We start from the raw sequence: 60948 nt of genomic DNA, 5'->3' as shown, positions 1-60948 counted from the left end.
CCTGTGGAAGTATCTGGGTTGTTCCATACACTCCACTTGTCCTCTACTACATCCTTTAAAAAGTGGAATATTCATGTTTCTCTGATTTGGACATTTAATATGTACATCTCTCCTTATAAAAAAAGAGACCAAAATTATATAATATGTTGAGTTGCTGTGTAGATGAAATCATTATTTATTAAACTACATTTATGTGGCAGTTAAATCGCACGCACCCCCGGTACACATGCTTTTCCTCCCTTGCCTATAGCGCCCTCTGCAGACATATAGTGAAACTGTAGATTCAGACATAGGGGTGTGGGGAATGTTCGTACCCCAGCCGTCCGGAGCCACTTATTATTTGTGCTGGACTGTCTGTTTCAGCAGCGCATCCTCCTCTGTCGACTCTGTGTAATTTCAGTACGAAGAGTACGAACTTCCTTTAGAGTCCGTGCGTTTTTCACTCCGTCTCAGCGGAAGTTGCCTGAAGTTGGGGGCGGGGGTGCGATATGGGATGAGAGAAAGTGCGGAGGAGCTCGGGGGGAGCCGCAGACCCAGAGCCTGGACCGCGTCGCGCGCTTCACGCCGGGCGGGAGGAAGCGGAGCCCGGTCGGCTGGCTCATCGGGACGGAGGGAGCCGAGATGCCAGATAGGGCGCCTTTAAAAGATGCATACAAGCGTCGGCACATGGATCTCGGATCACGGACGCAAGCTGGATATTCTAAATACAATCACCCTGGATCATGCATTTCCAAGCTTTCGGAAAACGGTGGATATAAAGCTTGCGCTCACAGCCCTTTTTATGGTTTAATAGCCTGCGTCCTTTTCCGAGCGTAAGTCCAGCGGCTTTTGTGACTCTCTACCTCCGCTCCGTAAATCATGTCCCCCGGTGCAGGCTGTGTGTTAAGGCTGTACCAGCAACAACTAAAAGGGGATCCGGACGCTATAAGTAAATGTTATTTGTAGTTTTAATAAAATAAAGCTTGATTATGCTTTAGATACGCGTGTTTTGGGATGAGGTGAAATACAGCACGGGTTAAGAAAAACTTCACTTGGATACGTTTTGAATGACTTCTAAAGAAAACTGTAGAGAAAAGGGAGAAAATTAAAAGGAAAAAAAAATCTGTTTTTTGGATCATGGCTGTAGAGTGCATGGGGCGGGCTGTGGTTTTATTGCCATTCCTGGCACTGGGGGCTGCCTTCTCAGGTGTTTTTAATGGGACAGACAAAGATGTTTTTAATGATGATTTTGAGCAGTTCAGGCTCAAAGCGATTGGTGCCACAGAACAGTGGAAGCTCGTGGCAGACGACCTCCACCCCAGCTTGTACTTTGACTGGGCGGATGTACAGTTACTCCGGCAGCGCTCCACCACCACCCACAGCCACATTTTTAGAGTGATTCGCTCAGCGGTCATCACCATGCTGTCTAACCCTGCCCTGTACCTGCCCCCGGTTAAGCACAAGGAGTTCACCAGCAAGTGGAACGAGATCTACGGGAACAATCTGGCTCCACTGGCGCTGTACTGCCTGCTTTGCCCAGAGGATGGCGCCGCCCAGCAGTTCCTGCTCAAGTTTATGGACAGGATGGCCGAGTACCCAGACTGGAGTGTGACAAGCGCTCCAAATGATGAGGTCCCGGTCGCGCACTCCCTCACGGGCTTTGCCACAGCCTATGACTTCATATACTCCACCTTGGACAGGCAGCGACGGGAGCTTTACTTGAAGAAGATCCGTAGTGTGACTGAGGAGCTCTATGAACTGTCCAAGTACAGGGGCTGGGGGAAGCAGTTCCTACAGAATCATCAGACCACTAATATTTTAGCCGTCCTGATTGGCTCTATTGTGGCTGGCGAGCACCACGACCCAGAGACCATGATTTGGAAGCAGGTCTGTGTGAATTACATGGAGAAGACCATGTTCCTTCTGAACCATGTTGTGGATGGGTCCCTGGATGAAGGTGTGGCCTATGGAAGCTATACTGCTAAGTCCATCACGCAGTATGTGTTCCTGGCACAGCGCCACTTCAACATCGACAACACTCAGAACAATTGGCTCCGTGCACACTACTGGTTCTACTATGCCACCCTACTGCCAGGCTTTCAGAGGACAGTGGGCATTGCAGATTCTAACTACAACTGGTTCTATGGGCCAGAGAGCCAGCTGGTGTTCTTGGATGCTTTTGTGTTGCGCAACGGCACTGGGAACTGGCTTGCCCAACAGATCAGAAAACATCGGCCTAAAGACGGACCCATGGGTCAGTCGTCAGCCCAGCGCTGGACTACGCTGCACACAGAGTATATCTGGTACGACGCTCACCTTACCCCGAGAGCGCCCCCTGGCTTTGGAAAAGCCGCAATGCACATTTTCTCCAACTGGGGTGTGGTGACATATGGTGCCGGCATGCCTGACCTGCAGGGCAACACGTTTGTCTCCTTCAAATCCGGGAGGCTAGGTGGCAGGGCGGTGTATGACATTGTCCATGCCAAGCCCTACTCCTGGGTTGAGGGTTGGAATAACTTCAACCCTGGGCATGAGCACCCAGACCAAAACTCCTTTACTTTTGCTCCAAATGGCCAAGTATTTGTGTCCGAGGCTCTGTATGGACCCAAATACAGTTACCTGAACAATGTGCTTGTTTTCGCACCCTCCCCGACGAGCCAGTGCAATGAACCTTGGGAGGGGCAGTTGGGTGAGTGTGCCAAGTGGCTCCGCTGGGCAGATGACGAAGTGGGTGACATGGCTGGTGAGGTCATAGCCGCCTCAGCGCACCAGGATGCCATGTTTGTGAGTGGGGAGGCGGTGTCGGCGTACTCCTCGGCTATGAAGCTCAAAAGTGTGTACCGGGCCCTCATTCTGCTCAACTCGCAGACCTTACTGGTGGTGGACCATGTGGAGAAGTGGGAAGACTCTCCTCTGAATATGCTGAGTGCCTTTTTTCACAACCTGGACATAGATTTCAAGTACGTCCCTCATAGATTCAACGACAGGTTGAACGGGGCCCTGATGGATGTGTGGGACGCTCATTATAAAATGTTTTGGTTGGACAGTCAGGGTGCCAGTCCAGCTGGAAGGATACAGGAAGCCGAGCAGGCGGCGGAATTTAAGAAACGATGGACGCAGTTTGTGAATGTGACGTTCCCCATGAGCGGTGCAGTCACTAGAATTGCGTACGTGATGTATGGTCCGTACGTCAAAGTTACGAACTGCAGGTTTATTGACAACAGCAAAAATGGCCTGACGCTGTCTCTGACAGTTAACGACACAGAGAACATAGTATCCATCGCAACAAACTATAAAGATTTAAGTGCCAGGTTGAACTACTTAGGTTTTGGGGGTTATGCAAAGGCAGAGGATGGAAAGCGTGTCATCCGTTTTGGTGTGGGAACTCAGCTCGTAGCTAAACAGAGCAGGGTGGATCATGCAGTGTTTAGCATTGGCTTTATAGTTACTGTCGTTGTGGGAGTGACACTGTGTGTCGCCATTGGGTTTTTGGCTTTGCAGAGAAAGTTTTATATCTGTTTCAGCAAGCTGATGCGATACACCCTGCTGTCGGTGCTCCTGCTGTGGGTTATCGAGCTTCTCTTTGTTTCTAATACTTGTGATCAGCTCCTCTGCGGTGTCAGATGGAAAGGTGTCTCCGGATCAGGCCCACCGGGGAGACTCGCAGGCCAGCAGCTGCTTCTGCCCACTGTCGTCATAACAACGCTGCCGGGCTCTGGGGCAGAAATCCTTAAGTATCTTTTTTACAACAGCTCCGACTTCTTCTACATCAGCGTCCCCACAGAGCACGTTGACATCCCAGAGAGCGAGTTCGAATTTGACTCCCTGGTGGACGCCTGTGAGTGGTCAGGGTCTGATGCTCAGGATGGACAGTTTAAGGTTCTCCAGGGCTGGTTCCACTCGCTGGTCCACAGCACCAAGCTGCATCTTCAAAACATCCAGCTGCATGAGGTGAGTGGCCGGTTTGCTCAGGCAAGTGGGTTCTCTAAATACAGGAGGAAGAGAGTGAGCAGGAAGGACTCGCCCGCAGGATTCAGGGCTCTGGAGAAGGATGCAGAATACATCCGGGAGCTGTGGCAGCACGTGGGCCGTTATCCGAGCGCCCGTGCTGTCCTCAACCTGAAGAGTGGAAGCTGGTCCCTGAAGTTGCCCTTCGTCCATGAGGTGATTGGGCCATCACTGCGGGTTATATACGTGGTGAGGGACCCACGAGCCTGGATTTATCTCATGCTCTATAACAGCAAGCCCAGCCTGTACACACTCAAGAACATCCCGCAGCACCTTAGCCTCGTTTTCCGTGATGATCATGGCGGGGAGAGGTGCACGGGCTTCGCCCCGGAGTTCCGGCTCCTGTGGGAGCTTGTCTCCCGCTCGGAGAGCGACCCTGTCCTGCTGCTGGCTCACCTTTGGCTGGCCCACACGGCCGCCACGCTCAGGGTCGTCGGCGGCCTGCCCACCGACGCTCACCTACAGGTCAGGTTCGAGGACATCGTGCAGTTCCCCGAGGAGACGGCGGGCAGGATACACACTTTCCTGGAGGTGCCCGTCGCTCCGGCAGCCATAAACCAGCTCATGTTCACCACCTCCACAAATCTGTTCAGCCTGATGTATGAGGGAGATGTATCTCCAGGCAGCATCAGCATGTGGAGGCAGAAGATGCCTCGCGATGACATCCGCCGTATAGACAGTATATGCTGGGTGGTGATGAAGAGCTTGGGATATGCCCGGTTCACAGATTAATGCTGCAGGTCAGCAGAGCTTCACTCACTCTTTTGCACTAACGGGGGATTCTGTTGAATTTGTACTCAAGTGTATCCGTGGCCCTATTTCTAAGGAGTCATGGGGGCTCAGTCAGAAGCTTAGGTTGCTAGTTGGTTATGTTCTTTGTGCGCTTTGTGGCTTGCACAGATTAAGAAATGTTTTATATTAAAATGTCAAACAGTCTTTACGTAATATCTTCCTGGCCACAATGCCGCCTAAACATCCATTTCAGTGTGATGTCTAGCAGTTACTAGTAAGTCCTACACCTGTTGTCAATATACATTCCAGCTGTGTTTTTCGGATCTTCTGTACGCCCCCAGACAGTAATCATCAAAGTAAAGGTGTATTTTCTTATAGTCTCTGCTCATTCTTATTTGTTTTTATACCATATATTTTTGGGAAAAGATGTATGTGGTGAAACAAAAAATATTGAAATGTTTACTGAAGCTTGAATCTGTTAAGTCCGGCTGTGTTTCTTTTGGCTTGTTGTTTATTTGATCTATTTGGTTCTGATCTGTGTTTCGGGTCTCGGTGATTATGCCTGCAGTGTGGCTTTCCTGCCCACCCCAAAGCCACACAGAACCAGAGCTGCTGTTACTTGCCTGCTCCGCCGAGTCTGTCCCGGGATCTGAAGTATAATTCCTGATTTCGCACTGTTTGTGTCTGCTAGCTTGACAGTGATGAGGTACGAGTATATTTCACGTTGTTGTAAATTTTACCCTAGTTTTTCGTTCTTTTTCTTTTAATCAAATCCCTCTTTAGGTACAAATGAACTGTGCTTTTTACCTTGATTAAAATTACAGGCTCTAAGATGCATGGTAAAATTTCATATATATACTGTGTGGGATCTTCGATGTGAATGATGCTCCAGTAGATTTAAGATAATGGAGATACTCTTCAAAAGTTCATTTGCTGGCAATATGGGGCTTAAGGGATACCTGCGAAGCTCCTTTATATCTGAGCCGGTCCTCTCTGACTCTAACTGTAGTTAGTTTAGTTCCGTATTGCAGTAAGAGCTTTTGTAGATGTAGCTGTGTCTGCACTTGTGTTCTCTGTAAAACCTGCCAGTCATGTGAGGCTGTCCAGTACACAGTGAGCTCTGCACCAACTCACGCCACGCTTTCCCACCCCCTGTCTTACCTCCCCGCCCCCACCATGTGTTGTTTCTTCACTGTAAAAGTAACCAAATCTGGGGGACATACTGCCTTATTTCACGTCTGCCTCGCTCATGTCCGGAGCCGCCGAGAGGCCGCAGGGGGATGGACAACCCAGGAGCTGAGACCTCACTGCTCTGGAATGTTCTTCTGCTCCTTCTTTCCGATAGTGGAGGCCCATCTTTCGGTGTTCCATCCAGGGATGTTCATCGAGGTGCCCGATCAATGGAGCTGATGTCATTCTGCTCCCAGGTGGTCAGGCTTCTGTGCTGTGGAGTGAAGTCTCTCTCTCTCTCTCTCTCTCTCTCTCTCTCTCTCCTTTTAAACATGGGAAAATCTGATGTTGTGAGTGAAAGACAATAAAATAATGTATACATTTACTGAAAAGATTTTATTGACCATGGAATTATTTTATATGTATGCTCCTTTAAACATTTTGTGTTATGCTTAAAGATACTGAACATATTTTTGACCATCTAATTTTTACTTGATGGAAAGATTTGTCTGGAACATGCCACCTCATCAGGGAAGCAAGTTTGGGTTTTGCTGGAATTTGGTCAAATATGAATGTCTGTTTCCTGGTGGAATAGAGCCTCCTCAGAGGTTGTTTTATGGGTTAGCATCTGTGGGGCTGTTGGCCGGTCAGGGGTCATGCCTGGGGGGTGGGGCTGTGGGGAGGGGGACAGAGCCCCCCCGCTGTGGTCTCCGAGGCCTGTGTGGGAAATCATGCATTTTAATCATACAGTATTACCAATATGTAATTACCCTACTTTTACATGTTTTTCACCTTGTCCTACCCCCTTACTTATATTCATTGTTCTTCACACCATGTGACCTTCAACATAGACTAATTGATTGATTTTCTTATGGCACCATCTGGTTTGTTAGGTCTAAGCAAGACAGGGTATTCTGGAAAAACACTGGAATGTGCCCTTGGCTTTGGAGCTTAAGAACGCCTTGGGTAATATCTCACTGCACTCACACCTGTCAGATGGCGGGGGGGCGCGCGGTGTTCGCCTGGAGGTGGAAGGACACGCCCCCTCGTTAAATCGGCGGAGGGGTACGTGTGAGCTATCAGGTGTGTGACGAGCTTGTGCTCTGTTATCTACTGTTTGGCAGGGGCTGATGGGAAAATGCAGCCCCCCCCCGTCAAGGAGCATCAGCTGGACGCAGATGTGGAATGTGAGATGCCGGCTTCTGCTGTATCTTACGGTGCAGTGGGAGATGTCAGCCGGCTTTTAATTTTAGCGTTTACTGAGACAAATTTATGCGGGAAGAAACCACATTTGACAACTGATGTGCTATGATGGATTTTTTTATCTTGGAAATTGCCAAAAAGTTTTTTATAGATCAGTAGGGCAGGAACCAATATAGTCCTTTAATTTAATTAGACATGAAGTTCAACTGATTTAAAATCCATGCGTCCATAATCTTCTAACTGTTTACCCTAGTCAGGTTCATGGGGGGGGCTGGAGCCTATCCCAGGCAGCACAGGACATGAGGCCTGAGGTACAGGCTGGATAGGGTGTCCGTCCATTGCAGGTCACATACACACACACACTGAGACACACACAAACACTGCCTACCATAACAGTAAGACGGTTACACATCAGTGGCACTCAAGTCCACGTATGCATGGAATCTTGGTGAGCACTTGAGTGCATTTTTTCTGTCTTGACCTCGACTCACACACTTATGACTCAGAAAACCAGCCCGAGTCCATAGCCTGTGTCTGCAGCCTGTATTCAGCTGTGCCCCTCCCCCCCATTTCATATATTAAATATTAACTTCAATGTTTTTCAACATTGTGCACCCACCCACGCAGTGGTGTCCTCCTCATGTCTGGCTGCCGAACCAATTCTGCATGTTCAGCTGGATACTGGTGCTATCTGATGTAAATGTAACTTACATTTAACTTATATAAACGTAAACTTTGAAGTATTTGTTTATTCTTCAATTTATAGGTTTTGAATTCAGATTTATGGTCTAGAATTAAACTTGAGTTTTCTGGATTTGGACTTGGCTACCTGGCTCTGGTAACGAACTCCGGCTTATCTGGGACTCACCCCCTGTTTGGCTCAGTCTTGACTCTGATTCAGTTTGTTGAAGGTATGGTGTTGACATACTGTGTTCTTTGCAAACATTCTCTAACTTAATTATAGTTATTGTGCTCGCTTATACATCTTACCTAGATGTGGAGATGAACTGTAACATTAACAATAACTAGGCGTATTTGTGTGCACTAAATGGGTACTATAGCACTTTGGAAAGGGAAAGGCGTCACTGTGAGTCACATACTCATGTATCTGGCCATGAAGCTGAAAAGATGGAGGCAGTTGCTGAGGATTGGGGCTCACTTCTGCTCCTCTTCTACAGTAGATCAACTGTAACTTTACTTCATGTTTACCTCATGTTTTTTTGCTGCTGCGTTCAGTTGATGACATTTCAGTATGTGGTCTGTAGACGGTTTTGTATGATAGTAGATTGGAGCTGGTTTGAAACATTTCAACTATATTTGTCTCAGTCTAAAAAATAATAATAATTATGATTGTTGTCAACATCGTTCTACAATAGATGGATATTTTATGCTCTCAATTTGAGCATAGCTAATGTGCTAACTAGTATTTTTAAAAGCTGAACACAGCACTGTGTTTTGAAGAGCACTGATTCATTGGCTGATCTGAATTTGGGCCGTGTGCACTCTCCGTGGGGGGGTGGGGGGAGGTCAGCGGTCCGGCCTACTGTGCCAACTGAATCATGGCTACCAACTGAAATATTTCTGTATGGAAAGTTCTATATATGGAATTTTCACAGCATGGCCATAAGCACGGTTTAGTCCCCGTGGACCTTATCACCTGTGCCTCTTACTGGTTCCCTATGTAAGAGCTCATTGCAAATGGATATAGTCCCTGTAAATGAAGCAGTAAGTCAGCCTTGTGGTAGTGAGGTCATGCACACATTGTGCCTGTTTAATTCCCACCTGAAATGTGGCACTTCGGTGTTCAGCAGCCATTCACTCACTGTGCAGGAGACCTTTTCCATTAATGTGCTGAACATGCATGGCAAGGACGATCCCGCGCCTCCTTTGCAGCCGTCCTCCATACACCCCCATCACTCACTGTCGACTGCCATTACTGACGCCTGCAGTACTGACAGCTGCTGTTATTGACGCCTGCAATACTGACGACTGACAGTACTGTCGACTGCCATTACTGATGCCTGCAGTACTGACAGCTGCTGTTATTGACGCCTGCAATACTGACGACTGACAGTACTGTCGACTGCCATTACTGATGCCTGCAGTACTGACAGCTGCTGTTATTGACGCCTGCAATACTGACGACTGACAGTACTGTCGACTGCCATTACTGATGCCTGCAGTACTGACAGCTGCTGTTATTGACGCCTGCAATACTGATGACTGACAGTACTGTCGACTGCCATTACTGATGCCTGCAGTACCGACAGCTGCTGTTATTGACGCCTGCAATACTGATGACTGACAGTACTGTCGACTGCCATTACTGACGCCTGCAGTACCGACAGCTGCCATTATAGACGAGTTTGCGTAGGATTTCAGAATGTGCCGGAAAGTGAATGTGTGGGAATGACTGATCCACCGTGCCTCCAGTCTCTCAGACAGGTCCCCTTTATTTATGCAGTTAAATCCCAGCCCTTTTCTCTGCTTTTTAGAAGCGTAAAGTGTGTCAGTACAAGTCTGGATTAGTAGCTGCTTTGAATGGCATTAAAAGGCTCAGAGGGGCTGGTGGTTCTGCTGCTGGACACTGGCAGGGCTGCACAGGCTCCTGTACAGACGTCCACCGCCTTCTTGCAGCGCTTTAATCAGCCAGTGGCTGCACAGTGTACACTTGTTCTCTGTCTCTCTGGACGGTGATCAGTAGAATGAGAGCAGCTCTGCATTCCTGGCTTCCTGGCCTAAAGGTTAATTGTCTACAGCAGCTGATTTGGACCAGGTGACTGAAAGAGGGAACTGGTTCTGCCTGCATCTGTAATATCGAACCTCTCTGAGAGGAGGACGTGACTCTGTTCTACTCTGTCACTTCCTCTGAATTGTCTCACATCGTCCTTCTTAAAATATGGTATCAGTTTTGCAGGGTTAAGTTTACAGGGGTAAGTAATAAAAATAAAATAAAAGTTTGAAGTATAGAATATGCATGCCAAGACATTTTGTACAATTCTATGTTTCCAACCTTGTGGGAACAGTTTGGGGGAATAGCCCTTTTCTGTTCCAGCATGACTGCCCCAGTGCACAAAAGAGAAGAGATGTTGCTTTTATAGCAACATATGTCTCTCTAAAATCCTAATATACCTCTCAGAGTCAATGGTACCTTCACATGCATGCAGCTCACCCATGTCCTGGGCACTGATGCACCCCTATACCATCACTGATGTTGGCTTTTGCATCTTTCACTGAGAGCAATTTGGATGGTCGGTTTTATCTGTGGCACAGACAGCTCAACGCCTGATTTTTCCGAAAACAAGCTTAAATGTGGACTCATCTGACCACAGCACATGGTTCTTTCGGTCCATCAGAGATTATCTTGGTCCCACAGAACTTCCCGGCATTTCTGCATATAGTTAATGTACGGCTTCCTCCTTGCGTAATTTCTGGATGCAGCGACGGACTGTGTCAAGTGACAATGGGTTTTCCGAAGCACTCCCGAAACCAATTGGCTATATTTCTCTGAATGGCATAATGGTATCTTAGGCGGTGCCGCCTGAGGGCCTCAATCTTTTCACAATATTACGCACTGTAGATGTTGCAAGACCTAAATTGTCTGAATTTTCCTTTATTGCAAAGACTGAGCCTTTGATGGATGCTACTTTTATGCCAGTTGTACTGACCAACTGAATTGTATTTTGGAAATATACTCAAAGTTAGAATTTGATTGCTGCAACACACCGTGGTGGACAATAACAAAGTAAATGTTAACAAAGTTAAGTGTACTTAAGTAACATTTTCACGTATCTCTACTTTACTAAAGTATTTCTATTTGGAGATACTTCTTACTTTAACTCCACTATATTTCCAAGTCAAATATCTTACATTTTACTCCACTACATTATGCGAAATCTGTCATCCATTTTAACTGATGAGTGGATAAAAATATGCCTCTGTCCCAACTTTTCTTGAGTGTGTTGCAGCCATCAAACTTTGCGTATGTTTACAAAGTACAATTAAGTTGGTCAGTGAAACTGTTGAAAATCTTCAATCTTCTCTGCTAAATAAATGGGTCATGTGAATTAACATATCACTGATTTTTGATTTTATTGCATTTTAGAAATTATCCAAACTTTTCTGGAAATGGAGTCTGTAGAATGGAGATTGCGAGCCAGGCCTTCACATCCAGCATCAGTGCCTGACCTCACAAATGCTCCTCTGGATAAATGGGCAAAAATTCCCATAGACACCAAAATCTTATGGAAAACCTTCCCAGAAGAGTGCCAGCTGTTATGGTTGGAAAGGGAGCACCAACTCCATATTGGTGCCTATGGATTTAGAGTGGGAAGTCATAAAGATTCCCTTGGCTGCAATGGCCAGGTAGTCCCAATAATTTTGGCCATATAGTGTATATGCATAAAAAATTCTATACAAGTATTTTCACAGTTTTGGCGTCTTTGGCTGCTATTCTCAGATTATACACTAATAGTGCCTGATGGACCCGCATGATTGATTCCTGGTTTTATCCCTGAACTTTCCCCATGTTTGTCTTCCATTCCTTAACAGGTGAACAGCTGCATTTCTGATTAAATGTAAAAATGACCAAACCAGACTAAATGACTGTCTTTGCTGCAGGAACATGATTCATTCTGCACCTGTTATGCCGCCCTAGTTAGGAAAGAGTGTCGAATGGGACTCATTTGGCTCTGAGGCTACAAAGTGGCCTACAAAATGAGTAATAATAGCAGCTCCCCCCCCCGCCCTTGAGAATGAGCGATGGGTGTAGCTGCCGATTCCACAGCTGCTGGCTGTCTTCCTGTTAGAGATGCAGATGAGGGGCATGTTTCACAATCACTCTTGTGCATTTCTGGGTGGAGGTCTCCGATTGTGACCTTCTCAGCTAATGGTTGCAGATGCTCCTGCCAGCCTTCTGGTAGATTCTCTCACCTCCAAACGTGAGCAGCATGAATTTCTATCCTCACCTGACCTATTCATAAAAATAACTCTATTACTGAATTTACAGTTTTTTTCCCCGATTGTTTTGGCACATTTCTCAAATGACAACTAACATTTACAAAATAACTAGTGTAATCCCAACTAGTGTAATTCCCACACCATGATGTCACGTGTGCAGAGCAGAACGTCATTTCTCATTGCTTTGCGAAAATGTTTTTCTGCATGTATGCAAATGATCTTGTATAATTGTTATCGTCTGGTGCAATTTTCAGTTGCTGGAGTCTTGTTGGTAAAAATGGATTATGTAATTTGCTATTGAATTCATTTTATGCTCAAAACTATATAAGTAAGTGATCATCGTGTTAGCCACCACATGCAAAACAGTTCATCAAACTTTCAAAATGATTCAAAATTATATTCCATATATTGTAGTGACCCAGCATTGTTGTATTTTTGGGTCATACAGTACATGATTTTGTTGCCATTTTGTGTTTCTATTGCCATTTTGCTGTTTTTGTATTATACAATGCTGTGCGACTTTGCTACTGAACTGCGTCTTGAGATCTGAAGAAGTTACATGTGCATGCGAGTGCTTCCTCTTGCCAGTGAACATTACATACTGTGATGCAATGTTGAAACTGGTGTCTCTGATATGAGTAACAATTAGTATGCAAAAGAAAAATTATCAGTCAGCGACAATGAGAAAGTGGGATCCGACTAACATTCAGAATCGTGGAGCTCAGGAGCATATTTACACTGACATTCTGATGATATATCTAAGCATTTTGATGCTCACGGTTAAAACGATGCTGGTTGTACTTTTAATTTTTGGGGCACTGATTAATTCATTAATAGAATTATTTGCTTTTAATATATGAGTTAATTGTTTTGAGATATGACTTTTCGCAGGTACACCATAGTGTTGCGCTGTATGCATGAATTGTTTCTGAGAAATGCTTTTATAGTCGTGAGGACATTAAATATGTTTCGTGAAACATGCCAAGGCAATTGAAAAAAACAATAATCTGTTACAATGGCTGGTGGGAGTCATTTCCTTCGTTTAATGAAGGTTTGACCTTTGGCCTTAGTCTCCCTTCAAGTGGAAAGAGAGCAGAAGGGAATTACACATGTGTATTTCTCTAAGAAAATGTCCTTGACACTCATTGCAGCCCTTGTGGTCTTTACTCAAGACGCCTGTTTAGCGACTGTCTCCCTAGCAGGGTGGTCTGTGTGAAGCACCTGTGTTCAGGAAGAACCCGTCTACTTCTGATTGCGGGCCCACGGTCGGCTCTGACAGCAGCAGAGCTTACCTATGGCTGCCCTGTCAGAACACAGGAATATCAAGGCAGCTTTTGAAACTAATTTTGAAGAACCAATTTCCAACCAGAACGTCTTCAAGGACCATCTAGCCGTTTCAGTTCACAAATTTGACTGAACATAAAAGTCACGCGGTAGAAAACCAAAAATTTTTAACAGAGATCTTTCCGGACTTGATCCACAGACCCCAGAGTTCTGAAGGCTGATCTGAAGGCTTCAGGAATCTGTCAGGCTGTGTGCACTATTCCGCAGATTATAGGCTTGTAGAGACCCTGTTTCACTCACATAATGTGCAATCAAAATCAAAAAGCTTTTCCAGACAAGTTTGCTGTTTTGGAAGTATTCAATCAATTATTGAAATGCATTATTTGTGAATTATTAATGAAGAATTTGCACTTCAAATAAAAAACAATGTGTTTTTCACAGACTCCTTTCTGAAACTGTCTTTAATATGAGTACGGGCATCTAGAAAGGATAATTTAATTGAAATGCAATTGATTGAAGTTTGGCAGTATACCGACGTTATGTAAAACTGTATTTGAAAAACTAAACATGCGTTTCAGATAACATGCTCATGTATTGTATTTGAACATGCATTAGGACGCTTCTGTATTGCATTAGATCACACATTGGAACAATCTTGTGTATCACAGTGGAACATGCATTAGAACATGTTTCTGTATCATATTAGAACATTAGAACAATGAAACTGAAACACCTGGTTTTAGAACATAATAATTTCTTAGTATGGTGTAGAGCCTCCTTTTGTGACCAATACAGCACCAGGTTGTCTTGGGAATGACAGTCCTGCACAGTGGCCAGAGGGATTTTTGAGCCATTCCTGCCCAGGTTTCCTGACTCGCTCCTCCAAAAGACCCCAAAGTGGCTCAATAATATTCAGATCTGATACACCACAAAGACTTGCTGTCCTGTTCACAGATGCATCATTGAGATCTGCACCAATTGCTCTCATGGAGAAAAAGATGGGATTTGGGTAAACTGCCCAATTTCCAGATGCAGATGAATAATGCACAAGTCCGAGGTGAGAAGTATTAGCATGACTGTCCCAGGAAGAGACCTCAGAATTTCCTGCCCTCAGATAGGTACTGGATGCTCTTAAGCTCTCAGGCATCACCTGGTATTTATCTGAAGAGATAAGTCAGTGTTAACTGTGTATTTAACGGGAGAAGCAAGGAACAAAAATATTGACAGTTTTCCATTTGTTATATCTCACGGTTATGAAGCAAATCAAAATCTGTCACAGTAAAGTCATCTCTTCACCACCCCCACACATGGTCAGACTTTCATGTTTTTATTGCACCAATGAAACTCAGTTATCGAAGCTAAACATAGGTGCTGCCTGAGACAGGAAAATCGATAGCAAATGGGTAAATGCAGTCAGTCACACAATACCGGGTATTAAGAGTCAGGAAAGTAGTGTATTTGCACTCAGTGCCACTATATTAGGTAAACCTGGCTAGTACCATCTAGGAAGAGGTGTCAATTTATGTATATGTATAGTGAGAAACATTCTTTCATCCTGTATTGCTATGACAACCCTTCCTCCAACAATGTTGTCATGGTGACATGTATAAGAATGAAGTGATGCTGCTGTATCAAAGGGTAAAGGCTTTCAGTCTTATCATTTACTGGGAAAGAATCCATCTTGATATCTGACATGTAAAGTTAAAAATGATATTTTTCCTTCGTGTTAAATCTTCTGCAGCTAAATTGGTTATATAAATTAACATCTCATCTGCACATCGCATGAGCTGCTCGCTTTTACTGTAGATCAGCATGCAGAATGTACATAAGAACATAAGAACATAAGAACTATACAAACGAGAGGAGGCCATTCGGCCCATCGAGCTCGCTTGGGGAGAACTTAACTAATAGCTCAGAGTTGTTAAAATCTTATCTAGCTCTGATTTAAAGGAACCCAAGGATTCAGCTTGCACTACGTTATCAGGAAGACTATTCCATACTCTGACTACACGCTGTGTAAAGAAGTGCTTCCTTAAATCCAGTTTGAAATGTTCTCCCGCTAATTTCCACCTATGGCCACGAGTTCTTGTATTTGAACTAATGCTGAAGTAACTATTCGGTTGAACAGCATCCAAACCTGTTAGAATCTTATAGACCTGGATCATGTCCCCCCTCAGTCTCCTTTGCTTGAGGCTGAACAGATTTAGCTCAAATAACCTTTCCTCGTATGACATTCCTCTAAGACCAGGAATCATTCTTGTGGCCCTACGCTGCACCTTTTCTAAGGCCGCTATGTCCTTTTTAAGATATGGTGACCAAACCTGTACACAATATTCTAGGTGAGGTCTCACCAAGGAATTGTATAATCTTAGCATTACCTCCCTTGACTTAAACTCCACACACCTGGAGATGTACCCCAACATCCTATTGGCCTTTTTTATTGCTTCCCCACACTGGCGAGAATGAGACATGGAAGCATCAACATACACACCAAGGTCTTTCTCATAATCAGCTACCTTTATTTCAGTAGGTCCCATAAAATACCTGTACTTTATATTTCTGCTCCCTACATGGAGTACCTTACATTTGTCTATGTTAAATTTCATCTGCCAGGTGTCAGCCCAGTCACTAATTAAATTAAGATCCCGCTGTAGCTGCTGAGCCGCTAGTTCAGTATCTGCTACACCACCCACCTTGGTGTCATCTGCAAATTTCACCAGTTTACTGTATATATTGGTGTCTATATCATTTATGTAAATTAGGAACAAAAGTGGTCCTAAAATTGAACCCTGCGGTACCCCACTATGAACGCAGGCCCACTGTGACATCGAGCCTCTTATAACTACTCGCTGCTTCCTATCCGTTAACCAGTTATCAATCCAAGTCGCTACAGTTCCTAAAATACCTGTCGCTTTGAGTTTAAGTGAGAGCCTCTTGTGGGGAACAACATCAAAAGCCTTTTGGAAATCTAAATAGATGACATCATAGGCCTTCTTATCATCAACTTCCTGAGTAGCTTCCTCAAAAAACTCCAACAGATTTGTTAAACAGGATCTACCTCTCCTAAATCCATGCTGGCTATCCCTCAAAATGTTATTTGAGTCCAGGTAATCTACCATTTTCTCTTTGATTATAGCCTCCATAACTTTACCAGTTATACAAGTTAGACTGATTGGCCTATAGTTTGACAAATTACTTCTATCCCCTTTTTTGAAAATGGGCGTTATGTTGGCATGCTTCCAATCAGAAGGTACCACACCTTCAGATAAGGATTTTTGAAACAGTAATGTTAAGGGTCGGCAAATAATATCCCTCATCTCTTTTAACACTATAGGTAAGATGCCATCAGGGCCCTGTGATTTATTTATTTTGAGCTTAGCTAGGCTTTGCAAAACATCAGCTTCAGTTATATATATATTAGTTATAGACGATGTTGAATTAGTAATAAGAACTGGTAAGTTACTAGTGTCCTCGACAGTGAATACCCGTGCAAAACTATCATTGAACTCATTTACTATGTCAATGTCGTTTTCAATTATAAGACCCTTACTATCCTGCAGATTAGTAATTTCAGCTTTTAGAGCTCTTTTAGAGTTAAAATACTGGAAGAAACTTTTAACGTCATCCTTAGCCTCCAATGCGATCTTCCTTTCGACATTCCTTTTAGCTCGTCTAATGTCATTTTTTAATTCAGCCTGTAGATTTAGATACTCTTGCTTTATTATGTCATCATCAGTTATTTTCCATCTCTGGAACAAAGCCCTTTTCCTCCTTACTTTATACTTTATGTCCCTATTAAACCACCTAGGTTGCAATTTCCTAGATTTATTCTTGCTAGAAACAGGTATGAAGTCCTCTTGTACTTGCAATAATGTGCTTTTAAAAAATTCCCATGCCTCTTCAACAGTTTTGTTATTTAACTCCATCCAGTTCACGGTTTCTAGTTTTAATCTCATACAATTGAAGTTAGCCTTCCTAACATTATATATTTTTGATTTGGACTTTGCTCTTCGGGCACTAAACTTAACCTCAAATTTAACCATGTTATGATCGCTACTGTCAAGTGGTTCTAAAACATCTAATTTACCAATCCTGTCCTGGTTATTAGACAAAACAAGATCAAGAATGGCATCTCCCCTGGTAGGGGTGTTAACAAACTGAGTAAAAAAACAATCCTGTACTAATTCCACCATCTCAAGTTCATTTTCAGAAGAGCCAGCAACAATGTCCCACTGTATCCCCGGTAGATTAAAATCACCCATAACTACCACATCATTTTTATTGCTCATAATCCTAATATCACTGTATAACAATCTGCTTTCCTCAGCAGCTACATTGGGTGCTCTGTAACAAACACCGACAATTAGGCTATTTGAGTTTGTAGCATCTAATTTTACCCATATAGCTTCCGTACTTTTACTTATATCAGTAAGCTCCCTTGCCTGCAAGATTTCCTTTACATATACTGCAACACCACCTCCCTTCTTACCTATACGGTCTTTACGGAACAATGTGTAACCATCCATATTATATTCTTGTCCATCCTTATCACTCAACCACGTTTCAGTTATTGCTATAATATCATAAGAGTCCAATGAGATAAGAGCCTCTAAATCATGAATTTTATTCCTAATACTCCTGGCGTTTAAATACAGACAACAAAGGGTAGGCTTATTACAGTGCCTACTTATAATATGATTTTTTTGGGCTTTCCGTTTCCCCCCAGTTACAGTTATGTGCCTTTTAGATCAGCATGCAAAATGTACAGAGTTATGTGCCTCTGTCTTCCCGCACACATGTGGCATTTAGAGAGAGACCAGTGCCTGGTTTCTAAAGTGGCTCAAATCCCAGCATAGCACCCCCCCCCCCCCCCCATGTGGGTCAGTCCCAGGAGAAATCAGCACTAAATGAACACGGCTGACTGACTGTCTTGCTGCTGTAGTTTTTCACAAACGGCGGATATTTATATAACCCCTCATCACGATTCACGTGATTTCCTGCACATGTATCAAAGTCCCTGTGAGTGAGACTGAGCACGCCTGAAGACCCCTTGTATCTGATGGCTTCCTCGCGGATTCAGGGTCTTTCTGCCTGGGAGCTCTCAGATCTGCTTACTGGTCTCCTCCACAAGCTGGAGCCCATTGATGAAATGCTGGAGATCTGACCTTAGCAACAGTTTTTGTAAGCCATCAAGCTAGTTTGAACAGACATGGTGCTTAAATATGCCTCTGCGTCGGCCGATCGAGGAAAATCCCAAAAGCCATGGATCAAAGGCTGACGTTTCTCAGTTATAATAGCTTTCTGGAAAACGGACACCCTGCTTAGTATTTGCGTGACCAATAAAAACAATCGGCCGAATGATTATTCTGTCATGTTGGATTTTGGTGAAACTCTGGAGATGAGTTCCATAATGATTAATCTTAAGTATTACAGATAAAATAACAGAAATATGAAACAAAAGGAAATGAAATGATGTGTGCTCCTGGATCTGTAAGAAGTGTACAAGTCCCTTTCAGTGACTCAACCCATCTGGGGTCCTCCGCAAGCATAAGGTGCTCCTAGCTTCCAGAGCCAATGACACGTTCCAGTGTTGTTCCAGAAGATATTCTAACTTTGCTCAGACTTAAGAAACCCAGGGCCTATATAATTAAGCAGGATTTCTTGCTTAGCCAGATAACCTGACAATCTAGTCAAAGGTCACATGGTCAGGAGAACACGACACGCAAATAAGGGAGAATGGCAAGGTGCAAAACTTGTAAACATAGTGTAGTAACATATAGGTAGTAAAGCATGATTAAAATGCATGATTTATCGCAGTATTATTATTTAGCTCAGGTAGTAAAAATCTCAGGCAGGTCAAGGTGAATGGTCTTAATTCTCACAACAATGAACGTACAGCTAGTCTGGCGCGCATTCTTGAGGACTGACAGCACCTCATAATAACAACAGAAAGTCAACACCATGTCAGTTTCCTGTGCCTGTTTTCTGTCACTGACCTCCTATGCTCTTGACAAATGCACACCGGCTCCCTCTGCAGGACAAAAAAGTAACATGCATTTAGGGCCCTCAGAGAGGCCTTTATGTTTCATAGCAGGAAACGTACAGGGGGAATTTGTGACGGCAGCACGTGCTTCAGGCACCCCTGCGCCACTAATGCCGTGAGATGTTCTAATGCACCCATGGAGACCCACCTAGTGACAGCAGACGTCTCCATGGCGATGGAGCAGGTGATGACCTCTGCGGAGATACAGACCTCCCTGGAGCTACAGACTGTTTAAGGGCATTTTTCTGCGAACAGAGCTGAGCAAAACAGCATGTGTGGGATTTTACAAACAGGAAGCTGGGCGTTTTAGCAGTCTGACACTGCTGGAGTTTGGCAGGGATTCAGCGGTATCTCAGAAATAAGCAAATGACTACAGATACTTACGCCTGATGGTGCAGGGTGAAGCAGCAGCTCTCTGCCCTGAATATATTTCACAGTTAAGTTGTCTGTCTCTCAAATTATTCAGAATGTAATCACTGACATCATAATTATCTCCGTACCACAACGGGCTTAACCCCAAGTCAATTTGCATAAGAGGTGCTCATCTACATAAATTAAGATACCATTGAGTCTCCGTGACTAAACAACAGAAAAGACAACTTATGAGAAAAATGTTCTAAAATCACCCCCCCCCCTCCCAATTTACTGTAACAGATCTGCATAAAACAATATTTCTGCACCAGTGTCAATGCCATTTAACAGATGAGCCAGTTAACCATTAAGCCGCTTAACCACACATCAAGCTGGTTGACTATCCATTAAGCTGCTTGATCATACACTGAACTGGTTGCCCATGCCTTAAGCTGGTTCACATTAATTTGCTTAACCATGTATTGAGCTGGTTAACCATGCATTAAGCTAGATCATTGTGCGTTTAGCTGGTTAAGGTGCCTTAAGGGGATACCTGCAGCAGCGAAAATGTAAAACAGGGTGTCTCTGTGGCGCTGTGACATTTCACACGTCGGTGCCTTTCTGCAAAGGTCACGCCAGTCTCTGTTCTGGGCTGAGTAGCTACTGGAGGCAAATCGTGATAAAGAGTCAGCGTGTCTGTCTGCCTTTCTCTGTGCCCATGTCTCATCGGTTTTTTTTTTTTGGGGACAAATTTACAGAAAAGCAGACAAAATAGATTGCGAGGACATCTAAGTAAAACATGTTTTTTTTAACTTTAAAAGGATTGCTAAAAGAAATTGCTGATTTAAATGGCAGTCAATGTGCTAATGGATGTATGTGTGTGTATGCATGTAAAATCACATCATCATACAGACACTACGATTTCCAGATGTTTCCATTTTCATCTGTTTTTGATACTTAACCATTTTTCAGTTATAACCTCACACTGCTATTTGCAAATTGCTGTAATTTGGGCGTGTGATAGTGAATTTCTGTTGTCACTCCCCCTCGATAGCGCCTTCTGCTTCCACACACTGTTATGAATGTCTTGAATAATCAGTGACACGCCCCTGACCTGTTCCTGTCACCGGTGGAATTCCATGTGACAGCAGGAGCGGCAGGGACACTAATTGCCAGAGTACTTCTTCACCTGTGTCCCGAAAAATGACAGCAGGCTGTCAGTCACCAGAAACAAAGGCGAAGATGCAGGCAGCAACACACTGCAGGCAGATGTAGCAGCACATTGTCACGGCTGTGACACACACAGCCGCTGCGTAATGGCTGTGCTCTGTCACCCAGAGGTAGGGAATGGGGCACGTTTGATCCTTAAGGTCATCTGCTTTCAGAGGAATGTGCCCGCAGTCATAATTAAGAGGTAACACTGATGCTGCTACGATTTCCTCATAGGTCCCCTAAGCAGAATTCCTGGGTCTAGGTTAGATGACACCAGTTAGTGTCCATTTCTGACCCCATGTGCTGATTTCCTGATGCACATGGCTGGAGACAGAGTTTGTAGCTATTTGCTTTGTTTATTTGCATTTTAACATAGCGACTCATAAATCTAACTCCCCAAGCTTTGGCTGAATGAGCATCTCTCTTTATATCTAGCTATGATTCAGGCATTTTCGGCACTTCGTCTTCCGGTGCTTTGTGTCCTGTACAGCGTCACTGCGCTGTCCTGCTATGCTGTACTGCTGTACGGTCACACACAGCTGGGCCGCACTTGTGCCACCGAATGGCTCCATGCTTGATATCCATGCTCTTTGTTTGATGCACTGTTTATTTGCATTGACCTGTATGTCACTCGTCCCACGTAAAGCAACCTGGGGCCCGATACCTATGGGGCTGGTCACACCTGTTTGACGACTCTGGTGACGCCTTTCCAAAGTGTGGGGGGGGGACAGGAGGAGCACAGATCACACCTGCTTGAGTTAAAATAGGTGGAGTAGTACAGCAAAGTAAGATTATGATATTTCCCGTTAAAGGTTTCACTCAGTAAACAGAAAGTGGTTCATTTCCTCCCAGAAACATCCTACAGTAATGACCAAAGTGTGAGCACAGCGATATTTACTCAGTGGAAAAAACCAGACCAGTCACGTCTCTTATGTCGTTCACTTTCTTTTTTTGTTTATCTCTCTGAGTAGCAGCCTTCGCGGCACCAGGGATGAACGTATCCGTGGCAACGCATCCCTCTGAGAGACAGTTCAGGTGAGAGGAATTAATTCCCAGCCAGCCAGAGAGCGAATGAGCCGGTCTCCACGGCAACCGAGACCCCCCCCCCCCCCCCCATGGAGAGGCTGAAAGGGCCACGCGGGAGGCAACGTGTCCGACGCGTGGAAACTGCCGTCACAGGTGGTGGCAGCGAGCTGCTCCATGTGCAGACCCCCACGGACAAGCAGGAAGGCGCGGCTGACGGGGCATGGTGAGTCACCCTCAAACGGCAGAAAGGTGGCGCTGTCAGGAGATTCAAACACCCTGGTTTGTCATTAATCATTAATTTATTTATTTAAAACAAAAGGTTTATTTGCCCCTTGCAGCCAGGGCCTGTGGATCTGGCTTTGAATATGTACGTCCAGCTCATCAGCGTCCTGAAACACCAGAAGACATGACTCAGAAATTACTGCAGCACAACATGTATACAAAGCAGCTTTTGACTGACATATGAAGCTGGACATGTGAGCTCTCTGCAGCAAACGCTCTGCTGCTCCTGAAATCTGCCCAGCGTGACAGTGTGGCACTAATCTGCCCTGTAAAATCCAACCCATATTCATTCACACACTTGGGAAATTTAGAGGCACCAATTCAATTGCATGGTTTGGAACGCAGGAGAAAAGCAGAGTATGTGGCAGGAAGAACATGCAGAATCCAGCAGCAGTCGCCTAATGGTTAGGGAAGTGCATTTGTAATTGAAATATTTATAATTGAAAGGTTTGAATCCCTAACCAGCAAAGTACCACAAAGGTACCCTGCACAAAGTACCCCCACCCCCGAGCACTGCTCCCCAGGTGCTAAATTAGCTGCCCCCTATAATGTCACATATGGGTTAAATGCACAGGACACATTTTGTTGTGCGTCAACAATGACAATGAATCACTTTCACTTCCACGCACTGTCAGGAACAGCCCTGGACGTGTGGTGTCACAGTGCCACCTGCTGACTGACATGGAGATGACCTTCTCAGAAATGATTTATTAACGATATCTGGTAAGGCTACTGGCCATGGGTTGCATGTTATTGCTCATTGGCTGTTTGAACTGAAGCATTTAAAACTTCATGCACTTTGTGATGTGTTGACCTGGCCTGTTTCAAGCATCTCACTGACCAGAACAGTAGACAGCCTCCCAGATGCCCCACCGGAGGACGGAGGCTCAGAGGGGTTTGAAGGAGAAGCTGTTTCATCAGCAAAACTCTCTTTCTTGTGCTTGACATATTCTAACCTGGAGATCTTGATTTCCGGTAAAATCTTTGCAGAGACATATTTGCTAGCAGTGTCATATTCTACCGACTGTGTTATAGAGGACGCTTTTCTTCTCCGCTTGCTTGCAGAAATGGAAATGTTAGCAGACTAAGCAGCGTTAGTTACACGTTGCTCAAACTAATTAAAATGTAGCGCAAGTCTACTTGAATACGTTTGCATGCAGGATGATCTTAACAAAGACTTTCTTGCAGGAAAAAATGCCACCTTGAAGTAACATTATTAACTTTTCCCTCGGAAAAAGTACTACAACTGCAACATTCGTCCGGATGTGGCGAGTCTGCAAAGTTGCTTTGCTGAAGCAGGGGCTGGACTCTGCTTAGAGCTCAAGCACATACCATCAAAATCAGCTCTTTCCCGAGTGAACAGCAAACATGCGATTATTCTTCCTGAACGGGTTTGTTTACAGGACCCCCTTTAATCACTATTGCTTGCGCTACTGCGTCATCTGCGGCTACGGCTCACTCTGTGTTTATATTTATATATGAAATACCAGCACAAATAACTGAAGCGTCTCCTTTTTCGTAGTCTTTGATGATTGTATAAAGTAGTGCATAATGGTCGTTGATTTGTAGTGATAAGTTATTTCTTAATAATTTCCCAATAATAATTTACTGAAAATTGCTATAAATTCCACGAAAAGTTTCCTTCTTCGAAAATTCCCGTAATTTGCATACCTAAATGTAATCCGTTCGTCGGCTGACGGGGGCGGACATGCTCGTACTCACCAAATACGTTTCACCACCACAAGGGGGCAGCGCTGTCATCCGAGCTTGGAAAAGGGGAAATGAAAAATGGGAGAAATAGAAGTTAGCGATGAAAAAAATATGTTCTGCGTTTGGCTACATTTGAATAAAGCTTATATAAATACACCAGACCGAATCTCAGTGAATATATTTGCTATTCAAATGGCCAAGTATGACAGGTATGATAGCTCTGTAATCCTGATGAATGGTTAGTTTATTTTGGAGGCCTGATGTCTAGATACTTTAATCCTGGATACTGTAGCTCTCAGTAAGATAGATGATAGAAGCAGCTTCTGTAAAACTCCACTGTAATGTTCCTCCATATGGACAGCTGGGGGGAGGGATGGTACAGTGGTTCAGTTGGTACCCCCCCCATGCAGATACCCACTATGGCCCAGCCCTGCTCTCTGCCTCTGCACCTTCTCTCTGCGTGGAGTTAGTATGTTCTCTCTGTGTGGAGTTAGTATGTTCTATCTGTGGAGTTTGCACATTCTCTCTGCATGGAGTTTGTACATTCTCTCTGCATGGACTTAGTATGTTCTCTCTGCGTGGACTTAGTATGTTCTCTCTGTGTGGAGTTAGTATGTTCTCTCTGTGGAGTTTGCACATTCTGTCTGCATGGAGTTAGTATGTTCTCTCTGTGTGGAGTTAGTATGTTCTCTCTGTGCAGTTTGCACATTCTCTCTGCATGGACTTAGTATGTTCTCTCTGTGTGGAGTTTGCATAATTTCTCTGTATGGATATGTTTAAGAAATTTGTTGGTACAAGGCAATGTCCATTGCTTACAGTATCTAATTTATTTACCTCTGGTTACTGGTTACTTGGAGAGATTGCCTGCATTACCGTGCCTTACAACATTTCTTTTGATTTTAATGAAACGTCATTTGGGTTGCAGAGAAGCTAATCCTCGGACCACATGAGCTGAAATTTGGGAGTTTCTGATGCACCCATGGAAATATGACAGGACCCTCAAAGGAAAACACAGAGAAACAACAGAGTTACTAAGACACCACATGGAGTATCAGATATTTCCTCAGACAATCTTAAAGTGGCTTGTTTATAAAAATGTTTCCAGTGACAATGTTGCAGTGGAAGGTATCAATTATTTAATGTAATGATGTCTATGCAGATGCATAAAACCTAACTGGAAAACTATCAATCTTCGTGGTTTCTCTGTGCTTAATATTTATGGTAAATTGAATGAATACCAGCTTATTATTATTCACTCCTGTAAAAATGCATACTGGGCAGCATGGTGGCTCAGTGGGCAGCACTGTTCCCTCACCCCTCACTTACGCAAGGTATACCCGCACCTAATGCCCCACGCCTGACAGGGACCAGGGTGGTGCTTAAAATATGGATGGATTCTTGGCTATTTGTTTCAAAACCACTATAGCAGTTCGTTATCTGTGGCCCAGTCGAAGCTGTTCATTGAACTGGGTGACACTTTACCCCCAGAAGCATCGCGATGTTCATAGCCTCTTAATACAAGGTCTATAGCTCTCTTTTTGAATGACGTATACATACGCACGCACACACAAATACACGCACAGAGGCACACACGCCATCTGCTGTTCTGGTTTATAATCGTACCTGCTTCCGACGTGCTTGTCACATAACTCAGTCATGGAATGAATAAAAAAAGAACAAAACTCCCTGCTGTGTAAAATAATTAACCGCGGTATGTCAGGGTTAAATGTATGCCTGCGTATGGGAAGGTGAGGTGATATGCTCTTCACTACTGAAGTGGTGATTAGTCACTTTGCCATCCGCCTGTAGTATTGTGCCCGGAAATAATGAGTGCATACTAATACTGAATTGTCTGAATGGTCTATGCAGACTCAGTATTGTATGTCCCATAACGTAGCTCCGTGCAAGATAAAAAGTTAAAGCTAAATGTAAAATCACCTGGTCTTATTTGACAACGTCTCTGTGTGGATCGCGTTTTTGCCGTATTTACTTAGTTCATGTTGGATATTATAACAACAGATACATTCCGATGAAAAATGAACGTGTATTAGGCCTATGTAAATGGTATGGTGTGTGAATCCAGTCTAAGCTCACAAATAAAACAGAAGCTTTTAACTAAAATAAAATGCTCTTATAATAAAGAACAGGTGTCAATCCTGAGAAATCAACATCCTGACGTACGTGTTACAGAGAATAATAATGCATTCGCTACGCATTTATAGCATCATGTAAGTATACCTTAACATGTCTTAAAGCACTACGCATTCGTAATACTTTCAATGAGCATGACATGACTGCTGTAATATACATTAATAAACATTATAATCGTATAATCTATAATGTCGCCAGTAATGTATATTTAACTGAAAGTTTTAAGAATGCAGCGTTTTACGATATGCTGAAGGAATACTTACATGCTGCATATGGATGTCCAGTAAATGCATTATGAAGGTGCAATGAATGTTCTATGAATGCATTATACAGGCGTCATGAAGGTGCAGTTAATATAAATAAGCGTTACCAATCATTGCTAAAAAACAGTAAAATGTATAGCTGATGAGTTCAAATAAACGGTTTCTGAGAGTCCTCAAAGTCTGTATCTTTTGCGGGACTCAATATTTCCTGTCTTGTGATTTCATATTCAGATTTGATAAAAGGATACAAAATGAAAATGAATGTCACCACTAGATGGCTGTGTGACACAAGCAAAGTCATAGATTACAACCGCTGTAAAAAGTCCGCTATTGTCCGCCAGTTGCCTTATGAAAAATTCATATTTGCAAAGGACCCCCAGCTCAGCCTGAATGGTTGTAAACGCCGTGTTACATGAAAGAAGGCTGGTGAGGAGAATTTGTGGAGAACAAGCCAAAAGAATGACAAAAGTGAGGCATAAGTTAAATCCCAGAGGAGTGCCAACAGCCCGGGAAGTTTCTGGAATGTATCTCTTTTTGCACAGTTGGCTGAAATCTGTCAGAGAGAAACACTCCAATCACTGCATAACCCGGGAAAAAATGAAGAGAGATTTGGGTGTCAGCTGAGGTTAATCTAAAAGACACCGTTGTCAGCACGGGTAAGATTTACCAGGACGGTGAGGTGAAATCTGCAGAACGCGATTTTGAAAAACGGGATCTGGAAATGAAGACTGTTTTTGTCATAAATCGCCTTAGTATTTTTTCTTTTATTATTTTAAAGATAATGGAAATAATGACATTGAGACCCTGACCAGGATAGGTGATAGAATGATACAAGTATAGAAGGATGGATGGATGGATGAAAATAATGAATTCAAGTAGCATTTAAAATGCATTTATAATTTTGTTAAAAATGTTAAGAACTCTCTGAAACTAAGACTGTAACAGCAGACCCAAGGCTTCATTTACAAAACTGTCACTGAGGTATGAAGATTTGCAGCTTTGGGAAAGTTGATTTGCAAAAACATTTCTCTCTTGGGCTGTGTGGAATTAAACATCCTGACACATTATTAAAGCTTTTGAAGGGTAATTCATAGATGTGCTGTTTTAAAAATGAACGCAATGTTTAATTTTATACTAAAAGCGCAATGATAACAGTAAATATTATAAATATGTAATAATAGATGCTGTTCCACCTTAGAAAGCCTGAAAGATGTAGGAATTCTGAGGGATTTCTATGAAATCCAAGCAGGATATTGTTCTGGGTTTTTCTTTACATGCAGTAAATACAATTTTCCAGTGTAAACCATATGAAGTAAAGCATAACAGGACCTCATCACCCAGTCCCGTTCCATTTTATTTGTAATGTTAATCACTGTTATTACAGTCACTTCATATTAATATAATTAATAATGAGGGATCCAAGCATGTAGTATTTATTGATATTTAATTCTGCGCATCACCAGAATAATAACTCGTGTCACTTTCTGATCGGGAAGATGATTAAAATACTTTAAACCATGTTCTGTCAAATGGGCATCGGTACTGATTAATACAGGGATACAACAAACCAGAATTAACCCATCAGTTAGTACCTGGCAGTTCAGTAAATGGGGTTTTGGAAAGAAGCATCAGTTAATCTTCAAAAGTGCAGAAGAACCAACAAAGCCATGGTAGGCCTGAAAATGCTGCACGTGAGAGTGGGTGACTATGGATCCACGCTCCATTTTGGAGGATTGATCTGGAGACCGTGGGGGGGTGTTGGTCCAGCCTGGATGGGCAAGAGGCAAGAGGGGGCGGGGGGAGCGGTACAGCTGGGCTGGGATTCTGACTGTCTACTGCAATCTGCCACTCTGGCGTTGAACACCTTCAGATCTGTAAGTGACTGCTCCAAGGCACAGGCTATGACGTCCACACCAGCAACACTGAACATTCTCACAGCTTTTTGTTTTCTATTTGCTTCTCTGTCTCAAGATGAAGAGCCAGGAATGAGCCTTCCTGCTCCCCACTGAGCTGAGTGTGGCTGGGGGCCCGGGGCCCAGGGCCCTGATGCCGGATGCCTCGCCTGACATTTGTCTATATTTGTTCATTTGAACCAAGAGCTAATTCCAGCTTTGAAGGTTTATTTTTGATGATCTGCAGACACGCAAGCTGTTGTTGACTCCAAATGGATTGGATCAGCTCTGAGTTATGACTACATCTAAGCACCAGCACAAATGAATGAATGGATGGAAATGCACAGGGCTAGCAATTACCCACAATCCCAGCCGTCAGCTGTGTCGATTCCAAGAGCCATGCAAATTAAATCAAGTTCATCTCAAGGGCCTTTTTCATGAAAAACTTTGCAGTGAGTCATATACCTCGTGGGTATATAATTTGATCCAAATGCTTCACTGTTAATTGCCATATTTACCCCATTAAAATTAACATACACTTAAAGAGTCATCCTGAGTGTTTCTATACATAGATGTTTAATTAACTAATTAAATTAATTTGCACTCATATTTTGGAATTAGCGTGCCTAAGATTATGTTGAACCTGTGACCCTGACCAGCATAAATAGTGAAAAGATGGGTGGATGGATGGATGGATGGAGGATGAAGAATATGCAGAGGTCCCTTGAGATCTTTAAAAGAGGTGAGAGCAGCTGCTTTGACAAATATAGGAAAGTGCAGCATTTCTGAGCTTAATAATCAGCACTGAGATGGATGGGTGGATGGTTGGATGGAAAATGAAGAATATGCAGAGGTTCCTTCTGAGCTTTAGCAGTAGAATGATCAAAGTAGGACTCTGACGTTCCAGAGTTTTGGCACTAAAATGATAATAACGCAGAAATAAATGAATAATGCTCAGCTGACCAGAACATCAGGACTTTCCCAATTAGCAACTTAGCAAAGCCATTTTTCATTCAATTTTATCATATTAAAATAACCTTTGCTTAGCTGTTTTCAATTTTTTCTAATTAGGACTTGCCTTATGCATTCCAAATGACTTTAGTTGTAATTTATGCGGGAAACTTTATTGATTTATTCAGGTAATATCCCCCTGGGGACCAATATAGTATACCATACCGTTCCATATTGTACTGTACTGTACCATATAACAAGAATGTAATGTGCCAGTATAATACAGAATATACCGCCTGAATGGTCTGCTAGAGCAGCACGATGGCTCACTGGGCACCACTGTGGTCTCACACCTTCAGGGTTGGGGGTTTTGTTCTTATGTGCTTATGGGAATTTCTTCCCACAGTTCACAAACTGTCCCCTAGGTGGCCAGGCATCTTTAAAGTGTGTGTGAACCACTTGCCTGTGTACCTTGCACACATTTCATACTCCTTTCAGGTACCATGAAGCCAAGTGCTTAATTTCCCATCTTTTGTTCTCTCTTTTGTATTGTTCTGTTGCCCCCAGACTCTTGCCAACCTCTGAAAAGAGGAACACCAGATAAATCAATAATCTTTTCTGAAATCCCTGTGTGGCATGTTTGCCAAGCTACCTGGTGCACAGCTCTTATTTGCAATCAAATCAAACTGCCTGGAATTGTGTAAAATTGTCTTCCTTTCAGTTTTTCAGCCCATAAAGTATAAGGGCACTAAGGAATTAAAATCTTTGAATCTAATTGCCTTGAGAGGAAGCATGGTAAAATTCTATTGGACCTCAGGCAGATCTCTGCGGTACTGAATACCGACATACTCTGTTAAACTCTAAAATGGTATTGGCCATAAGATTTCTGTCACTTATGCACCGTTATTTGGATTCAGAAGGAGAAGTTAACTGGACCACAGAGGTGATTGTGGGACCCTTAAAATGTCTAGCTATTAAAATGGGAAATATATATATATATATTTCAATAAATGTGTAAGCTAGACTAAATAAATACAATAAAAAGTATACTAAAGCCTTAACTCAGCATTCAAAACAGTTTCCATCCTGAACGGCATTGTCAGCTGAAAAGAAAAATGCATCGTTTCCCGTAAATGCATCATTTTACGTCTTTAGATGTTTCATAAAAAGCAGCTGAACCCAAGGCTGGAATGAAAAAAAAAACAGCCCTGGACTTTTGCCCAAACAGGATCACCACACATACACACCCACGGAAAACTTTGCCAATTTGGGAAGATTGTTGGGTCCTCTATGGCGAATTTGTCAGTTGGGGGGGGGGGGGGGTGTTAGGGGGATGATGCCCATTATGCCAGATGGCCAGTCCAGGCTTGGCTGAACCTCCCAAAAGTGACTTCAGAAATTTGGTGGATATAATGTATATTCCTAAAATTTCTGAAAAAAAAACTTTTTATATGGTGAGGGGTAGTAAAGTCAAAACGATTATGATCAAAGATCCTATGCTTATATATAAAGCTTTCAGGAATTCGTTGCAGCATTGCTTGTAGTAAGTAGCACATTTCGAACTCATTTGAGACCTTGAGTGTGGCTCCAGCTACACACTGTCTCTGATCCAACTTATAATACAATAATAAAATTCATTTGAAAACTTCGTACATTAAAGGTTATTGCTAGGAATGCTCGCTCAGACTTAGGGGCCCTACAGATGCTTGCTGAGGAAACCTGAGTGAAATGAGTCTTTTATTTGAAGGTCAGTAGATCAAGGCAATTACCTTAGATGAGAGAAGATGAGAAGAACATTCAAAGAATTAAAATAAAGGAAATGGCACTGTTTACAGGGACATATGAGTAGAATAGAAAACAATTATTCGATTAAGTTATTATCATTATAAAAGAAGCCGTCTATTAAGCAGAAGATATGTTACTAATACCTCACAGATGCACCAAAGCAGAGATAATTGCCAGCCATTGACTGACTGTTAATTAAATAATAATAAATGAAACCGTGGTGAGTTATACTATATTAGACATGTAACATTTCAGGAACATTAAGAATGAAGTTAACGACACAAACTGAACATGATGGTAAACATCCAACCATTCATCTGGTCTAATGTCCATGAAAGGTAACTACTCCAGCTTGCTGCTCTGCTTCTGCTTGCCCCTCCCCTCAGCATGCCCTCACGTGGCATTGAACCCCTGGGGGCCCTCCGTGCTTCTGCTCCCAGGGTTCTGGCGGACCACGGCACTCAGTGATCAAGTGACCACCAGCCAGCCAGCTACAGCCCTACTTCTCACATGGTGCTCCCACGCTGTTCAGATGCTGCTCACATGCTGCTCCCATGCTTCTCACCTGCTGCTCCAGTGCTTCTCACCAGCTGCTCACACACTGCTCCATGCTGCTCACATACTGTTCTCACACTGTTGCTCATGTTACTCGTACACTTCTTGCACACTGGTTCTACACTGCTGGTACACTGCTCTTATGCTGCTCGTACACTACTTGTACACTACTCATACACTGCTCTCATGCCGCTCGTCCAGTACTTGTACACTGCTTGTACACTGCCCATACACTGCTCTCACACTGCTGGTACACTGCTCTCACACTGCTGGTACACTGCTCTCATGCTGCTTGTACACTGCTCATACACTGCTCACATCCTGCTTGTACACTGCTCTCACTCTGCTTGTACACTGATCATACACTCCTCTCACGCCGCTCGTACACTGCTGTCATGCTGCTTGTACACTGCTCTCACACTGCTCATGCACTGCTCTCATACTGCTCAGGTGTTTAGGCTGGTGCTGCTCATCTCTTTGTCCAGGATGTTACACCGCAGTGCAGCTCTGTACCTCCACGCAGCCAGTGCTAGTCCCCATATTCATTCTCATTCTCCAGTACACTGGCTGTTTCTGCATGTTTGTTAGCGATTGCATCCATCAGCTTCCTGGGGAACACTGATTTGTTACTGAATGGCACAAAAGTCAAGGAAAAAAAACTGCAGGACTGTTTAAACTTAAAAAAAAATCTTTCTGTTTCGGTGGGATGGAGCCAAGTGTCTCATTATCACCTTCTGCCAACAGCAAAGGGTTCGTCCATTAATAATAATGAAAGGCGCCCCCACTCTGGGATTCAGAAAGCGGGCACAAAGGAAGGGCTGCATTTGTTCTTTCAGTAGGGGAGATGTGCTGTTAATTACAGAGAGAAAGGAAAGCTTTCCTCTGGTCTCCTCTACGCTGCTCCATGGCGGCTATGGCCAGGGAGGTGAGTGACTCAGAGGTTCCATCTGAAACACTGACATGCCCCCCGCTGTGATCTGAAGGACGCCCCATATGTGGTGGAACACCAAAGCTTCCAGTTTTATTCTCATTTCTCTTCTTTAAATGAAAATTTAGGAAGGAGAAGAAAAAAGCTGCGAAACTGGAAAGATTAAAGTGGTTTGCACTGGAACGATCTTCAACATTTTCCATCACCGTGGAAGAAAGGTCGGAGGTCGAAAGTCATGACTCGTGCTGTCATGGTGATTGGACAGTTGGGGGGGGGGGGGTCCTGTTTTTCACATCCCATGTTCCCCGGAAGTGCCTGACAGCAGCTCCCTGACATGGCGGATGATGCACAATGTCCTGGAAATTTCTCATTCTGCTATTCAGTGGCAGTAAAATGTTTAGCTGTCTTTTACATGTTTAATTGTATGTTTAATTTTGTTTATGTCATAACACCATCCACATCAAAGGAATTCCTTGTACTTCTCTGTACTTGATGAATAAAAGGTTCAGCATTCAGTATTCAGTAAAATTCACCAGCAGGCAGTTTTACTGTACCTCTGCAGCCCCACCGAGCACGAGGATTGGGTGGTATCTAATTTTTAATACCATCCTGTCAACCAGGCATTATACTGCACGCAGTATATGGTACTTTGACTGTATTTTGATTTAAAAAAGCGACAGTATTCTGGTATTTCCTGATAAAATTTGCCCGGGGAGGGAGGGGTTACTTGAAAATATCACGGCATACAGCATTACCGTAATATCATCCAAGCCTGTCTGTGTTTTGCCTGTCTGATGTTTAGGCCTGATGCATTTCTGCAGGTAGCTGAAATGATCACATCACATGGGATGTGAACAAAAGGCATCTGCAGGCTGACATTGATGAGATGCCTTAGAGGTGGGCTTCGTTTCACAGGGAGAAGCTGCACTAGGACATGGAGCAGGAGACAGACCACTGGAGGGACAGCAGCCCTTACAGTACTTACAGAGACATCAGCCCTTACAGTACTTACAGAGACAGCAGCCCTTACAGTACTTACTGAGACAGCAGCCCATACAGTACTTGCTGAGACAGCAGCCCATACAGTACTTACAGGGACAGCAGCCCTTACAGTACTTACTGAGACAGCAGTCCATACAGTACTTAGTGAGACAGCAGCCCATACAGTACTTACTGAGACAGCAGTCCATACAGTACTTAGTGAGACAGCAGCCCATACAGTACTTACTGAGACAGCAGTCCATACAGTACTTACAGGGACAAAAGCCTTTACAGTACTTACAGGGACAGCAGCCCTTACAGTACTTACAGAGAAAGCAGCCCTTACAGTACTTACAGAGAAAGCAGCCCTAACAGTACTTACAGGGACAGTAGCCCTTACAGTACTTACAGAGAAAGCAGCCCTTACAGTACATACAGACACAGCAGCCCATACAGTACTTACAGAGAAAGCAGCCCTTACAGTACTTACAGGGACAGTAGCCCATGCAGTACTTACTGAGACAGCAGTCCATACAGTACTTACAGGGACAAAAGCCTTTACAGTACTTACAGGGACAGCAGCCCTTACAGTACTTACAGAGAAAGCAGCCCTTACAGTACTTACAGGGACAGCAGCCCTTACAGTACTTACAGAGAAAGCAGCCCTTACAGTACTTACAGTACAGGGACAGCAGCCCTTATAGTACTTACAGAGAAAGCAGCCCTTACAGTACTTACAGGGACAGCAGCCCTTACAGTACTTACAGAGAAAGCAGCCCTTACAGTACTTACAGAGAAAGCAGCCCTTACAGTACTTACAGGGACAGCAGCCCTTACAGTACTTACAGAGAAAGCAGCCCTTACAGTACTTACAGAGAAAGCAGCCCTTACAGTACTTACAGGGACAGCAGCCCTTACAGTACTTACAGGGACAGCAGCCCTTACAGTACTTACAGAGAAAGCAGCCCTTACAGTACTTACAGAGAAAGCAGCCCTTACAGTACTTACAGGGACAGCAGCCCTTACAGTACTTACAGAGAAAGCAGCCCTTACAGTACTTACAGACACAGCAGCCCTTACAGTACTTACAGAGAAAGCAGCCCTTACAGTACTTACAGAGAAAGCAGCCCTTACAGTACTTACAGGGACAGCAGCCCTTACAGTACTTACAGAGAAAGCAGCCCTTACAGTACTTACAGAGAAAGCAGCCCTTACAGTATTTACAGAGAAAGCAGCCCTTACAGTACTTACAGAGAAAGCAGCCCTTACAGTACTTACAGGGACAGCAGCCCTTACAGTACTTACAGGGACAGCAGCCCTTACAGTACTTACAGAGAAAGCAGCCCTTACAGTACTTACAGAGAAAGCAGCCCTTACAGTACTTACAGGGACAGCAGCCCTTACAGTATTTACAGAGAAAGCAGCCCTTACAGTACTTACAGGGACAGCAGCCCTTACAGTACTTACAGAGAAAGCAGCCAGCCTGCTATTAGTGATGCTATCAGCAAATAGCACGGGTGACTGATTTCTACTAGTTCTTTTGTTAGTGTTAGGATATTTAATTTTTTTTTTGGTTTCTGGGAAACAGTTATCACATAGTAAAGCAAAATCGCACCAACAGGACTCATCATGGTGACTATTAACTAGGGATGTAACGATACAGTCAACTCACGGTTTGATACGATTCACGATTCTGAGTTCACGATATGATTTTCTCACAATTTTTTAGCAGAATGAGCTGCAGACAAATTTATTCAAAAATATTCCTTTTTCTTTCTAAACAGTGCAAAACGAGTCCTCTTCTTAACAGTGCAACTGAAAATGAATAAAATACTTTTTAAAAAAAAAACCCAAACCAAAATAAGTAAATAAAAAAAAATCTTCAAATAAATAAACTAAGGCTTGCATGTGTAGCTTTTTAGCGTGGTTTGCCCTTTTAATAATCTTCGCTCAGCTCACTGTGGTGCCGGTGGACATGCGGAAGTATGTCCATTGTGCTATTTGAGTATGTTATCATATGTCTTTTACAATGTTTGCACGGAGTTTTTATCTTGTCTGAGATTTTCGTTTGTGATTACCGGAAAAAAAAAATGCTGCCACAATGCCGATTTAAGATTGGGCGGTGCGTCCATCCATCCATTTTCTGAAACCGCTTAATCCCAACTGGGTTCGCGGGGGGGGGGGGGGGGGGACCGGAGCCTATCACGTCAACAATGGATATAGATGGGAACCAACCCCAGGCAGTCGCCTACACGCGGCAGGGCACACACACTCACACAACTACAGGGCCAATTTAGACTCACCAATCACCCTATCCTGCACACTTTTGGACTGTGGGAGGAAACCGGAGCCCCCGGCGAAAACAGAGAGAGCGTGCGAACTCCACACAGAAAGGACCCGGGACTGAAAGCAGGACCTTCTTGCTGTGAGGCAGCAGCACTAACCACTGTGCCACCGCTCCGCCCGGCAGTGCGTCCTCAAGTTCAAATTCGCTTCCCATCTCGCATTCGGGCAAAACCAAAAACTGATGCACGATATCAATACGCAGTGACATCTGATGTCGAACGGTTTTTCAGTTAAATTACTGTTAAGTACTCCTAAAGTAGCAATTCATTTTCCACATCAGCCGGTGTTCTGACGAGTTGAGCTACCTATCGAGACGTACTATCGAGCCTTTTTGTGCATCTGCAGTTCCACCGTTTGGGGATTAGGGTTAGGTTTTAGGGTTTGGGTTAGGGTAAAGGTTTTAGGGGTTTTTTGGGGGTTAGGGTTAAGCACTACGGTAGCCTAACTCGACAAAGTAGCTCAACTTGACAGAATACCGATTTAAATTGTCAATTAAATCGTGATTCGCGATTCATCGTTACATGCCTACTATTAACAACACCCTAATGCTAGATTTCAGTGTTTATTCTTGCTGGTTTAAAAATGAGCTGTTTATGTGTATACCTATTCTAATAGGGGACAGCATCAATGGAGCCATTCAGTTCTTTAAATTGGTGGCTAATCAGCTTTTTAAATATTGTTTGTGGATCTGTTGTGTGTATTGTTGCCTGTGCTTTTGTTTCAAAGGCTCCTGATCTGTGTGTGCCTGCTTTAGCTTTCATACAATAGACTTGTAGTCAAGACCGCCTAAACCAAGACCAAGACACTACCAAGACCAGAGGGTATCGAGACCAAGACAAGACCTAGTCAAGACCAAGACAAAGTCGAGACGAGGGCAAGACCGAGACCGAAAAAAAGACTCCCTTAACTTTTATGTGCTGTTGAGGACTGACATGACGGGTACTGACTGGTCCCAAAGTCATCTGACAAAACAGCTAAGACCTCCAACAACTGTCTAAAGGATTTGTAGATGAAATTGTAACATCAAATTGAAGATACACAATTATAAACTTGAAATTGCATCATGTCCCATTGTAGTAGTACTAGCCAAATGACACTGTATGACAGGGGTCATCAACTATATTTGTCAGAGGGCCAGAGTTTTACCAGACAGTCTCCTTGGGGGCCGGACCCCCAAGAAGAAAATCAAATAAAAATCTAATTTTGGCTTAACATTATGTTTAATGTTTATACTTTTTCCATTTCATAGCCTAAATATAGTCATAAATGGTGGTTATTCTGACAAGAGACTCAGTTGTTGTTATTTTTAGTTCCTTTAATAGTGTGGACCACTATTTTCTTTTTGATCCTCACAATTTTGGAATCCAGTCGCGGGCCGGATTGAACGGCTCAGCGGGCCGGATTCGGCCCGCGGACCGCCAGTTGATGATCAGTGCTGTATGATATCAACGTCCCTGAAATGGATTAGGCCTGTTAAGTCAACGCAACGTGATATGCAGATGTTATTTAAAAGTCAATGGTCACATTTATTTAGTCAAACACCATTTTAAGTAAAATACTGTAATCAAACAATATAAAGACATGCGCACACGTTACATGAATCAAATGCAAACTACAAATACTATATACCAATACAAACTGCACATCAAATTGAGCATTAATAAGAATAAGGACAAGTGCTTAAAAGATTCTCACCAATCACAAGCGCCGTGCTTCTCACGTGCCAGTCATGCTCACCAATCAGAAGTGGCCCAAGACAACACAACAGTAATAAAATAAAAGTCTTGCTTTAACATAAATACTTAAAAGAATAGATCGCTTTAATCGCTATTATAGTATAATATAGCAATTTCTGTCAGAAAAATTGCGATTCGATATTTTCCCCAAATTTTGCAGCCCTACATTTAACTGACGTTTAACTAGCGCTACACTTATTTTGCGCGTATAAGGCGTATTTTTATTGGATGAGCGCCAATGTCTGGATCACAACAAAATGCATGTGTGTCATTGATTGGTTGCATTTGCACGTTGTGTGTCGGATACTTTTCACTCCAAATCTCCCGACCACTATGTCGATCTGAGACAGCAAGACCAAGACAAGACCGAGTATTCCGAGACCAAGACAAGACCAAGACCATAGACCGTCGAAACTGTGACAAGATCCAGACAGCGTAAAAGTGGTCTCGAGACCGGTCTCGAGACATCCAACTCTATCATACAAAACATTCCCACCTTTGGGTTATTTTGGTGGCACGCAGATTCAGACTTCCCACCACTCCTGGAAGGTTCCAGAAGCTTCCTAAAAACTGACATCAGCCCCCCCGAAACCCCCGAATGGAGTGTGGCATCACAGAAATCTGCCGTCCCGCTAATTAGCTGGCAAGAAGGTACCTTCAGTACCCTGTCCCACCTGGTTGGCAAATTTTACCGTCAGCACCACCTACCAGCCATGCTGTCTGTAGTGTTATCTGTCCACCTAAAACCCCTTTTTGGTGTGATTGAAAAAATCAATTGTAGACAAAAGAATTCTTACAACACAAGGGATCTTTAGTGGTCTTAAACAGAAATAATCTTTGCGACCAAATTTCCATGAAGGATTTTACATTGGCGTGTGAGTGAGTACAAACATGAAGGTCTTTGGTGTTAAAAACTATAAAACCTTGAAAAATTGAGGACCGGTTTGGATTAAACAGTGACTGCATAACAGGAGATGTGATATTTCCAGAACCATATTTGTTGCTGTCTACCTGTAAATGTACAATATCTGTCATTTGCAAAGTACAAAATATCAAATGGTTGATAAGTAATATATGAATGCTTTACATATATTAGTAAGTTTAATTTGATTTTAACTGGAAACGCATATGTGTTAAAGTTGTGAAAGTTAGAGAATAATAATTTAGCCTGCGGTCCTTGTGAAATCAATCAGGGCAGTGATGAATACTAAGGGAATCGACTCGTCGGTGGACTGATGCGCATCGCAGTCACGGACAGTTAATTTGTTGCCATTTCATCAACACAAAGAGAGCAGGACAGGAGAAAAAGCACTTTTGCCTCGATTTTGCCTTTTTCTGTTCTGCTGGACTGAGAAAGGCACGACTGCACAGCAAAAGCAATCACTTCAGTGTCAATAGCAAGAAAAATGAAAACATGACAAAGATTCAACCAGTTATGCTATGGTTTTAATGTAATGTATGGTTTATAAAAGGCAAAATATATCCACTATGAGAAGGGTCCTGATACAAAATCAACAATGTATAAAATTAGAATAATAATAATATAAATTAAAACATTGAACCACACCAGTTTCCACCACATTGGTTACTTGGTTACAATATATAACATTAAAATTTAATGGCCTCCAAAGACAGCAGGCAGTATCAACAACCTGCTGGTAAGAACTTCCTAGTAATTGTTTGAAATGGTTATGAAATGTAAAGCCGGAAGATACATGCACACCTGAAAACATGGACACTGGCGTACTCCGCTCTAGATCTCCTGTGCACTAGCTTCACTGTCGGCCCTTTATTGAGTAATCGCTTGGACGATGGCTGGCTGGATGGATGGATGCCAGTGTCTGTGTTTAAAACACAGACTCCTCTAAAACCTTAATGGATTTTAACAATTTAAGAATTTTCAGAAGTCGGTTCAGCTGGTTTCTCTGTGCTTGACTTTCAGATGTATCCTTGACCACACCCCACCTCAAACTATCCAGAATGTCTGATTTGGAGAAATTTGCTCTGCTGCTTCATTCACCTCCCATCGTCCGTAACGCTGTAACATAACATGACACAACTTTTATACAATCTTTCCATATTCATGATCATGCCATATGTTTCACTCAGAGGTGGCTCAGGTCCAGAAAATGAAAAACCAGACCAAGATTTTGCTTCAACCTACCAGTTGAAAAAGTTAAGAACTCTGTGACTCTGACTTTTTATGCTCGATTGGTTGGTTGAATCAAAATCTACTTTCTGGACCTGAACTATACACCTCTGGTCTCACTTTTACCACATAAGCTTACTTTATGTAATTTACATGTTGTCTACTATGGAGGAAAGTTCCTTTCCCAGAATTCATTGTGTTTCCTTGATCTTGGTGTTGTTTTTCCCAGCTGCCACATGCAGCTCCAGGTTCCAATCTGTGATGGTTCAGGATAAGCATGATGACCGACCAACAAAGCTTGTTTGTAAAAATTGATTTAATCTGAGGCATTTATGTTCTTCTGTCATCTAATATTAGAACAGACTGCATTAGAAGGCTGCAAAGAAGCCGTGTTTGAAGAAGAGTGAATTCAGGCACAGCAGCAAATCGAGTAAAATCAGAATGGTTCCGTTTTCTTGGTACATGATATGATCATGGCTCATCGTGAGCTATGTCATGTATTTTATTGTCAGCTTTGGACAGAGGTGGAAAGTTCAAGTTCAGAAACTATGAATCCACACCAAGGTTTTGTTTCAACCAACCAGTTGACCATAAGGAGTCACATTCACAGAATAATCAGCTGGTTAGCTGAAACAAAACCTTGGTCTGGATTTATACTTTCTGGACCTGAACTTTCCCACCTCTGGCTTTAGATATATGATGCATGGGTCAATGAGGTAAAATATCGTTCTCATTGGTCATAGGGCAAAATAGGAAGTAATAAACTGAATGTTAATATTGAGACATGAACAATGCAGACATGCACACTCAAATTATTCATGATAGCGGTTGTAATTTCAAATTACTTTCAGGGAAAAAAACTTTTTTCAGTGTCAGACCATGTGACTTTGAACTAGCAAACAAAGCCTAAACAGCTATCCAGAGACAGTGTAGAAACGGGCTTATTTATAGCTGAAGAGAGTGTTTTCTGTCTAAACTAGTGTTTCCAGTCTGTGTTTTTGCTTCCTCCCAGACAGTCCACGTTTTCATTTCCTATCAGCTGGGAGCAAAAATGTGGACTGTCTGGGGTTCCCTGAGGACCGGGTTGGGAAACACTGTAAACCATAACCACACATCCAGGCATCGCTTTCACTTTGGTTCTGCTTCGATGGGAGCCAAATTTCATCCTGCAGCAGTGAGCAGAACCTCCAAATGACTCCCTGGAACGTCCTTAGTGCTGCACTTTTACAGTTCTTCACTTTACCAGCTGGCTGAGGGCTGCCAGTAACTGTGCTTTATTTAATACATTTTGGAACATTTTCTATCTTCTTTATTGTGCGTTAAGAACAACACCCAAAGCAGACATCAACAGTCATTTTCCATTTTCTGATGATGGTCCTGTGTTTTTGACTCTACATCCATTTTGTAGACGAATTCTGCACAAACTCTTATCTGTGTGTGCTTTTAAAATACTCAGCATTATATTAGAACTCAGCTCTGGAATGTTCTGCTTCACCTGTGACCCCTTCAAGCCCCAACTCCACCCACCAGGAGGGCACGTTTGAACTCTTCAGGGAGGGTGACATTATACTAAGTGGATGTCCTGCCCTGGAGATGAATTCCCTTCATTACTGAGAGAAAGGAGCTTTTTATATAACAAATGCAATTTCATTCTCTCATTCTACCATCTCCATGGAGAAATGGTCCAGTATTCTTTCAGGAAACCATGCCCACAGCACCTTACTATCTTAAATTAGTAATGCAGCATGTTCTACATTTACACCCAGTCCCCAATGTGGACATTACCAAGTAAAAAGTAAATAAGTAAAAAGCATTAATGCTCTTTTTAATGCTAAATATTATATGTTCCAATAAGCACTTCCTGATTTTCCCGAGTTCAACATGTCCCTGGGTCAACAAGTGTGCTGCACTTCTTTAACCAATCACAATCTTCATTGTATGACAGGGCCACATTAATTAAATTCAGTGTCTTCTTTTAAGTGGAAAGGTAAACCAATTTGTGAAGTACCTGATTTATTGTGTGTTCATTTTAAGGGACATATCATAGATACAATACACTGAAACATATTTACTTGCAAATGCTGTACTGATTGAGGGTGCATCTATATTTCATGATGATGATGATAATAATAACAATAATAACAGCTACAGCAATAATAACTAGACTTGAAGGGGCAACTTTACAAATCACAGGCACAGAGGCTCAGCCTGCTGAGCCACACTCCACCCCTGGCTTGGTGGCTTAAGTGTGAAAATGGAAAAAAAAAAAATGGAACAATGTGGTGATTATTTAAAGAAGTGGAATGCAAGCACCCCCCCCCCCCCCCCCCCCAATGGCCCAGGAACACACTCGGGAAAATCAGGATATCTGTTCCACTAACGTGAGGCAAAGTCCAAATCAGGTTCAGCAAAAGACTAGTGAGAGTTGGGGTTTAGTCTGAGTGGGTGTGGCTGGGTAGGTGGGATGTGTTCTAGGTGGGTGTGGCTGAAGGCGGGCCATGGCATGAGAGGGTGTGGCTGAGGGGGGTGGGATTTGTTCTAGGTGGGCGTGGCTGAAGGCGGGTCATGGTCTGAGAGGGTGTGGCTGGGGAGGTGGGATTTGTTCTAGGTGGGCGTGCCTGAACGCGGGTCATGGTCTGAGATGGTGTGGCTGAGGGGGGTGGGATTTGTTCTAGGTGGGTGTGGCTGAAGGCTGGTCATGGTCTGAGAGGGTGTGGCTGGGGAGGTGGGATTTGTTCTAGGTGGGCGTGGCTGAAGGCGGGCCATGGCATGTGAGGGTGTGGCTGAGGGGGGTGGGATTTGTTCTAGGTGGGCGTGGCTGAAGGCGGGTCATGGTCTGAGAGGGTGTGGCTGGGGAGGTGGGATTTGTTCTAGGTGGGCGTGGCTGAAGGCGGGTCATGGTCTGAGAGGGTGTGGCTGAGGGGGGTGGGATTTGTTCTACGTGGGTGTGGCTGAAGGCGGGCCATGGCATGTGAGGGTGTGGCTGAGGGGGGTGGGATTTGTTCTAGGTGGGCGTGGCTGAAGGCGGGTCATGGTCTGAGAGGGTGTGGCTGGGGAGGTGGGATGTGTGGGGCCCATGAATATGAAAAAACATAATTAAAATGCTTGGGAAACATTACACCCCCACACAGCAAATTTTACCTTGGAGGATTCCTCCCCTCCCCTCCCAAATTCTATCTACAGTTGGGGGGGGCGACTCATTTCTTCAGATTGAGAGTGGCAACCCTAGCAGGGGGCCCAAGATGACATTTTGTCAGGGGCCACAGAATTTCGAGCTATGCCCCTATACATCAGTGTCACTGAATTATTCACAGTGGGTGATTGTGGGAGTGTCCTGCGATGGACTGAACAATTTTGATTGATCATTATGAATATTCTGAATAATGCCAAGAATATAATTTTTATGTAAAAAGTTTAAAATATTACCTAGTGTATTTTTGGAAAGGTGCTTTTCAAATTGTACACCCTGCAGTTCATGTGACACTCGGTTGTCATGGAAATTGCAGGTTCATGTTGATAAAAGCTCATGTTTTGTTGACGTCACAGCACTATAGATGTGGAGTGTTGCCCCTGGTTACATCAATAACACACTTAGTCACAGAAATGAATATTTTCCTCAGCATTTCTTTTTAGGAGATCACAGTGAAGAGACCAACTGGAAGACTGCACCATAACCTTCAGTGCAAGTGCATTTTGGGTAGGCAGTTAATCTCAGATTGGAACTCCCCATATCATAATATTTTAACCCCATTTTTTAAAGCAGTTACCATGAAATTAAGAGAAAGAACATGAATCATCCATCCATCTGTCCATCCATCCACTTGTACATGGTCAACAATCAATAATTAGAACAAGCACTGGTGTGTGGAAAATCCTGTGTGATGTTATGTAGGTATGTGTCGATAGGTGCTAGAGAGGAGAAGCAGTTTTTTAAGAACAGACAAACGACCAGTATGTAGTAATACTATCAGACCCAAGCTCAGAAGTACATTATTCAGTCAACTTCAAATGATAGCTATTCATGAAAAGTGATTGGTCGAAAGTTGTTTTTTTTTTTGTGTGTGACGTGTATGAATGTAGAAAATTGTAATGTTGGAATGTTTTTTGTATTAAAATAACACACAGGGGCAGGAAACAAAGCCACATTTACACAAAACACTGCTTAATATTAGTATCACTACTACTGTGTTACATACTACTACAGTTTTACTCAAGCTAGCATATTCCTCTTAGAACATCTGAAGAACATCTTGCTTATACACCTTAAACAGCTGGCCAGAAGAATGATATTATACAGAGACTTATATAGTGCTATATGTCTTAAACATCTGGCCACAAGAATATTATACACACTGTTATACACTGTCATACACCTTAAACATCTGGGCATAAGAATGACATTAAACACACTGTTGTAAACGGTCATGCACCTTAAATAACAGGCCGCAAGAATAATATTACACATACTGTTGTCTAACTCACATTATTCAGAGTACCTCAACATCACATATTTATAGATTTATAGATGCCGAATAGACTTGGCAAAGGTACTTGAGATATCACATTGCTTTTAGGTATGTGACAAATTTAGCATTCTAAGTGGTTCATAAATGCTAATTGCATTATTTGGGTTTGGTTCCTTGACAAAGTAATTAAATTATCAATGGATTTTCTAAGCAGAAGACGCAGTATTATGTATAATTCATGTGACATCCTTGGAACTCATTAAATAAAAATGGCCGCTTCACATTTATGATATTTTTCTTTATATATAATTAAATTTTAATGACTCACTGGCAACAATATAAAGAATAGATTACAATTATGACATCCTGTGAGTCTGAATGATACACTTATTAATTATATCAGTCAGAATGGTTTTATACTATATTATTAATCGAACAAGTTGTCTAATTAAATAAATGAGAAGAATAAAACATTTTTGTTTTTGAAGCTAAGCTGCCCATAAGTGAACTGAACAATATATAAACCCCGATACACGCATTTTATCTGTAATTGTGCCCTATTAATAATTCACATACAATGGGAGAATGATTTAGGTGTTTCCAACATTGCTGCCAAGATACTCAGCATGGGAACGGGAGAAAGACAACTACGCTGAACAGGTGTAAAATGAATAAACCGCAAGATACTGGATATTTATATGAATTAATAAACAATTATTTTAAAGCATAATTGCTGTTTGTGACTAAACCAATGGTTCATGCCTAATTATTATTGTCAAATCTTTGTTTTGCCACATTTGGTTGACAGTGCAGGTGAGTGAAAAACCTGTGTGCAAAGTACAGCAGTGGCAAAACAGTGCAAATAAAACAATAGTGTAAATAGGTAATATATAGCCCTAAATGGTGTGCAAATTAGAACAAATAAGCACAATAAATATAATGAACAGTTATATGAAGTAAATATGGATGTGGTGCTTAAGGATGGCAGGTTGGGTTCGTTGAAAATTCTGATAGTATAATGCAAAACTGGAATTTGATCTAGCTAAGCAAATATAATTTCTAGGAATGTTGAATAATGCATTATTTTAAGCTACGACTGCTTTTTGTTTGAGTTATTTCTGGTTGCATCCCTGTTTTGGATCTTGCTCAAAGCCTCTACCATAAAAAGGTGGGATGTGCTTTGAATCCAACATGGTGATTTTCCTGCAGATATAAAGTAATGCAGAAATGAATGTACTTTTCATGCAAGCACCTTGACCTGTGGGTTACACACAGTCTTTGCTTATATTTATTTCACTTTCTTGTTTGCATTGAGGTCAATCAGCTGTCAGGGGTTGCCTGTTTGATCTGCCATTTCGGAGCCTTATTGTAAATCTGCATCTCTGCCTTGAACCCCAATGAGGTTACTGAAGATTCTAACCTGTCACCTTCAAACAGCACCTTCAAAAGGACATGGCCAAGGAGATGGTGTGCTTTTCTGAATCCAAAAAACTGCTGACACTGAGTTCAGTTGAGTCTTTGACTGGTAGTCAAACCACAACTGAAAGTGCCTGATTCTGCATAAGTCAACTGGCATATGGCTTGACTTTTAAAACAGATATATTTCAATGGAAACTTTATCTGGGCTCTCTATAGATGACTTTATTTAGCATTATCATTGTCGACAATGGGTTTGTGTCACGCCCCGCTCCGTCCGCTCCCGATGTGTGCCACGCCCACCTCGTTACCTCGTGTTCAGCCCTAATTGTGATCGCCTGTGTCCTGTTAAGTCTAGCTTGTCTTGTGTATTTAGTCCTCGTCTGAGTCAGTCTTCCCCAGACTTGTCATTGTATTGTCCGTCGATGTCCGTACCTGTCAGTCCGTTCGTGCAATTAAACCCAGTTTCCCTGACTTCCTGGCTCCGATCGCCTATTTCCCTGCTCGCCCGAGCCCGAACGTGACAGTTTGTGATCATTTTCTGGACTTTGATTATATACAAGGTGCCTGAAATGGTTTCCATGTCATCCTGAAGAGTTGGTTCTGATGCAAACTATATGTGCAAAGCATCTGTTCAGCACATTGCTTAAAGACGTCACAAATAGCACAGTTAAACAATCTATTATGAACAATCAAAAACAAAAACATACTTTTTTTTTATTAATTTGAGGAATTATCTGTTTCCACTGCACAGTGTGGATAGAAACAAAAGCAAACAAAATCCGGCCTGCCTGGATTTTTGATACCCCAAAGGGATGTGGTTACTGGAGAATATTATTAGGGGATACTGTTGTAACAGTAATATAATAAAAGCCACATATTAGTAAAAGAGCCTTTGGTAACACTTTACTTTAGGGGGCACAAGTAACTTTGTAATTCAGGTACTACTCAAGTACAAATCATAAACAAATATAGTCACTGCATGAAATACAAGACCCGTTACGATTGATTAACAATGAACGAACATGGGATCAGTATGTAACTAACACTTAGTTTCTGATTAATTAATTAATTGAATGAAAGTGTACTACTGTATTAATTGTGTTCCCTCAAATAAAGTGTCACCCATTCTTTTTTGATATTGGAGGAAAGTGATATTTTGCTTTGAGTCTCCTATTGAATGCTACTCATATATGTCCAAGGATTTTCATTAGTAGCTGCGTATGTCTTTTGCAGCCTCTTAGGATGACTGAAGACAAGGCTGTCAAGTGTAGTCACAGAAATCTGAGCCAGAGCCAATAAAATTCTGCTATCTGCTCTATTTTATCAGAGTAATGTAATGTACTGTGTGGTTCTACCCACACTGCATATGCATGCATTAGTAAACAAAAAGTCTCCGAAGTATCGATTCACAGTTTTTTCCTTAGAAGCTGAAATCTATTCATTCTTCCATTTCCTCAGGATATATATGTTTTCCAGTGGTGCTGGATTAAAACAATTGGGTGCAATACACATATTATTTAATATGACAATATGATCCCCAGGAGAGCAGAGCCGCTGAGGTTTCATCACATTATTTGACAAATGCTGGGAGCGGCTATGAATCCCGCTATACTCATTCATGCATTTACTCAAGGGGAACAATGGAGAGACTACATAAGAACATAAGAGCTATACAAACGAGAGGAGGCCATTCGGCCCATCGAGCTCGCTTGGGGAGAACTTAACTAATAGCTCAGAGTTGTTAAAATCTTATCTAGCTCTGATTTAAAGGAACCCAAGGATTCAGTTTGCACTACGTTATCAGGAAGACTATTCCATACTCTGACTACACGCTGTGTAAAGAAGTGCTTCCTTAAATCCAGTTTGAAATGTTCTCCCGCTAATTTCCACCTATGGCCACGAGTTCTTGTATTTGAACTAATGCTGAAGTAACTATTCGGTTGAACAGCATCCAAACCTGTTAGAATCTTATAGACCTGGATCATGTCCCCCCTCAGTCTCCTTTGCTTGAGGCTGAACAGATTTAGCTCAACTAACCTTTCCTCGTATGACATTCCTCTAAGACCAGGAATCGTTCTTGTGGCCATACGCTGCACCTTTTTTAAGGCCGCAATGTCCTTTTTAAGATATAGTGACCAAATCTGCACAAAATATTCTAGGTGAGGTCTCACCAAGGAATTGTATAATCTTAGCATTAACTCCCTTGACTTAAACTCCACACACCTGGAGATATACCCCAACATCCTATTGGCCTTTTTTATTGCTTCCCCGCACTGGCGAGAATGAGACATGGAAGCATCAACAGCCTCTTAAGCTTTGCCTGGCTGGGATCACATGGTAAACTCTACACCGTATGGATGCTCAGTGTCACGACATGCACTGAGCCCCATGCATGATGCAGAGAGAGTGTCACAGCACATGTTATATATCAGTTATATAACAGCTATATAACTGGAAAATTGTTTTATGGTAAAAGGGCACAGAATGGATAGGCGCTGTGTTAGTTGTCTAAGGAGGAAGATTGAGGTGGCAGTGAATGTGCTCTTCGCAAAAAAATATGGGATACATCAAAGCAGCAGGTGAAGGACCGTCGAGGCGGACTTAAGCACCTCGACGCGAATGATTATCAGACATCTTTTCCAATTGATGAGAAAATAAGGAAACACGCACACACAAAAGAATCTGGCTCAAATGTTGTATGAAGATTCTCAGAAGCTACGTAACCCCACTTAGCACCATTGTGACACTGATGCACACAGCATCTCCTGCTGAAGCTCATGTGATAGATGATATTACTGTATACACTGTTCAGATACAAGCATCTGTGTTTCTGCTATACCTAGTATGTTTGAATATCTGAATCTGAAACTGGAATCATTGCAGAAACTTTTGAGTATTATTATTATTATTCTTATAATAACTTTAGAGTATTATTATCATAATTATTATTATTATTAATAATAATATGATTATAACTTTAGAGTATTGTCAGATTTGAATCTAAATATGGCCTAAAGACTTGAATAATTTGTTTCTTATCTTTACATTTTTAAATCTTAATTTCTCGTTTGCCCAACCATGGGAAATGCAGATCTGAACATTAAGGCTGCTGAAGCCTCCCCCTTGTATGAATACCGTGCAGTGTGAATTTCACCTCTGTCACAATCAGTGACATGCAAAACTGACCTACTTCCAAATGACCAAAAAATAATAATGATTAGAAAAAAGAAAACCAAATGAGTAGAAGGAACAGAGCGGTGAGCAAGTGTAGCTTTGCCAGAATCTTGATGAACATATTTTATTGTGCAGACTTACAGTATTTACTGTCACCAGGGGACAGTAAAATCAGCAGGAAACACAAATCGTGGAGCATTAATTTTTGACGGATGTACAGGGCAAAGATTCGTGGCAGCACTTTCACATCATTATATGTCGTTTTCTACGAATGATGAATGAAGATGCTTGGGCTTAAGAGTCGATGTTTTCCCATGACTGTAACAAGTAATGCTTTGCTCAGTAGGGTTTATTGTGATTGTGACTTTTGACATAATCTGAAATGCTGCAGTAATGTGACTTGAGGCAGATTCTACAAGGTGACACATGGGCCTTAATGATTCAGAGCAGCTTTATGGGCCTGAAGAACAGGGGCAAACTTGCAACAAAAAGCAGCCCTGAAATTTCGGGGGAGGGCTCCACCTTGTTATATTATTTTCCTGCTGACTGGGGGGGTCCCTTAGGTATATTTTGCGATCACGTTCAACCGGTTATTTAAAATAAGTCTAAAATAAAGCATTACCTATTGATTGTCTTCTGCAGTCATAGCAAGATTGAGGGACCGGTTCAGCACCTTTGGTATGTAAGCTATATAATGCTGGGGTTAGTGAAAAAAGATTTGTCCTCAAAAGACCCACTGGGAAAATTCCCGGACTTCCCAAAGGCCAGTCCGTGCCTGCCAAAGAAGGACCAGAAAGGTTTTCCACACCGGCCCTCGGGCCATAAGGTCATCAGACTGATCCGGGATCCCTCCAACATCAATTATAAAGTAGTGTCGACTCTTGGGCCGACGTGTTGGGAATGCTTCACGGCCCCTCCAGAATATGTGCACGTCCGAGTTCAGGTATGAGCTGTTTTCAAGGATCATGCAGACCCTGTATCCCCCAGGGAGTGATATAATCACATACTGAGATTTCAGCACAGGCCTGCCAAGCTTTGCTTGTTGTCTAGGCGATCTCCCAGAGTCTACAATTCAGAGCCTCTGGCAGCCTCTCACATCACAGTTCAACCCACGTCAAGGTGTGATCCTAACAGTGTGTGCCTTTTTTCCCAACAATGTTAATGATGTCTTAAAGGCAGGCGCTGTCATTCAATTGTCAGCATCTATCCCAGAAAAAGCCATTCGTTTTGACCTCCCACCACTTTAGGCCATTTATCAGCTTAGCTTTTTATCTTCAGAATTTCGAGCTGTAGTATTAGAAGTTTTCATACAGTTTATAGGGTAGGTGGCGCACAATAATCGATGCCGATGCTAATGCCTCAGTATTTCGGCTTTTTGCAGGCGTTGTACATAAACAAATGTACATAGAATCCGTTTAGTATCAATGAATAATCATGCTTTTCACTTATTATACTCGTCCACGAGGAATCTGAGAAAAGCTGAAGTGATCGAAGAGGATGACCGAGGGTGCAGTGAAAATGACAAAGAAAAAAAATGAGAGACCAGTATCTGAAATGACATGGACAAATTTTACAGCAGGAAAATAAGAGCTATTTTTCAGAAGACCTGTGAGATTAATATGAAGCTCCAATCTCGAGTAAGTTTGCTGAAAGCCATCAGCAAGCAAATAATAACTGATTGGAGAAAGATCTAGCAGAGATGGAAGAAATGGGGAAGATGCACTGAGGTCAGCGCACGCAAGGACCTTCAGTTACAGAGCAAGAGGTGAGGTGAAGACAGCTGTGGAGTAAAGAGTGAAGGAAGAAACCTTTAATATGCTAATGATACCACCAGTATAAAATGAAGACTTGAAGACACTTTAAATGAAAGGTAGAACAAAGGATGCCTTTTGGGTTAACTTATGCTTCAGCTGTTTTCCAAGGCCTCATTAACGATGTTCTCCCAGACTTCTTGGACCGTTTTGTCTTCGTCTATCTTGATGACATTTTAATTTTTTCACATCATGAGTAGGACCATGTTCACCATGTTCACAAGGTTCTGCAGTGGTTACTAAGTAATAACTTATATGTTAAGGTCAAGAAATGCGAGTTCCATCCACGTACCATCTCCTTTTTGGGTTTCATCTTAGCAGAAGGTAGGGTTCACATGGACCCGGAGAAGGTCAAGGCAGTGGCTGAATGGCCACAGCCCCAGTCTCGTAGGGATCTGCAATGCTTTCTGGGGTTTGCTAACTTCTGTAGGCGTTTTATCAGGGGATATAGCTCTGTGGCCGCTCCGCTCACTGCACTCACCTCTACCAAGCTCCGTTTCCATTGGACTGAGGCTTCCCAGACAGCTTTTTTTGACCTGTGCAGGAGTTTTTCCACCGCACCTGTCCTGCAGTTACCTGATCCAACTAGGCAATTCGTAGTAGAGGTAGACGCCTCCAGAACTGGAGTGGGGGCTGTCTTGTCCCAGCGTTCACCACTTGACAGTAAGTTACATCCATGTGCCTTCCTCTCTCACAAGCTGTCTTCGACTGAGAGGAACTATGATGTGAGGGATCGGGAACTTCTGGTCATTAAGTTAGTGTTGGAAGAGTGGTGGCATTGGCTAGAGGATGCTAAGGATCCTTTCTTGATCCTGATGGATCATAAGAATGTGGAATATCTTTGTTCGGCTAAACGTCTTTACCTGTTTCCATTTCCAGATCTCCTATCAGCCTGGCTCCAAGAAACTTTCCAGACAGTTTGAGGTGGGTAGACAGCACGAGGGAATTGGCCCCCATCCTTCCTACTACTTGTTTCATTGGAGCAGTGTCCTGGGGACTAGTGGAGGCGGTCCGTGCAGTCTAAAGTTTTGTTCAGCCTCCAGAGGGTTGTCCAGTAAACCGACATTTTGTACCAGAGTTCCTACGATCACGGACGCTCCAGTGGGGACATTCCTCTCTTTTAGCTTGTCACGCTGGGGTTCATCGAACCAGAGCCTTGCTGCAGCAGCGCTTCTAGTGGCCTTCCATGCTACGCAACATTTGCAGCTATATTGCCTCTTGTCCCACCTGTGCTAGAAGCAAGAGCTCTTCCCAGGCCCCGAAGGGTCTGTTACAGCCCCTTCCTGTTCCACATTGCCCCTGGTCCCATGTGGCTTTGGATTTTGTTACAGGTCTTCCTCTGTCCCGAGGGTTTACAGGGGTGCTGACGTTCGTAGATCGTTTTTCTAAGGCTGGGCAGTTTGTCCCAATTTCGAAACTCCCTTCCGCTAAGGAGATGGTGAAGCTTTTCATCGACTATGTCTTCAGGTTCTATGGACTGCTGCGCAAAGTGGTTTCTGACAGAGAGCCACAGTTTGTCTCCCACTTCCAGCGGGAGTTTTGTAAATTGATCGGAGCTTCTGCAAGCCTTTCCTCCGGTTTTCATCCACAGACAAATGGTCAGACTGAGAGGGCCAATCAAGACCTAGAGAACATGCTACGCTGTCTAGCATCTCACATGCCTGAGTCCTGGAGTGAATTTCTCCCTTGGGCGGAGTATGCCCAAAACCGCTTCCACAGTGTTGTCTCTTTACAGCTGTTTCCTGCGTTGCAGGAGGTGTCGGTCCCGTTGGTTCATCGGTTTCTCTGTCGCTGTTGGCGAACCTGGAGGTTGGCAAGATTCGCATTATTACAATCCCATGCCCACATGGAAAAGTACACTAATCGGCGTCGTTCTCGGGCACCCCCCCTTCGTGTGGGTCAGAGGGTTTGGCTGGACTCTTGCTATTTTCCCCTCCGTGTGTCCCCTCGTAAGCTAGCTCCTCAATTTGTAGGTCCTTTCCCCATTGCCAAGATTGTCAGTCCCACCACTGCTCGCCTTCATCTACCGGCTTCCATGCGACGGATCCATCCTACCTTTCATGTTTCACTCCTCAAACCCCACGTGATCAGTCCCCTGGCCTCTCCTGCTGTGCCCCCCCCCCCCCCCACCTAGGCTGATCGATGGAGGTGAGGTGTACAGCATCCGTCGTCTTTTGGATGTTTGTCGCAGGGGTCAGGGTTTGCAGAATCTCGTGGACTGGGAGGGTTATGGTCCGGAGGAACGCTCCTGGGTTCCAGTTAGGTTCATCCTGGGTCCTTCAATCATTGCTGACCTCCATCGCAGGCATTCTGAGAGGGCTGGGCCTACTGACTTTGGAGGGTACAGACCAACCCCAGGGATCCCCTACTTACGTCAGAAGGACCACACCCCTGGGGAGACCCTGACGAGGACTATCTTCCTGAGAAATCTAAACTGCCCAGTTTACATGCTTCTCAACTGGCTTGTCTGGTTTTACCAGTTCTTGGGCAGTCTGACCTCTCAGCTGATTCCTAGCAGTTTAATCAGTGGAGCCTATTTTAGTTTGCCTGATCTGAAACTCTGACGCAAGATCTCCATGGCCAGTCCTGAGTTTGAGCATTTATTCCTGTCTGTCTGCCTGATTACCTGCCCCCTGCTTTTGCCCCCAGACCCCAAGACTTGCCTGCCCCCTCTGATCTCCGACGCTCATCGCCCAACTCCTGCCTGTTCACCAACCACCGAATACCTACCTAAGCCCTCTGATCTCCGACGCACATCGCCCGACCCCCACCTGCTTTTGACTATGTTTTCTGTCTGTCACCTTGGAAGTAGTGACGAGAGTTATTTTTCGCTCTCGCAGCAAACCCTTAGAGTTTTTCCATCTCGAGTAAAGCCGCTCCTCGCTCCTCATTCCGCGCAAGTGTCTTTTCTTCTCCGCATCCTTAACAGGGCCCATGTGTTGGGAATGCTTCACGGACCCTCCAGAACATGTGAACATGTGCGCCCGAGTTCAGGTATGACCCGTTTTCAAGGATCATGCAGACCCTGTATCCCCCAGGGAGTGATATAATCACATACTGAGATTTCAGCACAGGCTTGCCAAGCTCTGCTTGTTGTCTAGGTGATCTCCCAGAGTCTACAATTCAGAGCCTCTGGCAGCCTCTCACATCACAGTTCAACCCACGTCAAGGTGTGATCCTAAAAGAATGGGCATTTTTTCCCAACAATGTTAATGATGTCTTAAAGGCAGGCGCTGTCATTCAATTGTCAGCATCTATCCCAGAAAAAGCCATTCGTTTTGACCTCCCACCACTTTAGGCCATTTATCAGCTTAGCTTTTTATCTTCAGAACTTCCAGCTGTAGTATTAGGAGTTTTCATACAGTTTATAGGGTAGGTGGCGCACAATAATCGAAGCCAATGCTAATGCCTCAGTATTTGTGCTTTTTGCAGGCATTGTACATAAACAAATGTACATAGAATCTGTTTAGTACAATGAATAATCATGCTTTACTACAGTCGTCCATGAGGAATCTGAGAAGAGCTGAAGTGACAGAGGGTACAGTGAAAATGACAAAGGAAAAATGAGAGACCAGTATCTGAAATAACATGGACAAATTTTACAACGGGAAAATAAGAGCTGTTTTTCAGAAGACCTGTGAGATTAAAATGAATTTTGCTGAACGACATCAGCAAGCAAATAATAACTGTTGGGAGAAAGATCTAGCAGAGATGGAAGGAATGGGGAAGATGCACTGAGGTCAGCGCATGCAAGAACATTCAGTTACAGAGCAAGAGGTGAGGTGAAGACATGTGGAGTCAAGAGTGAAGGAAGAAACCTTTAATATGCTAATGATACCACTGGTATAAAATGAAGACTTGAAGACACTTTAAATGAAAGGTAGAACAAAGCAAAAGATGGGACTGTGGATAAACTGTAAAGAAAACAAAGCATATGACCACAAGGCAGCTAACTTTATAGCTGATGGTAAAGACAACAAGATTATAGACAGCTTTTGGCTCCATCGAACAAAAACGAAGGACTTGGCAGGAGGATTTAGAAACCTCTTCAAAAGTACTGGCTGAACTCTAAGAACAATAGTGAGACCAGCTGGACTCTGGACCTTCCTGTTCCTCCTCCCTTGATTAACCTGTCAGGGAGATATAGGGTCCGTCTCTGGATGAAGCCCTTGTGTGAGGTATTAATGCAGCTTCTTACTGAGCTGTTGACTCGCTGCACTTTTGGCTGTATCACTGGTTTCTGAACTCTTGCCGGTTTTTCTGGCCCTTTTCACTGAACTTGATTTGGACTCGGCGTCCTCGTTGGCTGGGACTTGTTGCTGAACTGTGTTTTGACCAAGTAATTGGTCAAAATTCCCTGTTTCACTCACCACCCCGTTAAAAAGCTGTCATCTAGGATTGTTTGTCTGTGACTAACAGCACAGACACTGTTCACATTTACACCAGCGGATTGAGCTTTAAATGAGCAGATAGATAATAGTCAGGCAGCTAGCCAGCTAGATGGATGGATGGATAGACAGATAGATAGGTAGGTAGATAGATAGGTAGGTGGATGGATGTTTCTGCATTTATTCTTGCCTAGATCCCTGTATCCCAGGCAGCTCCAGCTAAATCCATAATGCAGCATGATCCTCCACCTGAATCTGCCACTGTTCACTTTTTAATTTTATCTCCTCGTGCCAGATTGCAGATTCTGCATATATCAGTCCGTTTTCTGAGGTAAGCAGACCTGGGGGGGTCTTGAGCCCGTCTCTTGCCATCCCCCCCGGGCGTGGATCCTGTCTCGCTGTCCCGCCAGTTCCCACCCACAGAGGTTCTCATTCTTTAAGTCGCTTGTCAGGACTGAGAGGTTCCCTCTCGCTTCTGCTCTATTCTCTCTGACTGCTGTTATTGTAAGTTTAAACTTTCATCTCACCGTCATTGCTAAATTATGAGGGCCTGGTGGCGTTTTATTTTGTATTTTCATTCTCTCTCACTGCCCACTAGCAGACTGTAGATGGGAGACCCTGCTTTAATGACTCCTCTGCTATGTATGTTCTCTATATTTAGAGGCTGGCTGGGATTTCATGACCAGAGGCAGCTATTTGTACAGCTTTTTAACATTTGTGATGAAATTCCATGGATAAACCTGGTGATAAGACTGCAAACTGCTTTGAAATCCTATTTGGGGTTTAAGCCGTCTGTTGAGAATTAATACTGTACAAACAATTTAAAAATCTAACCGACTCTGAAATACAGCTACGAGAAGCCACTTTCACAGAGACGACATCATATCTGTACCACAACGCAACAGAAAATTCTTTAACACAAGCTGTAGGCCATGCAGTGATGCAACGCAATCAGTCATATGCGAATCAAATAAACCCTGTTTTGCATGACAAAGAAACAATACCGTAAAGCATTGAAAAAACACACAAGTTCAAATGCTGTAGTAAGTACTGAGAACTGGGTATTTATTAGGGCCGAATCCCAAATTGTGTTGGGCTAGTCTGAATGTTCATGCATTGACATTAAAGGGAAGCCTTTCACTGTTTTCATATAACAATATGAGTCCGCTTATTGGTGCTAGCAAAAGGCCAGGGGCTCGGCACACTTTCATTTAGATATAATGACTTCCCAAAGCAATCGTGCTGAATGGAGATGGGAGAAGGAGCCCAAATGAGAGGAGAAGCGGCCTATCTGTTTAATCTCCCTTTTCATCAGAAATCGATTAACTGCTCCAATAGAATTAATTACCTCCAGACTCTGGTATAATTAACAACACGATGGCGGTCTCCCAAAAATCTGGATTTAATATGGCGAGACAAAGGCAAATTCAAATTGAAAAGGAAATGGAAGGAGTGAGGGGTATATTTAAGCAGAAGGACATGATCTCGCCACCGAAGCCTCCCCACTCGTGGTGTAAAAAGAAATTAAATTGGCAAATTGTGCTGTCGAACTGGTCTGTTAAATGAAAAGTGGGGCAGGCGTGTGGCAGGCAGGGACTGTAAAGAAAGCATGTAGCCGAACTGAATAAAGGTGCTGCGGCCAACATGCTCAGGGCTGTCAACTCTCACGCATCTGCCGTGACACTCATACTTTCAGACTCTCACGTTCACGCAAGAAATCTTACGGCAAATCTATGTTATTCCATTATAAACCTAAAACTAGCTACATCATAAGCGTTGGGGTAGTTCGCAAACCCTGTAGAATATTTACAAGGTAATAGAACTGTTACACACATAAAAATATATGTGCATGTGTGCAGACTTGTCTTAAATTGAAAATCACACTCCAGCCAGCCGACCAAAGTTGGCAACCCTGCACGCTTATCCTGCAGCGAGAAGAAAAACATGCAGACGCTGAGGTCACATGACAGACCAGCTGCTAGCTGCCCCAAACCTCTTTGTGCAGGGGATTATGGGTCTCTGTTTACATATAGGAGACAAAGAGGTGCAGAAGACCAAACCCAGACTGACCATACAAACCGGCACACCTGCGATCAATCCTACACCCAACCAAAAATCCACCTCGGTGGCTTAGTAGCACAGAGAAACAAACATGCTACACTTTATAGCTCATGGGCGACAACAACAACAGCACTTTCCATTTACCATTTAATTAAAATGTGAAGCAGCAAAGCTGACAACAGTAATTTAGCGTTTAGCTTTTGGTGGTAGCGATGTACCAGGAGACTTAAAGCAATAACTTGTATGTCTGGTTGAGTATCACTCCATGCCAAAGCTTCTCTTTTGTATGACTTGCACTTTATTTTGTGTATCCAAACCCATTACTTTGGTGCTGGCCAAAGATTTTTGTTTCTTTAAATGATATTAGTGAAAAAGAATATTCTGAGTTTTAAATTGAAAATTTAAAACTGGAATTGAAATCTTCAATACAGTTAAATCATGTGTGAAATTAGAAAATTCTGAAATATGTTGTTCATACTTATCATTTTCAGGAATTAATGATCAATTTAGATGCACATTATACTATCATTTTCAAGCACATCTTTGTAAGGAGAATACTGATTATTGTTTAAAGAGGATATTTACCCCCTACCCCAAAAGCTTGTGAATTTATAGAGGATTTCGCTGGGAAAGCCCCATCCGTATGGAGGACATGTTTGTTTGCTGTTTGGCTGTTCCCTGGTGAAGTCCCATCCATGTGGACAACACATCTGCTTGCTGATTGGCTGTTCCCTAGCGAAGACCCATCCATGTGGACGACACATCTGTTCGCTGATTGGCTGTTCCCTGGCGAAGACCCATCCATGTGGACGACACATCTGTTTGCTGATTGGCTGTTCCCTGGCAAGGCCCCATCTATGTGGACAACATTGTTTGCTGATTGATTGTTCCCTGGTGAAGACCCATTGATGTGGACAACAAATCTGTTTGCTGGTTACCTAGTGAAGCCCCATTCACTATTGCAATAATTACATAGTGCATCCAAAAAGTAATATAATATGTCTGCCATATGTTGCATTTTGAGATCTGTGTTTTATCACATTTGGGCAGCGATGCAGCTGTAATATGTCATGATGCTATTTATTTATTTATTTTTACACGTGAAGCTGTCAGCTTCAATCAATATGTGCACCTGAACAATTGAGGCCCATAAAAACAGTCCTCATGGTGTTTGCAGTGTGTCCGTGCATCAAGAAATGCAGGGAATGTGACACACCATTTAAACCACTCGTGGCGTTGTGGGTAAAATGCGACGCGACTGTCTTTATGCCCAATATGTTTAAAAGAGGAAAACAAATCATGACAAATAAGAGATGCACCTTCAGAAGCAAGATTTTTAAGAAGCACATCCAAGATTTCAGCTCAAGAATCTTGGTTCATATTTTAAATCAGCCTCAGGGTATCAGAACCCTGGCAATTTTGCTGACAACAAGTGTGTTTTGTTGTTAATATCTCAACTCATCAAAGTGCAAAATGCGTTCCAGATAAATGGGTATACTGCAGTGATCCATTGTGGACAACATTTGCATGATTGTAGTGTTTGTCTGTAAGCTAGATAAACATTAGAAAGGTGAGTCTACAGTGGATATAAAAAGTGCAGCCTCTCACATCACACATTCCTTTTAAAATACCAGGTTTTTGTGATATAAAAAAATGAGACCACAATAAATAATTTCTAAACTTTTCCCACCTTTAATGTGACCTGTACAATTCAACTGAAAAATATAAAAAATAAAACATGTACAATAAGCTGGTTGCACAAGTGTGCACACCCTTAAACGAATACTTCTATTTGACACAGATCTTTTGACACATCTGCCATCAATTGAAGTGACTCTGATTGACCCTAAAAAAATTCAGTTGTCCTAGTAGGATTCTCCTAACATTTACTCAGTTGCATCATACAGCAAAAGCCATGGTTCACAGAGAACTTACAAAGCTTCCAAGGGATCTCATTGGTGAAAGGTATCAATCAGGAAAAGGGTAAAAAAAAAATCCACAGCATTAGATACCATGGAACACAGTGAAATGAGACATCAAGAAGTGGAGAAAATATGGGACAGTAACGTTACCAAGAACTGGATGCCCCTCCAAAATTGATGAAAAGACAAGACAAAAACTGGTCAGGAAAGCTGCCCAGAGGCCTATAGCTACACTGAAGGAGCTCCAGGAATTTCTGGCAAGTACTGGTTGTGTACTACATGTGACAACAATCTCCCGTATTCTCCATATGTCTGGACTATGGGGTAGGGTTGCAAGATGGAAACCTTTTCTTGCAAAGAAAAACAATCAAGCCCTTCTAAGTTTTCAGAAAAATACATCAAGTCTCCCAAATGCATATGGGAAAATGAGTATGATGAAACAAAGGTTGAACTTTTTGGCCACAATTACAAAAGGTATGTTTGGTGCAGAAACAACACTTTGCATCTCCAAAAGAACGCCATACTCACGGTGAAGCATGGTAGTGGCTGTATCATGCTTTGGGGTTATTTTTCTTCAGTAGCAACTGGGGCTTTAGTTGTCACGCCCTCAGGGGCGGGACCAGACGGAGACACCACCTCGCCGGCTGATTAGACCAGGCTTATAAGCCTTACGATCGCAGGAGTACCCTGCGAAGTATTGTGCCGATGATCTCGTGCCTTACCAAGCGTTTTTTCTGTCTCTCGTTTACCCGCTTCTCCCCGTCCCGCTTGTCGACCCGCTGTATAATCCTTGCCTCCGTGCCTTCCCCCCTCAGACCCGTTCCCGTCCCTGACTTACCTCTTCCTCCAAGTCCATCGTCTCCCTCCTCGTGTTCCGTGTCCCCGTCTCTACACGTCGGACTGACTCCTCCGGACCTCGACCCTGGACCGCGAACCATTACAACGACTTCAGCGTGCCGCTATTGTACCTTCGCCTCGGCTCCACTCGTGGAGACTCTCAATGGTGTGTCCTGTTTGGGCTTGGCCAGTCAGTCTAAGGGGCCAGTTACCCGAACCCGTTTGGGACCGCTCTCCTACGGAGATCGCCCGTCCTGGTGTTCAATAAACGTTTTGCACCCTGCTTTTCTGGATCCCCGTTCTCCTCTTTCCAGAAACGTGACATTAGTCATGGTGGAGGGAATTATGAACAGTTCCAAATACCAGAGGATTTTCATGGCTGCCCGTCCTAATTAACTCCAATCAAGACTTACTCCTGTCCTGACCCCTTTAAAACCTGGTTCACCCCACACACAGTGCGAGGTATTGTTGTATCGATGCATCCTATGCGTTCCTAGTTCCCTCTTGCATTGGATTATCCTTGCTTACTCACCTCTTTTCCTTTGTGTATTTATAGGACTGATCTTTCTGGTTACCAAACTCCCTGGACCTGTGACCTCAACCACAAGTATTGCCCAGTGATTCAAGTTCTGTCTGCCCGATCTCTCTAATAAATCCCCCACTCCCTGCATATTGGGTCTCAGAATTTCTGTGTTTGACACCGATTTTGATGGTCTGTCTTTATAAGGCCTGCTTTCCTGAGAGGCTCCTCTGGACCTTGTGGAAACAGGATGGGTAGGAAACATCAGAGTGTCATTTTCTGTTCAATAAGCTCTGAATCAGATGATAAGACATGGCCTTGTTTCGCAAATCTGAAAATTCTCCTCCAAAAGCCAGAAATAGAAGATCTGCTTTCCTGCCAGTTCCTGGTTCCTTTGGGGACTTTATGTAACACATCAAACTTTATACAAAGAATTAAAGTATCCTTACATTAGAATGCAACGTCCTTGAGATGTATAAACACTGTAATGAAAAGGTTTGTGGGATTCTTAATGGCACAACAGCTTTCATTAAATGAGCCAATGCTTATTTTACATTACAGGGCACTTAATGGTTTTATAAAGAGTTCTGTGAGAGCATGCTCTTAATATGGAAGTCATACCGGAATGCTTCAGAATGAAAAGCAACCACATTA

At 43.1% G+C, this 60948-nt stretch overlaps 1 protein-coding gene across 1 annotated transcript; it reads left to right on the top strand.

Moving 5' to 3' along the window:
* The first annotated feature begins 288 nt into the window (after nucleotides 1–288).
* On the top strand, nucleotides 289–6281 carry dsela (dermatan sulfate epimerase like a). Its single transcript, XM_023804723.2, has one exon. The coding sequence runs from the start codon at nucleotides 1117–1119 to the stop codon at nucleotides 4717–4719; it is 3603 nt and encodes a 1200-aa protein (XP_023660491.1). The 5' UTR covers nucleotides 289–1116; the 3' UTR covers nucleotides 4720–6281.
* The last annotated feature ends 54667 nt before the right edge of the window (nucleotides 6282–60948 follow it).

The sequence above is a fragment of the Paramormyrops kingsleyae genome, chromosome 4 (assembly GCF_048594095.1).
Source record: "Paramormyrops kingsleyae isolate MSU_618 chromosome 4, PKINGS_0.4, whole genome shotgun sequence".
NCBI classification, from domain to species: domain Eukaryota; kingdom Metazoa; phylum Chordata; class Actinopteri; order Osteoglossiformes; family Mormyridae; genus Paramormyrops; species Paramormyrops kingsleyae.
This window is presented reverse-complemented; position numbering and strand designations above follow the sequence as displayed.

What these genes read in the sequence shown, in the direction of transcription:
- dsela (XM_023804723.2), top strand. Translation starts at nt 1,117, where the DNA reads ATGGCTGTAGAGTGCATGGGGCGGGCTGTGGTTTTATTGCCATTCCTG.